Source organism: Durio zibethinus, chromosome 2, assembly GCF_047325235.1.
Source record: "Durio zibethinus cultivar Kanyao isolate XHJ-2024 chromosome 2, ASM4732523v1, whole genome shotgun sequence".
NCBI classification, from domain to species: domain Eukaryota; kingdom Viridiplantae; phylum Streptophyta; class Magnoliopsida; order Malvales; family Malvaceae; genus Durio; species Durio zibethinus.
The window spans coordinates 38752499-38812686 of NC_143163.1; the positions used below are offsets into that span (position 1 = coordinate 38752499).

At 33.2% G+C, this 60188-nt stretch overlaps 8 protein-coding genes, 1 long non-coding RNA gene and 2 pseudogenes across 27 annotated transcripts; 5 read left to right on the forward strand and 6 right to left on the reverse strand.

Moving 5' to 3' along the window:
- Positions 1-1638: 1638 nt before the first annotated feature.
- Positions 1639-7121, forward strand: LOC149520210 (uncharacterized). Of its 6 annotated transcripts, none has more exons than XR_016334673.1 (4): positions 1700-2471; positions 2860-2961; positions 5985-6210; positions 6537-7121. It is a non-coding gene; the product is annotated as an uncharacterized LOC149520210 (long non-coding RNA). The 6 variants fall into 6 exon arrangements; XR_016334674.1 differs by having other exon boundaries at positions 1704-2471; positions 6692-7121; XR_016334675.1 differs by having other exon boundaries at positions 1639-2471; positions 5912-7121.
- Positions 7122-8969: 1848 nt separating this feature from the next.
- Positions 8970-10906, forward strand: LOC111318335 (myb family transcription factor PHL8-like). The gene is made up of 6 exons (XM_022921114.2): positions 8970-9246; positions 9360-9436; positions 9531-9588; positions 9692-9767; positions 9867-9936; positions 10064-10906. The coding sequence occupies exons 1-6, from the start codon at positions 9114-9116 to the stop codon at positions 10685-10687; spliced, it is 1038 nt and encodes a 345-aa protein (XP_022776849.2). The 5' UTR covers positions 8970-9113; the 3' UTR covers positions 10688-10906.
- A 437-nt stretch (positions 10907-11343) lies between these two features.
- On the forward strand, positions 11344-13498 carry LOC111318337 (protein HOTHEAD-like). Its single transcript, XM_022921116.2, has 3 exons — positions 11344-11455; positions 11557-12198; positions 12334-13498. Exons 1-3 carry the CDS (start codon positions 11344-11346, stop codon positions 13209-13211), a joined length of 1632 nt encoding a protein of 543 aa, XP_022776851.2. The 3' UTR covers positions 13212-13498.
- On the reverse strand, positions 13380-14230 carry LOC111318336 (E3 ubiquitin-protein ligase MPSR1 pseudogene; annotated as a pseudogene). Its single transcript, XR_016334671.1, has one exon. The product of XR_016334671.1 is annotated as an E3 ubiquitin-protein ligase MPSR1 pseudogene (transcript).
- Positions 14231-17629: 3399 nt separating this feature from the next.
- LOC111317608 (dolichyl-diphosphooligosaccharide--protein glycosyltransferase 48 kDa subunit pseudogene) lies at positions 17630-18346 on the reverse strand (annotated as a pseudogene).
- Positions 18347-23571: 5225 nt separating this feature from the next.
- On the forward strand, positions 23572-25433 carry LOC111318338 (Ribosomal L18p/L5e family protein). 5 transcript variants are annotated; one of them, XM_022921121.2, is made up of 5 exons: positions 23572-23590; positions 24118-24299; positions 24472-24560; positions 24705-24857; positions 25001-25433. In XM_022921121.2, exons 2-5 carry the CDS (start codon positions 24203-24205, stop codon positions 25154-25156), a joined length of 495 nt encoding a protein of 164 aa, XP_022776856.2. In that variant the 5' UTR covers positions 23572-23590; positions 24118-24202; the 3' UTR covers positions 25157-25433. The 5 variants fall into 5 exon arrangements, with proteins under 5 accessions (XP_022776856.2, XP_022776859.2, XP_022776854.2 ...); XM_022921124.2 differs by lacking the exon at positions 23572-23590 and adding an exon at positions 23663-23817 and having other exon boundaries at positions 24184-24299; XM_022921119.2 differs by lacking the exon at positions 23572-23590 and adding an exon at positions 23664-23817.
- A 117-nt stretch (positions 25434-25550) lies between these two features.
- Positions 25551-31883, reverse strand: LOC111318340 (beta-1,3-galactosyltransferase GALT1-like). 5 transcript variants are annotated; one of them, XM_089756412.1, is made up of 10 exons: positions 31728-31802; positions 30471-30520; positions 30110-30315; positions 29129-29892; positions 28366-28595; positions 27990-28271; positions 27294-27422; positions 27043-27222; positions 26451-26558; positions 25551-26289 (listed from the first exon to the last, which is right to left on the reverse strand). In XM_089756412.1, the coding sequence occupies exons 3-10, from the start codon at positions 30136-30138 to the stop codon at positions 26077-26079; spliced, it is 1935 nt and encodes a 644-aa protein (XP_089612538.1). In that variant the 5' UTR covers positions 30139-30315; positions 30471-30520; positions 31728-31802; the 3' UTR covers positions 25551-26076. The 5 variants fall into 5 exon arrangements, 4 of the variants coding, with proteins under 4 accessions (XP_089612538.1, XP_089612544.1, XP_089612541.1 ...); XR_016334686.1 differs by lacking the exon at positions 30471-30520 and having other exon boundaries at positions 26451-26673; positions 30111-30315; positions 31728-31883; XM_089756418.1 differs by lacking the exons at positions 27990-28271; positions 30471-30520 and having other exon boundaries at positions 30059-30315; positions 31728-31873.
- Positions 31884-32670: 787 nt separating this feature from the next.
- Positions 32671-35075, reverse strand: LOC111318341 (pentatricopeptide repeat-containing protein At2g02980, chloroplastic-like). Of its 2 annotated transcripts, XM_089756432.1 has the most exons (2): positions 34498-35074; positions 32671-34209 (listed from the first exon to the last, which is right to left on the reverse strand). In XM_089756432.1, exons 1-2 carry the CDS (start codon positions 34952-34954, stop codon positions 33128-33130), a joined length of 1539 nt encoding a protein of 512 aa, XP_089612558.1. In that variant the 5' UTR covers positions 34955-35074; the 3' UTR covers positions 32671-33127. The 2 variants fall into 2 exon arrangements, with proteins under 2 accessions (XP_089612558.1, XP_022776871.2); XM_022921136.2 differs by having other exon boundaries at positions 32671-35075.
- Positions 35076-35398: 323 nt separating this feature from the next.
- On the forward strand, positions 35399-37325 carry LOC111317609 (uncharacterized). 4 transcript variants are annotated; one of them, XM_089743230.1, is made up of 3 exons: positions 35399-35521; positions 35872-36433; positions 36546-37324. In XM_089743230.1, exons 2-3 carry the CDS (start codon positions 35935-35937, stop codon positions 36983-36985), a joined length of 939 nt encoding a protein of 312 aa, XP_089599356.1. In that variant the 5' UTR covers positions 35399-35521; positions 35872-35934; the 3' UTR covers positions 36986-37324. The 4 variants fall into 4 exon arrangements, with proteins under 4 accessions (XP_089599356.1, XP_022775782.2, XP_089599369.1 ...); XM_022920047.2 differs by having other exon boundaries at positions 35872-36319; positions 36546-37320; XM_089743243.1 differs by having other exon boundaries at positions 35416-35511; positions 36546-37325.
- Positions 37326-37487: 162 nt separating this feature from the next.
- LOC111317756 (amino acid transporter AVT1I-like) lies at positions 37488-39932 on the reverse strand. Its single transcript, XM_022920162.2, has 3 exons — positions 39731-39932; positions 38514-39118; positions 37488-38269 (listed from the first exon to the last, which is right to left on the reverse strand). Exons 1-3 carry the CDS (start codon positions 39846-39848, stop codon positions 37757-37759), a joined length of 1236 nt encoding a protein of 411 aa, XP_022775897.2. The 5' UTR covers positions 39849-39932; the 3' UTR covers positions 37488-37756.
- A 15410-nt stretch (positions 39933-55342) lies between these two features.
- LOC111317757 (amino acid transporter AVT1I-like) lies at positions 55343-57630 on the reverse strand. Its single transcript, XM_022920163.2, has 3 exons — positions 57446-57630; positions 56228-56835; positions 55343-55985 (listed from the first exon to the last, which is right to left on the reverse strand). Exons 1-3 carry the CDS (start codon positions 57561-57563, stop codon positions 55473-55475), a joined length of 1239 nt encoding a protein of 412 aa, XP_022775898.2. The 5' UTR covers positions 57564-57630; the 3' UTR covers positions 55343-55472.
- Positions 57631-60188: the final 2558 nt, after the last annotated feature.

The window sequence follows — 60188 nt, forward strand, 5'->3', positions numbered from 1 at the left end:
AAGTCTTGCAAATGGAGGGCAATAAATTTATACAAGAAGCACTAAGCATTAAGCAATGAAAAAAACTTCCTTACAAGAAAAACAAAACCAAATTCAACAATGCTCTTAGATTACATTGTGACTTCTTTGTGTATATATGATATAGGAAAATTCAACATTGCAATATGATTCTCTAAGAATAAAGTTTTGGCAGTGTGAGAAGTTTAAAAGAAAAAAAATTATTGAAAGCTTAAGACATGCATGAATTTTAGATTCGTCTGATGACATTTAAAGTTTATTTAATAATGATATTATTGATATTTGCATGTCTAAATCAGTTTTATTGAGTTATTTTACAATTTAATCCAAAAATTAAAGGTTTATTTATTTAATTTTTACGAGTAATGTATTGAAATAAATGAAAAAGAAAGGTAAATGAAAGCTTAAATAAAAATGTTAGGTTAACAATTTGGACTCTTATGTCAAAATCATAGACAAAGACACCACTAGTGGAATGGAGAAAGTGGGGGGCGGGGGGAGGGGGGGGGGGTGAGGTGTTGGTCACTTTGCAATAACTTTTCTTCCTATACCACCATCTTTCCTTCTCTTTTCTTTTTCTTATTGGCATCTTGGCCTATTTGCCCGACATGAAACTTATCTCCAAAATTTATTTACTTGCATTAAGTAAGTTTTGGTGGAGAAAGGTGCATTAAGAAAAGCACATATTGCAAAGAAAAAGAAATTGACATGAAATTGATGTCAAAGCAAAACAAACATTGATATATTTATTTGCTCATTCCATTTATTGGGAGATGCTTTAGAAGTTTCTTATCCTTCATGATAACATTGTCTTCTCACTTAGTAAAAAGGCAAAAGCTAGGGAACTTTTTTTTATATGAGTGGCCCAATTTGCTTATAACAGTGAATTAAGGAATCCTAACATATAATATGTAGTATATAACCAATTTTTTTTTTTTTTTGTAGTGTATATATATATATATAATATTACAATTAAGGTTAATATTTTTTTCTATTTTTCTAATAAGTTTTCATGCATAAAATATGATAAATAGGGGGTAGGGGAATTCAAAAATGATTTTTACATGAAGGACATATGCACCTTATTGTTGAATCAAATATTTATACATAATCATATTAGTAATTAGCTATGTAAGTAGAGGCGAAGGCAAAAAATTAATGAAAAAGAGGTCAAATAATAATTTTAAAATAAAAGAGGAGATTAAAGTAATAATTAATGAAATTGATGATTATATAATACGTGAGATAAAAAATTTTGGGGGACCATAACCGTTGCCTCCCCTTATAGATCTACCCTTATTTGGCGGATATCATTAAATATTGCACAGCCATAATATAGACGAGAATGAAAAAAAAAAGTGAATTAAAAAAAGAAAAAAATACATGTATTTTAAAAAATTATATGTTGTTATTAGATAAATTTTTAAGTAAAAGATATAATTTTTTTATTTATATTTTGTTATTATAACTTTAATTTGACTTTATAGTAAATTTATCATTTAAGGTGCTATTTAATTAATAGGTGACATCGACTTAATCAAAACTTTTAATATTATTATAAATGATATTAATTATGATAAATTGTGAATACAATGAAAATAAATGGAAAGGAAAAATTATATCCAAATAAAGCTTGGTATACCCACCTTATTATAAAAAAATAACAAAAAAAAAGAGCTGGGTACATAAATTACAAAATTACAATTCTGACCAAAAAAATTTGTTTTTGTAGTATCGAGCATAAAGAGGAAACGGCGGGAGAGATATGCGTTTTCGGAAAGGCGGAAGAGCAGACTGGGAAACATATAAAACGCTGCCGTATTGTTCGGTATTAACCGACACTGCTCTCTTTGGTTGCAGCCATGGATTCAGGAGACTACTGCTTTTATCAAAACAAAATTTCATTTATTAAAATTGTATTTGTTCCAACTTGAAAAGCATTGCAATGTCTCGTCAACAATTATTCATTTCATTAATTGGTAAACCTCGAAATAGCTGGACTTTTCTTTCACTGGTTTCAGTGTACTCAATGCTCTGTTCCATTTTTTTGTTTGTCTGAGCTTCGTTGTTTAAATTATTGGTTACCAACCAAAAAACCCCAATTTTATTCTCTGGGTATCTTTCCAACCAAATGCTCGGCCTTCTCTTTGCCATTTACTTTCTGGGGCTGAAGCTCAGTAGATCAAAGCTTGTTTTTTTTGGTTTGTTTTGTGGGGTGGTGGGGTGGGGGTTGTTTCTCTTTTACTCAGTCCTGCTTTATGATTTACATTGTAATGGATGGTGGGATTGTCTCCTTTTGGTTTCCCTGGCTTTATAATCTATGATCGTAAGGAATCATAGGAAACCAAGTATAGCAATGCTTTGTCTCCTATTGTTGTTTGTTAAAATGATCTTGTTTTTGAGAAAGCATTGGTGGATTATAAAGTTTTGGGAGCTTGGTGGATTTCAGCAAGGTAATTGTCTTAACCTTTAAGCGTTGACGCCCAACTAATCTACAATTTGTATCTTGTTTATTTATTGATCCCTGGAACATGCATACACTTCATTGCCTGGTCCAACTTCGAAATATAGAAATATAGAACACTTAAAGAATGCAACTTGAAAATAATCAGAATTGGAAAGAAGAACATGATATAAAACATGCGAAGTTTGAATTCAGAAATAATTTCTGTCTCGTTTTAGCTGCTTTTCATATTCTGTTTGTAAAAATTCTATTTTAGTTCAATTTTTACTCATGGTACTGAGTGCTGGTTGTTTACCACAGTACCCTACTTCCTTCCATGATTTGCAGAATGAAAGCTGAGAAAATTCATGTTCATTGTTTTTATGTCACTATTGTAGAATATGAACTCACAAGAATTTGCTTCAAACATGGATTAGCTGATCATAAATGGTGAAGGTATTGAAGCTGTCTCTCTGAGAAGCTGATCATAAAAGGTGAAGGTATTGAAGCTGCCTCTCTGAGAATAATCTCTTAAAGCTTTTTAAAATATAAAAATATTCTCTACTCCTTGTCCATGAAGCATTAAACACTTGCAGATTAATTGCCCTCATAAAAGCACATATATGCTCTGTTAAATTATTAGACTTAATTGGTACAATAACTAGTCAGCAATAAGATTCCTTCCTGACCCTCTGCAACAGCAGCCCTCACTCTATATTGTTAAACTACTCTTGGACAATGCACTCTAAGATCTAAAGACAGCTCTTCTCTGAGTGGTTATCTTGGTCTCAGTTAGACTGTTCCTTCTTATTGGCAGGCTATGCCCTACTTCTGTATTATTACTAAAATATGTATTGCTTATGAATTGCTAGCTGAATCAAACTAGAATTGCCAAAAGAAATCCATTGTAAGTACCTTTGCGTGTGTAAGTCATTAGATGCTCATCAAACAAATTTAGAAGTTTTTCTTCTCTTATTTTGGATAATGAAATTCAGATGTTTTTCCTTTCAGAAGAATATATATTAGAACTTTGATTTAAGTTCGAACTGGAAAAGGTTAGAGGTTTTCTCCTGTAGAGCCTAGTCCCATATTAGGGTTGAGCATGATGATATGTAAACGGCAAATCTTAACTTGAAATCCTGGTTTTGACTTGCCACTGATCCTGATTAACCTGATTCAACATAGTATTTTATTTATGAATATGACCAAGTATCATAAGATTTTAAATTAGCTGAGAACGAGAGCCGCTTAGATTACTGCATCCAACTAAATGATAAAAACTTTCTTTGCTTTACTACAAACTGAGTTATCCCATGTCTAAGTGTTAAAAGATAAGGCCTTGTAAGCAGGGCAATACCTAACAAAAAACTTCTGTAGCAACTAATTCCTTTTCTATATTTACTTGCTCTCTCCATTCTCTTGCTTTTTCACCCTTTGCAGCAAGAAATCGACACATGCATGCATATAGACTAACCCTTGCATCCTTCAAGGTTAAATTTGACAAACGAGGATTAAGATTGTATTCATTAAAAAAAAAAAAATCCCTTCTGTTCTCTAGAACAGCTTGGGCTTTTTTGTGACGAACCTTCTGGAGTAGTTTCCTAGCTTGTCTTGCCATGGGAGTCCAAGAATCTCATAGGCATACATTGCTATGGGAAACCCAAGAGCCAAATTATTACCTTCATAATGTGGGCTTGTGTATGTAAAACTAAACCTAGAACTTAAAACTTGGTTTAGAAAATCCAATTGAGGACACTATTGTTATTCTATTAGTTCTACAATTAAGTTTTTGCTTATGTTACTTCCAGCTGCAAAGAAAATGAAGGAAAGAAAAACAAATTTAAATGACGACTATTCCAAACCCCATTAATTGCAAGGTTTTAAGTTTTAGGTACTCTTTCCCCACATTCATCTTGGCACTTTCCGTGATAAATGACTTTTTTTCACACAAGTCATAGAGCTATGGTGTCAATAGGAAAATACGAGATACCAATAATCTGTTTTTACTGCTAGTTTGAATTGATGAGTCTCTTTATAGGCACTAACCTTATCCTCTTGAGTTACCTTGTTCACCTTAGGAAATATGCTCCCTCTTTCTCCATGGATCAGTAAAGAACCATTATCCCACTAATTTTACTTAAGTAGCTAGTAATAACATTCTCGGAAGGATGATTCTCAGAAAGGAGGGGCAGTCTCTTAATAGGAAACAACAGTGGATGAAATCTCACCTATCAAAGGGAATTAAATTGCACTTTGGATCTGTTTGTGCACTGACTGTTACTTAAGTCAATCAAGCAAGTTTTCTCTTTGGAATTACTGCTTTTGTTTATGGGCTGCTATCATTCCTAGAAATGCAACATCTTTGTAACTCGAGTCTAGTATAAAATAAAACTAAGTGTCCCAAAATTAACTTACCATGACACTGCTCTTTCTCACTAGTCTAGTTTTATGAAGCACTTCTCTCTCCAATTTTCTGTGGTTTCCCCTTTCCATATTGCTTAGCAAGCTATGTGTTGGGTTAAGTCATGTCAACTAAGTGGACACTTGATGTTGGATAATACCATTTTGTCAGAAATGACTTGCTTGTATTATTTGAAGGAATATTTCTGCATGATTTTACTTTGTCTCTATCAATCATGTTGTGGGGTCTTGGACAAAGATGTTGTGCCTTGCATAGATCTACAAATAGGGCTTCATTTAGTGAGGCAGTTTCGACATTTACTGGCTTGGTGAAGAAAGCAATCATCTCTACCACTTATAAGCCAGATAGGTGGAGAACTTTGTATATGCTTAGCTGCTCGATGAACCTATAATTTGCTTTATTTATTACTCATGTATTTATCTACACATGACGAAATTTGTCATTTCCTTTTCTCGTTCTAGAGAAGAAAATTATAAATGCAACAAAGTTTGTAGTTCTACTGTTGATTTATTCAGCGCTTTAACCATTAAGACATATTACTTCCTCAACCTTCATAACTGTTGTAGCTCTTGATTGACAGTGTGGTAGGGTATTGATTAATACAGACAATTTAATTTTTTGTTACTCTTACTGTTAGAAATGAATAAATTTGAAAAATCAGTCTGATTTATTGTTGGTGATAACTGTTTTAGCAAGGTTATGATGGTGTCATATGCTACATTTGGAAGATATTCCAGTGAGCGTTTCTTTAAATCTCTATCCATAAAATTAAGAAAGGCATGTTATTTGGTATAGTATAATTATCTGAATGGCACCACTTGGGCTTAACTAGCTCCAGCGATAAGCGCTGGGATGTGTTTGAGTAGAAATCTTTTATTCGAGACGTAATGTTCTCTCACTCACCAAGAAAAAAAATGTGAACGGCTATCCCTTTCTTTATCAGATTCTAAAATTGTTTATAAGGCTGTATAAGGCAGAGTTTTTACTTTTCATTTTCCAATAAATGAAAACTTTTTCCGGTTTTGCAGGTGTATTGCTGCTTTTGCTTTCTTCTTTTTTAATTTTTTATTCTTTATTTGTGACTTTATATACATTTCCTAGTGAAACAAGGACATGGAGTTAAACCTCTAAAACACTGAATTATACACCACCATTCCTTCAAGTGGAAGAAGAGAAGAGAAAAACCGTTATAAAACAAATGAAGACCGTATTTAAGCACCAAGAGGGCTTGAATAGTCTTGGAGATGAGACAGCTACATGAACTACCTCTAAACTCAATCAAAACGAGAAATCAAGCTCGAAGGGTACAACAGTCTTTTAGTGGCAGGTCATTATCAATAAATATTTATAACTGTGGGTACTTGTGTTTGTAGCTTTTTTTAACTCTGTACTTTAGTGATGGTATTTACTGATTGATATGTTGGAGAAACATTCAACTGTCATTTGAACATGTGATGTTTCATGCTTGTTATTTTCTTATCACAAAAGACTACAGTCAATCACCTAAGATGATTGGAGAAATAAATTTGATTTGTGACATATTGCTAACGTCATTTTTAGTTGAGTGACTATGCTTGACATAATATTTCAGCTGAAATTTCCATTGATGCTTTAGTTGGATTGCGACTAGTTCCTTTTGTTTCTCTTTTCTAGATTCCGGAGGCCATATTCTTCTCATCTTATTCCATGCTTCCGGATTTATGAGATCTCTTCTAATGGGTCCCTTAAAGAATAATAATTGATGAGGCACCTTTTTTTGTATGACTTTCGATTCACTGGACCTTCTGCTACTGACCTAAATATACCAGGGGCCGGTTGGCATCATCCCAGAATCTCCTTTATCTGTTGTGGAATATATTAAAGCAAGAAAGGAGGTTCAAGTACAGCAGCTGGTTAAAGAGAAAGGTACTTCAATAACTCTTCTTTTCTTGTTTTTCAAACATTCGGGCCACATATCATAAAAACTTGTCAATAATTTTTATTCCTTTCTTTGAATATGAACTCTGAGCTTGCCAATGAAGAATTATAGTTCAAGGAAAGAAGAAGCTGATTCTTACTCAGGAAGAACCCCTCTTGGTGTGAAGATGGACCCACCACTTGTTCGCCGGCCATGTTTATCTCATTGTAAAATTTTTTGTTGAACAGAATGATGATAGTAACAATCTCATCAGTGGACTTTCCACTCTAAGTTCGCTGAATTGTATCCAACTAACTGTTTATAAAATTGTAGTTAGTCAACTGCTTGGGATCTTTCATTAATAAAGGCATGTATTCAAGCAATCCTAGAGAAAACCTTGGACATAACTTCTACTTCTTTAATTAATTAAAGCAGGCTATTGCTTTTCTGGTTGCCTGAATAAAATAAATCTTTGCATCTAATCTTCCTTACCTTTGAATCCTGGAAAATGGCTTATTGATTTAGGAGACCAACTGAATGTATGGCACTAAGATGGCAATACTTTGGAGTTCAATCATTGGATTTTGATTCCAGTAATTTAACTCTTGACCGCAGCCCAAGAAATCTGAAGATTAATCTGATTCAATTGACTTTTATGATTGTTGTTCGCCACTGTGGTTTCCCTTTATCTTTCCTTCTTTTCTTTATTTCCTTCCTTTTTTTGTTGTATGAAACTTCCTTTCCTTCGGGTCTGCTTGTATATGGGTTACAGATTTAAAGCTAGCACTCTCTTTGGAATATGTTTCTTTATGGACTTTTAGCAGAATGAGTCTTGTTGATTGCTTTCATACTGGGAGAAAGAGTGCATCTAAAGACTATGTGGAGCTTTTTGTCATTTCATTGTGTTTACATCTTCCAGACAAAGAAAAAAAAAGGGGGGGGGGGGTGCTCCGATTCAAGTTAGCATTGTGTAATAATTATCGAATCCCTGTCTAAATAACTTCAAGCCTGTTGAAGTTGCATCTGGTGCAGTCGCCTGGATTATAAGCCTTTTCCCACTTTTTGTTTGAGCCTGATCATCAGGTTAAAAAGGAAGCAAAACCTGATGCTAAAAATTATTGACAGGTTTCAAAAGATTGGGGATTAAACCAATCAACATGCAGTACATAGAAAACTACTCTGTCCCAAAGGATTTTGTCAAGAAGTTATTATGTCGTGCGTGGCCTACACCTGATCTCAGATGATATATTGAAATTTACTTCAGATGCCACTTGGATGGTATTGGTAGATGTTCGAAAAGTTAAAACTCAAGTTGCAAATGGAGTCGAATGTCAAGCTGTCGGTCCTAATGACAGTCTGTATAAAAAACCAAGCACCTGAGAGATTCTCCCGTAATGGGATAATCTTACAAAATTGTGTCTCCTTCTGGTTCAATTTCCAGGGAAGAATTTATAGTATGGGGTTATTTTCACACCTCAGTTGTGTGTCTGTTATCTATAAGATGGCCTGATTTGATTCACTTTTTCTAGACTACTTTCTTTATAAGAAAAATGGGGTCAGCTGGGTCCAAAAATCTAATATTAGATTCTTTGATTCCTTCATCCATACAAAGAACAAAACGAATCTGCCAGTCACACCACACCCTCCTCAAAAAAGGAAAATATAAAAACAAAGGAGAAAAGAGACATTGGCCAATTGGTTTTCACTTTCAGTCATTAAAAGGAAATAAGTATCCATTATAGCCTTCCTGTCAATTTAATTTTCTCACTCTTTATTTTTCCTTGAAAGTTTCTCATTGTGTTTGGAAAGTTGCATCCATTATTCATCATGGTGGGGCTACTTAACTCAGCAAGGGAATCAAGCAGAGAAAGAGAAGAAAATGTGAAGACGGGAGGGGGAGAGAGGATTGGGAAAACAGTAAGATAAAAACAAACCATGCACTTTTCCTCTTCTCTCCTTTTGAGACTCAAATTGAACTGTTTTGCTTTTCTGTTTTTTGCTGCATCAGAGATTCTCTCTATCCACCCCCCCCCCCCCCCCCCCTTTCAAGTCAAAGAAGAAAGAAGAAAAATTAAATTAAAAAAAAGGTTATCAGAGATGAGAAAAAGGAGGAGCCACAGCTCATGGCATATATTCCCTCCCCAACACAACCCCACCTATGTTTCCTGATATGGAGTGAGATCATAGGACAGCCCAACAACTCCAAAATTTATAAAGAGAACTACAGCTGCTGCATATTGAAAGCATAGCCAACTAAAAAGGGATCAAAACCCACATATGAGTTTCAGTTTTCTACCTCCCTCTGCCTATCTCTCTTACACAACACAAAAAACATGGGTCTGCTAAATATGCAAACCCAAAACATGAATTTGGTTCTGTCAGCTGATGCAAAGCCTAGGCTAAAGTGGACACCTGAACTTCATCAAAGATTTGTTGAAGCGATCAATCAACTTGGAGGGGCAGACAGTTAAGTATAACACTTTAAGATAACCTTAATAATCATCATCAGCTTGTCTAATCATATTGTTATTTGTATGTATAAAATTTATTCATGTTTCTTTGTGTTTATTTATGGACAGAAGCAACACCAAAGAGTCTGATGAGAGTCATGGGAATTTCTGGACTCACTTTGTATCATCTTAAAAGCCATTTACAGGCATTTACTCTTCATTATATGGTCATGCTATCAATTACTTTACCCCAACCAAATAAGAAAGAAAACAAGCTTTAGCTATATTTCCTTCTTGCAGAAATACAGGCTAGGGAAAAGCCAACAGGCAGAAAACTGCCTTAGCAATAAACAAGATGGTGAGATTAAGAATTCATTGCTTGTTGCGTTTAAATTCATATGTTTGAGTTTTACAACAATATATTCATTTTTTTTCTTTTCTTTTTCATTCTTGTTATACAGATTACAGAGAGATCCAGAGCAGCAATGGGAATTTCAGTAGTGACATGAGTGATGGAACTCAAAACCAGACGAATGAGTAATAGTTATACATGGATCCTATACCTTTTGACAAATTTTTGGATAGAAATGATAATGAAACAGATTGTATTGACAGTCTAATTATTGTGTTCATCAGAAGCTTGCAGATTGCTCAGGCTCTCCAAATGCAGATGGAAGTGCAGATGAAGCTTCATGAACAGATTGAGGTATGAAGTATGAACTATTAAAACAATCCCAATTTATGGCCAGAAAGAAAAAACAATCACAATTTAAATAGCTGATTTTCTCTTGACATATCAATGCATATCAGTCAGGTTATTTTTCCATTTTCAGGTCCAGAGACATTTACAGCTAAGAATTGAAGCTCAAGGAAAATACTTGCAAACTGTATTAAAGAAAGCCCAAGAAACACTGACTGGGTATACCTCCTCGTCTGTTGGTGTAGAACTTGCTAAAGCTGAACTCTCTCAACTAGTCTCAATGGTTAACACTGGCTGCACAAGTTCGTCACATTCAGAATTGACAGAAGTAGGAGGTTCAAGCTTAAAAGAAATAGAAAGAAAGCCAATGAGAGGTACCATATGTTCCATGGATAGCTCATTGACATCTTCTGAAAGCTCGGGGCATAAGGATGAGGATCCACCAAAAAATGAGAATATTTGTACCCGGATTTCTAATTCTTTAGTTGAACTTTCCTTTATGGACATTCACCCAGAAAAGAAGCCTTTGATTAGTGGTTCAAGCAATCGAGCTAATGGAAAGAAAAGAAGTAGGAGTAACATTTCTGATGGTATATGTGTTGAGCAACCACTAGCTAAAAGGTTAGAGCTTCTTGAGGAGGAAACTGGTAGTCGATTGAGAGAGTCTGGATTGTTGGGGTCATTTGATCTCAACAGCCAATGCCACAATGACATTGAATCAGGTTCAAAAGCAATAGACTTGAACTGCTGGGAATAGATCAGCTCAATGGGCATGGTTTGGAACTTTTCTGCTGTATGGTTGTTAGTAATATAGTGCAAGCAGTGAACTTGATTATTTAGAACCAATCTTTTGTTCATAAACTATGTAAATGATTTATATGTATTAACTCAATGAACTTTTGAAAGAATATTGGTATCCAAAGAAGGTATAATGTATATTTTGCAGAGACAACTTTCATTTATTCTCTTTCTCTAACTTGGAAATCTGACTGATGCCAATACCAATATTACCTATAATGCTTCGTTGAAGTGGGTTTGAAAACTCAAATCTCTGGTGATCAAGTCAATCACCGAGGTCTTCCAGAACATGGTTATATTTTACTCTTCATCTAAATGCTTGTTGAGTTTTTCTAATTTCAGGGGTATGATTATGCCTTTTCCTTTTTCTTCTATATTGGAAGGGAAAAAGCAAATGGCTAAATAAAACTTGAAGGAGCAGAAACCATCATCGCCGCAAAATTATTTTGTAAGTTTCCACCAAAACAAGAGCAAATGATTAGCTAAACCATGCTTATTGTGCTGACCAACTTCAATCTATTTATGCCGTTAGGCCTGAGAGGATCACATAATTATGGAGCCCACACAGATTTAACATAAATTGTCCACCAATCCTCCTTAAGCCAGAACCAAGAAATGGAAGCATCAAACATTAAGTTCCAAAAAACTATCCGCCGTGACAGGCTTCTCAAAGCATTTAGCATCTTGCTTATTGACTTGTCTTTGTGTTCTCTCTCACAGCCTCAAGGTATGCCACCGCCCAAAGGGGTGTTTCTTTTGTGAGTAGAATTTCCATTTGGAAGCCTTAACCATTGATTATACTAATATTATTAACCTTCTGCATTGTAGGAGAGCTTCCTTACATGACCTCAGATGTGAAAGAAGTTGCAGGTAAATCCTTTGATTACATTGTTGTAGGCGGAGGCACTGCTGGCTGCCCCCTGGCAGCAACCTTGTCCGAGAAATTCTCAGTGCTATTGGTGGAACGAGGTGGATCACCTTATGGTAATCCCTTCGTGTTGGATAAAACCTTTTATGGTTTCTCATTGATTCAGAATGATGAATTTTCATCAGTAGCACAAGACTTCATATCCACAGATGGTGTTAGGAACTGCAGAGGAAGGGTACTTGGTGGATCTTCAGCTATAAATGGGGGGTTTTACAGTCGAGCTAGTGAGGATTTTGTCAACAAGGCTGGCTGGGAGGAGGAGTTGGTTAAGGATGCTTATACATGGGTGGAATCTAAAATAGTCTCCACACCTGAATTGACACCATGGCAGACTGTTGTTGAATTTGGTCTTCTTGAAGCTGGAATTCTACCTTATAATGGCTTTAGTTTAGAACACATAGAGGGCACAAAGATTGGTGGAAGTATATTTGATATATGGGGCATAAGGCACACCTCAGCTGATCTTCTCAGGGCAGCAAATCCCAAAAATTTAGTAGTTCTTTTGAATGCAACAGTAAAAAACATCATCTTCCATAGGAATGGTAAGGAGAAGTTAGATGACAGTACTTCAACATAGACATAGGGCTATCACTACCTTTAACTATTGCTTGTTCAGAAATGTTCCAACTGAGAAATGAAATTATTGAAGCCTATCTGACTGTTTTATATGCATGCAGGCAACATAACTGAGACAACAGTCCATGGCATAAGGTTCATAAAGAGTGATGGCTGCACAGATCAAACATACGAAGCCTATCTCAATCAACCCAAGAATTCTACTTCATGTGGCGAAGTGATTTTGTCAGCCGGAGCATTAGGTAGCCCCCAAATCCTATTATTAAGTGGCATTGGACCTCCTAAAGACCTCAAGAACTTCAACATTCCACATGTGCTAAACTTGGAAGGAGTTGGAAAAAGGATGAAAGATAATCCTTGCATTGCTGTTTTGGTAGACAAAGATCCACAAAATCAGACACCAGAGCCCCCTCAAGTTTCAGGGATTGCAAAAGACTTCAAATTCATAATTGAAGGAGGAATTATACCTATTAGTTTCAATGCAACAAGAATGCCAATAGCAGCCAAGATTGCTTTTCCAGTATCAGAAGGTAACCTTGAATTAAACAGTACTGACCCTAGGCAAAACCCTTCAGTGAAATTCAACTATCTAGCAGAAGAAAGGGACTTGGAGGACTGTGCAAATATGGTACATTTGCTTGAACGAGTAGCAAAGTCTCAATCAGTTGCCTTCTACCTTGGTGTCAAACATCAAAATAACTTGATGACTAGCACCGATGAGCACAGACAATTCTGCAAAGAGAATGTGAGGACCTACTACCACTACCATGGAGGTTGCACAGTTGGATCAGTTGTGGACAATGATTACAAGGTTTATGGAGTGAAGGGATTGAGAGTTGTTGATGGCTCAACTTTCCTGGAATCACCAGGTACAAATCCAATGGCGACCCTTCTAATGCTAGGAAGATATCAGGGGATCAAAATCCTGAGAGAAAGGGATGGCATTTATTCTTCATTCAGTACCCAACAAAACCCTTGACAACTCTACATTTGTATGCTGAACAAATTTACAGACAACTAAATAAAATTAATTAACATGCTATTTAAGGTGCTTTTTTTTCTTCTTCTATATATTCTTTCCTTGAATATTCTTACATGCAAGAAAGAAACTTAAGTATTATTTACGTGAGAAATAATTTCCAAGAGATAGCACTAACAAAAGTATAGATTTATTTATACTCATCAACAGATCTTAGGAAAAAACAAGTGTTTCTATGTACATGATCTTCCCACAAAGATGAAAAAAAAAAAAAAAGAAAAAGAAAATTGAAATGAAGGCAACAATAAAGAAAAAAAAAATCCTACACAATTCTTCTAACCCTCCATTTCATGATCATCAGGCCTAGGACTTAAAGTGGAGACATTATTAGAATCGGTTGAAGGAACTTGATTGGAATCCTCACTACTCCTACCATTATTAAAAGAAAAACTAACCCAAATATCCCTCTCAAATCTTCTCCTGTCTTCATCTCTCTTCTTGCCCATCTCTTCTTCATCAACAGGCATCTTATACCTGCAAACAGGGCATGACCCATGAATTCCAAGCCACTTCTCTATACACTCATCATGAAACATGTGCTTGCAAGGCATCTCCTTTGCCACCTCACGAGGCTTCCAGTCGTCCAAGCAAACCACACACTCTCCATCTTCACTTTCACCAATTTCCACACTCGGCATGGCTTCAATGGATGCCTTTGAGGCAGGTGGCTGGCCATCTTTGTTAGCCCAGCCACGTAGCAAAGCTTCTAAATTTGAAGCTCCTTCAATCACCACCATGCCTTGAGTAAATGGGTTGACAAGGATTATTCTTTCACGTTGCGAAGTTGTTTCCTGCGATGCTTCTTGATCTGGGTCTTGTGCGTTTTCTCTTGAATTATTGTTATTACTGTTGTTGTCGGAGAATCCCAATATAAAAGGTAGAAACAAATAGAGGTCTCTGTGCCTCAACAACATTTCGAACAAAGAAGAAATTTCAGGTGCTTCAGTTTCAGAAGCCATGGAAACTTAGAGTTTCACAACAAAAAGCAGAGAAAACAGAGACTTTGGAAGGAAAAAAAAAAAAAGTCCTAGAATGAATCAATGAATGAACAGAGTGATGTGCTTAGGAGATATAATGAGTAGCCCACAGAATTGAGATAGGTGAAGGTTGTGGAAGGATCTGGAATGTTGATTGTATAATCAAATACGTCTCTTGTCAGTCATGTTGATTGAAGTGAGCAGTTGATACTTTGAATTTGATGCTGTAAATTGGTATTTTTAATGATATTTATCCCTTCACACCAAAAAAAGGGCGGTCATTTTCAGGTAAGAGAAGATATTTTCAAGGAGGGCGTGGATTTCAGTGCAGGTGATGCCACTTGTCTTGTTGTCCACCTTGTCTTTGAAAATTTCCTTTGACAAAAAGGAAAATTTTTGTGTTTCAGAACAATTTTTTGATGAAATTGCATTGCGGTCATATCGACACGATGAAGCCAGGTTCACATGGGAGTTGAGGGGCTTAGAAAGGTTGAGGTAGATAAAAGAGTTAAGTTGGCTAAAAACGCTAAAATAAAGGAAGAAGTTGATTATGGAAAGGTGATGGAATATTTAGGTTATCGCATAATAAAGAGTAACAAAAATGAGTATATTAAAAATAGTTATCAAAGCTGATAGAATATAAATAATTAGTTAGTTTTTGAATTGTTTTTATTATGTGTTTAATTTGCATTAGACATATTTTAGAATTATGATATTAGCACATGTATTGAATATAATTATTTTGTATATGTGATTGAAGAGTATAAATAAAAATTTATAATTTTTTTCTATTTTCTCAAATTTTCTCTTTTTTTTTTTAATTCTGGTTTGGTATTTCATTTATCTAATTCTCTTTCTTTTAATCGACTTAGTACATAACATATTGGTATTAGAGTTTCCTAGATCCAATTTAGGTAAGCAAAACAAATTCAAATTTATGACAGAAGGCATAAGGCTTACCAAGTTACAGGAACAAGTCTAGGCTCTTGAAGAAAAAATAGAAGTAGAACCAAAATGGTGGGAGGCCCAGCGGAGTAACATTGAAGCTAAGCTAGTCGAAAATAAAAGGAGTATTCATTTGATGTTCGAACATATGAGTATTCTTGAATCTTAGCTAGCTGAAAATCAGAGGTACATTACCTAAGTCCTTGAGTTATTATCACCACATGGAGTAAAAACTGGTCAGTCTGAGTCAAGAGGTGCTGAAAGTTCTACCAGCAATCAACCTACTCTATTGTCTTAGTTTAGAAAAGAAGGTAAGGCCCTTGTTCAGATTACTATGATAGATGATCAAGGTAAATATACTTACAAAAGTGATGAACTTGAAATTTTAGCTAAAAATCAGCTTGAAAACAAGAGCTATTTCTTTCAAAATAGTGCTGGACAATATAAAAGGGGTGATTTCGATGTTGGGAATAACTCTAATACTATAGGAAATGTATATGCCTTAAGACCCAAAATAGAACTTCCTGTATTTGCTGGTAGCAACCTAAAAGAGTGGCTTAAAAAATGTCAAAAATATTTTGCTATATTCTCCATTAGTGACCGTCAGAAGCTTGAAATTGTTGCTATGTATTTGACTGGGAAAGCTGAAGTGTGGTTTGATGATTATGTTATGCAATAGAACATGGTGACTTGGAAACAATTTACTAGTGATCTGTGTCTAAGGTTCTGTGATAGAACTTGTTTTAATTGTCATAACATCTCCATCGCTAGACATTGACTCGAAGGAGTCCTCATCAATCTTTTTTATCTAGGTGCGATTGACTATCTAAAGAATCTATCTTTTTAAGGAACACCTAAGCTTAAGGGTCCTTAAAAGAATAAGTTCAGGTTTACTAACCAGAACAAGGTTCGAGAGTACGTTTACGTGTGAGGAAGGTTATAGCATCCTCACAACGCCCATCGAAAGATGGTACCAGCTTAATTTTGTGTTATTCAATAAGCCTTAAAAATTTATCAAGTAATTAATTATTGAAAATTATTCTCAATTGACTTTAATACTTTTAGCAGAAAATTGAAAAAATTTTCTTACCTCAAGAATATGCAAGGAAACTACTGTTTCACTTACAGAGGCTCTATCATCAGATTATTTATCATTCAAGAAAATTCAAGAAACAAAAAGGAAAAGAAATAAAACAAAAAAAAAGAAAAAAATGATTCAGCTTTAGGTATCAATCTTTTTCTCTTCAAAAAACTCATTGCTTTCATACAAGAAAAATTAATACTTTCAACTTTTTCCCAAAATATTTTTTTGAAACTTTAATTTTGAAAAAAATTGATACTTTAAACTTTTGCTCAAAAACCTTTTTTAGAAAATTATTTTCAAAGAAAATTAATACTTTCAACTTTTTTTTGAAAATATTTTTTTGAAGACTTATTTTTGAGAAAAATTGATACTTTCAACTTTTCCTCAAAAATATTTTTTAGAAAACTTACTTTCAAGAAAAATTGATGCTTTCAAATATTTTTTAGAAAATTTATTTTCAAAGAAAATTGATACTTTCAATTTTTTCTCAAAAATAATTTTTAGAAAACTTACTTTCAAGGAAAATTGATGCTTTCAAATATTTTTTTAAAAATTTATTTTTAAGAAAAATTAATACTTTCAACTTTTCCTCAAAAATATTATTCTTGAAATTTTTATTTTATATTTTTTTATTCTTTTTTTTATTCATGCAAAAAATATTCCAAAAAAATAAACAAACACATAGATAAAAAAAATAAAAAACTACAAAAAAATAAAGAAAATAAACAAAAATTAAAAAATAAAAAAATACCAAAAAAAAATTGAAACGGTTTGGTTTGGAGGGTTAACGTGGCCTCCAAACACATAAATCGACTAAAAAGAACGGCTTAAAGGATGCGGCTCAACTCGGCTCAACAGCAGGTTTTGGATTATAACATATGTGAATAGGCAATCTTTCATTAAGGTCATCCTCAAAAAAAGGATGCTGCTTCTACAACTCCTTTTACAGTCTGACAAAGCATCATGGTAGAATTCTTGAACGCGACCTCACTAGCCCACACATAAATACCCACTACTTTGATTCCACCCACCATCATTCTTGACATTCAACGAGCATGTTCAATGACCCAATCCTTGTCAATGACTAAAGAGGAAGAATCGAATATCTGAAATTTAGGTTTCGAACCATTTTTCTTCTTGTCTTTAGCTGGCTTCAAAATCGAACAAGCTAGTTGTCCAGCATCGTTTTGAGAAGTGGGTATTGAATCGAACACGAAGCCTCGATCGAGAGTGGAGCTGAGTTTCTCTATCACCAAACCAATTTGGGTAGGAATTGAAGATTGGGCGAAACGATCCTCAGCTAGCTGGAGTTGTGTTTCTTCTCCAACCACAGTTTTCAACATGATTTCAAGTAAACAACAGATCGAACTACTTCGGATTCAAGTGCCCCCTTTCATGAAAGACCCATTTGCTAATTTCTATCACAAACTGCTCATTACCTGATTTTTCAAATTTAAACAGGCTCCCAGCTTTGTGCATAGCAGTTTTAAACAGCTGGTTACTGAACAAATTTAGGGAGCCAGTGATCATGATCCGAGCATTATTTCTAGCTTGCACAACTGAGGCCAATGAAATGGTAGATCTAGTAAGCAATGGAGGCCTCAACAATTTGGATTTTGGGTTAGTAGAATAAACTGAAGAAGATGCAAAAAACACCTTTAAAATTAGGCCATTAGCCATATTTATTGAATGTGCAATCCCTTTAAAAAGTATTGGCGCCTCGATTTTGGTTTTTCCAAAAACAACATAAGATTGGATAAAATCATCACTAGCAATCAACGTATGGTCATCTTTAGTTCCAAAAGTTACATAGCTTTTGTGATCAATAACCATTGTCGATGAATCCTTATCGAAATCAACTCCACATTCAGTAGTAACGTTCTTAATCAAATCAGATGCAAACACATCAGCTGCTACTATCAAGTTGTGACTTGAGTCAACGAAGTCATTCACCGTTGCCAAATCCAAAGGTCCACCAAACTTTTCGAAGAAAGAAAAGAAGAGAAAGAGACGGATCGTGGGCGAGTTTGAATTCGAGGTTAAACCCATGAGATTTTAAGGAGCTGAAAAAAATGAAGTGAGATGATTTGAGCGAGAAATCATTGAGTAAGACTAGAACTCGACGATCCAATAGAGATTCGGGATTGAAAAAGAAGCAAATAGAGGAATAAGATAGACTCTAAAGATGAAGAAGAAACAAAGGTTTTTTATTTTCACTCTTTTCTGCAGCAGCGACAATTTTTTTTGGCTTCTCTTAGGTGTCCCTTCAGTTTTTTGTAGCTTTTCCTTTTGTTTTCTGTGTTTTTTCGATTATTCCCTGTTCTGTTCTCGTTTACGTCTGGCCATTTTCCCGTAAACGAGATCTTTCATAAACTTAGAGTAATTGGACGGTGAAATTTATTCGAGTTTGTAAGAAACAAAGCTCGTGTCTGCTCAACATACTTGATGATTCCCCTGTATTTCTGTAATCTCTCTTTTCTTGTTGCTATCCTTCTTGCTGTAAATTGCAATCATTTATAAAACTATGTGATTGAGTTTTAGTGCAATTCTGATTATCACCCAAAGCTAAAAATTAGTACCAATCCTAATCTTATTCTTTCAACTTTTTTTTTAAAATTAATCAGATAATGGAAAAAGAAAAAAAAATTAAATAATAGATAGACCATAAAAAAATAAAAATGATAAATAAAAAAATAAAAAAATATAAAATAAATATGAATAAAAATCTCTACAATCGAGCTTAGATTAGTCTCGATTAACAAAGAACCTCAAACAAAATAGGGTGTCTACATTAATGTTGTAGAGGAATTTAATAAGTTGAACAAAAAAGGGTCAGTGGATGGGTATCAGGAGAAATTTGAGGAATTAAAACCTTATATGTTACAGTTTAATCCCCATTTAACAGAAAAATATTTTGTTTCCAACTTTATCAATTGGCTTAAAAAAGATTTAAAGCTTCGAGTTAAAGCAAATGAGCCTGGTAACCTTACTGTTGTATACAGACACAGGCCAAGCTACATGAATTGTCTCTTAAATTTGAAAACAAAAGGTTTAGACAATTTCTCAAAACCACCATACTTTCAATATTGGACCTTACCTGAAACCAATACATTTAATTACCAACCAAACACTAAAAACCACTCAAAATGCCTCACCTATAACCAATAAACAACAACTGATAGAGCAAATGAGAGCACAAAACTTATGTTTTAAATGTGGTGAATGATTTTCTCTTAGACATATATGTAAGTTCAAACAACTTAATGCTATTGAAGCTGATGAGATGACTAAAGATGAAGACTGTGGTAATCTTGAAGAGGATATGAAACCAAAAATGATAAAAGAGCTAGATATTGTTAAAAAACTACAGATATCCATAAATGCTATAACAAGAAGTATGGGGTATAGTACCATCAGAATTACAAAAACTATAAGAGGGAAATCATTTACCATCCTTATAGACAGTGGCAGTATTCACAGCTTTGTTACTCCAAAATGGGCTAAGGATGGCATTGGAATTGAACAAACTAAACCACTAACCATTACAGTAGTTAATGGTGAAAGCCTTTACAGTAATGCCAAGTGCAAAGAGTTAGCATGTGTGATACAGGGTCACATGTTTACACATGATTTAAGAGTTTTGCCAATGAGGGGTAATGATATAGTTCTTGGTGTTAACTGGATAAAAAAGTACAAACCTATGGTATTTGATTTTAATAACTTGTTAATAGCATTTCAAAAGGAAGGGCAACAAGTGGTATCGATAAGAAGTCATAAACAACTAGAATTCAAACTTATTTTTGGTCAAAAGTTACAGAAACAGGTAAACAAGGAACATGAACTAATGAGAGAATTTTATATGATCAGTATGAAAAGTAAAGAAGATGAAGAAGTTCCACCAGAATTATAAAAACTGTTACTTACATATTCAAACATTTTTACAGAATCAACTAAGCTTTCACCTAAGAGGTTTTATGATCACAATATACTTTTTACGGAAAGAGCTTAGCCTGTAAACCTCAGACCTTACAGGTTTTCTTATTACCAAAAAATTGAAATTGAAAAATATATTTTTGAAATGCTCTCCTCATCGATTATCCAAACTAGTAAGAGTCCATTTGCCTCACCTTGCTTATTAGTTAAAAAAAAAAAGATGGTTCATGAAGGCTTTGTGTTGATTGTAGGTAACTCAATGCAGTGATAGTCAAGGATAAATTTCCCATTCCAGTAGTAGAAGATTTGCTAGACGAACTTAGAGGAGCTAATTTTTTTTTCAAAATTGATCTACGATCAGGTTATTGGCATATTAGAGTTTGAGATGAAGATATTCCAAAAAAAACTTTCAGGATACACTATGGGCATTATGAGTTTAAGGTAATGCCATTTGGGCTTACTAATGCTCCAGCTACTTTTTAATCCCCGATGAATGTTGTTTTTTCTCCTTATTTAAGGAAATTTATGCTAGTTTTCTTTGATAATATACTTGTTTATAGTACCACTTTACAAGAACATGTGTTACACTTACAACTTATTTTTAAAATGTTAAGGTGTAATTAGCTATTTGTAAAAAGAAACAAGTGCTTTTTTAACCAAAAATAGGTTGAATATCTTGGTCACATTATCTTTGTGGATGAAGTGGCAACAGATCCTTTTAAGGTGAAATCTATGAAAAATTAGCCATTACCTAGCAATTTGAAGTCTTGAAGAGGGTTTTTGGGGCTGACTGGTTACTAAAAGAAATTCATCAAAGGATATGAAGTTATTAGTAAGCCTTTAACAGACATGTTGAAGAAAAATGGGTTTAATTGGATGTCTCAAGCAGTGACATCTTTTCAACAACTTAAAGAAACCATGAGTACAGCCTTAGTACTAGCCTTACCAGATTTTTTAAAACCATTTTGCTTAGAGCTGATGCTTGCTTGACTGGTGTAAAAATAGTTTTATCCCAAGAAGAAAGGCCTGCTACTTACTTAAGTAAGGCTTGAAGACCAAGACATATTGATTTATCCATATATGAGAATGAGTATTTGGCCATTTTAATGGTTGTTACTAAATGGAGGCACTATCTGAAAGAAAAGTCATTCATCATCAAAATAGATCATGAGTCCTTAAAATATCTGTTAGAGCAAAAATTATCCATAACCATATAAAAAAAGGATTAACTAAGCTATTAGGCTTGAATTATACCATTCAGTATAGGAAAGGTAAGATGAATGTGGTGGTAGATGCCTTCTCAAGGCAACATGAAGAAAGAGGAAGCTTGCAAGCTCTACATTTTACAACCATTATTCCAAAATGGGTTACTGAAGTGGAGTAGAGTTATGAAAATGATGCATCGGCTCAAGAAAAAATTACTTTTCTTACACTTAAACCTGGTGATGATCCTTAATACTCATTCACTAATGGAGTGTTCAAGTTTAAGGGTAAGGTGTATCTAAAAAGCCAAGGACCACTAAGTGATCAGGTACTATAGCTATTGCATGATTCTCCTTAAGGTGAACATTTTGGAGTGCAAACAACTTACTACAGACTGAGGCTTTATTTCTACTGGTCAAGAATGATGAAGAAAGTACAAGAATATGTTCAACAATGTGAAGTTTGTCAGAGGAACAAAGATGAACATATTACTTATCCAGGTTTGCTACAACCTATACCTATTCCTAATCAAGTTTGGGAAGTGATTACTATGGATTTTATAAAAAGTTTACCCCAGTCACAAATATTCAATTGCATCATGGTTGTTATTGATAAACTCACTGAGTATGCATATTTCTTGCCTTTAGCTCATCCCTATACTGCTATAGATGTGGCCAAACTATATCTTAACCAAATTCATAACTTCACGAGACACCAAAATCAGTGATATCTGATAAGGACAAAGTTTTTGTTGGTTCAGTTTGGTAGAAACTAATGAAGATGTTAGAAACTTTTGTACATCTGAGCACAACATATCATCTTAAGTTTGATGGATAATCTGAAAGGTTAAACCAATTTTTAGAACAATATTTACGTTATATGTGTTTCCTTAGACCAAAAACATGGGCTTAGTGGTTATCTTTAGCAAAGTGGTGGTATAATTCGAGCTACCATTTTGCTTTGAAAATGATACCCTTTTAGGCTCTCTATGGTTATCCTCCTTCAGGGTTTGCTTGGGATGTTAGCAGTAAAGCTAGGGTGTCTACAGTTAAGAAGTTATTAAAGGAAAAAGAGAAGTTGAGTAAGCTACTGGTAGATCAATTAAAAAAGGCACAACATAGAATAAAGTTTTATGCTGACAGAAATAGAACTAAAAGAGCATTTGAGGTTGGGGATGAGGTGTATTTGAAGCTTCAGCCATATAGGCAGACTTCTCTGGCACTTAGAAAAAACTTAAAGCTTTCAGCAAGATACTATGATCCATATCCTGTAGTTGCCAAAATTGGTAAAATAGCTTATAAACTCTAACTTCCTGAAACTTCAAAAATACATCCAGTGTTTCACGTGAGCCTTTTGAAGAAAAAAATTGAAAGTAAGGTTATGCCTAGGATAGCTCCTCCTGAAGTGGATGAAGATGGGCAACCATTAGTTTATCCTGCTAGGGTTCTTAACAAAATGGTGGTTAAAAGAAACAACAAGGCAATCACTCAACTATTGGTAGAATGGTGCAATCTTAGACTAGAAAATGCTACTTGGGAAGATTATTCAATTTTTAAGTCCCAGTTTCTCTTATTTGATTCTTTGGGACAAGGATTAATTAGAGAAGAAGGTCATGTGATGAAATTGCATGGTGATCATATTGACATGGTAAAGTCAGGGTCATAAGGTAGAGCTGAGGTGGCTAAAAAGGCTGAGGTAGACAAAAGAGTTGAGCTGGCTAAAAACGTTGAAATGAAGGAAGAAGTTCATTATGGAAGGGTGATGGAATATTTAGGTTAGTCGCACAACAAAGAGCAACAAAAATGAGTATGCTGAAAATGGTTATGGGAGCTGACAGAATATAAATAATTAGTTGATTTTTGAATTATTTTTACTATGTGTTTAATTTGCGTTAGACAGATTTTAAAATTATGATGTCAGCACATGTATTAAATATAATCACTTTGTACATGCGATTGAGTAGTATGAATAAAAATTTATAATTTCTTTTTATTTTCTTAAATTCTCTCTTCTTTCTATTCTGGTATGATCTTTCATTTCTCTAATTCTCTTTCTTTCAACCGACTTATTACATAACAAATTTTTAAAATTTAACCCAATATAACGCCTGCAAAAAGGTTTGTTCTTTGTTGTGGTTGTAAAGATTCTTATGGCATGATCCAAAATTTAAGTTATTGGTATGGTAAAATGATTGTAGTGCTCCTTGAAACTTTTCTTGATTTGTTTTAGTTTGACCCTTACGGTAGTTTAGCCCGAAATTTATTAGACTTGCATGAAAATCATACACTCTTAGCAATTCTATGAGGATTATTATGCCACCACGTGAGTTGAGTTGGCCAAAAACATAGGTGCCCATAATACTAATACATCTTTGGGTTAATAAAAAAAACATCTCGGGGGTAAGGTAAGAAAAGAGGGGTCATTTTCAGCCAAAAAGTAAAAGTTGCTTTTAAAAAAGTTATTTTTTAAGCCATAATTGGATAAAGTTTTTGATTGCATGTCTTATCGTGGGTTTTATCTTGAAGCGATATAAGTGAGAAGGGATCCGGGAGTGGTAAAATACTCTCATGAACTCTAAGTGTTTGTCGAAATGTCTAGCTGAAGTTAATATTGTGATATAGCCTGGAATAACGTGTTTGCTAAAAATTCGTCAATGGGATTTTTTGGGGCCTTTTGTATATAACATGTTTAGTTTTATTTGTAGGTGAGCTGGGTAATGTAAGTCTATCAGGTTTCAATCAGGTTCTTATTTGCTCCTGGGAACTGACAGGTTTCAATAACTATAAGGAATGGCTGTGGCAAATTTCCCTGCACTACAGTTCAAGACTTGTGATGTTTTTGGTTCCAATTCAAAATGTTTCAACTTCCTTCCTTTACAAAACAGAAGTAAGCTAAATAAATTCCACTTATTAACTATTAATACTTGTTCTTCATCTGGTTCTAATGACTCGGTACATGTTTTAGACTCAAATGTCCTGCAAGCGTGAATTATCATTTCTAAATTTTGCATACATTTTTGAGTTCTGGGTAGAATGTAAAATCAAGTGATTTTCCATAGATCTTTTTGTGAAGACATTAGTCATTGAAGCAAAGGCAAATACTAGAACAGATAGCGCAAAAGTTAGAAACAGAAGAATGCGAGAGAAGGTATGCTTTCTTTTCCTATTGAGAAAATGTGCAATACAATGGCTAGGACCACCAAGGTTGTTGAATCATTTTCTACATTGCTTGAAATAAATTTCATGGGTTTTTGCATGCTTATCAGTCATATCTTTTCAATGTTATTGCCAGTTTAATGGCACATCTAGAAGACCAAGACTGTCAGTGTTCTGTTCAGACAAGCAGTTATATGCTATGCTGGTGGATGACAAAAACAAGAAGTGTTTATTTTACGGAAGCACTTTGCAGAAATCTATTCGTGATGATCCCACTTGCACCACCAGTGTAAGTACTCCATATCATACCTATGGAGAGAAATTTTGGCTTTAGATCACTGTCTAAGGCATACGAGAAGAGTGATAAGAGTGATCCGTATAGTCTCTGTTCTTTCTTCATTTGTATGATCCAACTGGTGTTTGTATTTTCAGGAAGCAGCTAAACGTGTTGGTGAAGAGCTTGTCAAGGCTTGTGTTGATCTTAACATAAACGAAATATCATATTATGATCGCAATGGATTTGCACGCGGGGAAAGAATGCAAGCCTTTGATATTGCCATAGCTCATCATGGGTTCTTGCCACGATAGAAATGAATCCAATGTTCTGTCAACCCTTGTTTCAATATTAGTAATCAAGCAATGTTTCTCCAATGTAGGAACTGGGAACTCAGCTTATCTTTTTCAAGATTTGTCAACTGTTAGCTTGCCCATGATCAGTTAGATGGATGCTTCACCTGTCTAGCCGATATAAATGCCTAGAGAAGGTTGGTAGGACTGCTAAACTATATTAATGAAGCAAACCATCTTTTATGTATTGGTTTTTGGCATAGAATACTATGATTTCAACGTAGGATCTTTATCCGAACTCCATATCCTTATCATCTGAGTTGAGTTTAAACTGATTTTTACTAATTACAATTGGATTCGATGAAAAAAGTGTGAAAGGGACATGAAATAGTCGAAAGAGCGTTGCTACATGTAATGAATGTCAACAAATTGTGGCAAAGCTAATTATAATCGGCTGCCCAACAAAGTACACTGCGGCTATAAGCACCATGAAACAAATACAATAACAATACATAGAACGGTGCGCATCAGATCGGACTAGGGTAAAACCTGTAATTTCCTACAGCTATGGCTTCTCTATACAAGGCATCATCAATCTACCATTTCTGCTAAGAATTTCATTTTACCCAAGTAAAATGCTGATTACATGTATGCTCTACAAAAATAATGCTAATTGTACAACAATAATCACTAACCCCATCCACCTATGGTAAAAAAAGTTCAAAAAAATGAAAGGAAAAGAGGTAGACCAAAATATACTCCCTCGGTATGAATTTTCTTAATCCATATCAATAATATCAGCATGGACCCATTTTTTCCCGCGTCGATTCCTTGTCAAGTTAAAGTTAGCGCTGGAAAAGTGCTGGTGATGAAACGCAACTGTGGATATTGATTGTTAAAGCACCTAAAAACCATTGTATTCCTCAAGTGTCAGCCTATGCTTATGGATCACCACAGCATCTAGCTCTTTTTGTCTCCTGGAGCTTCTGCCACAAACACATCATCTCTCTTGGACCTTGATAGTGGGCAATAACATATCCATCCTTGCAACCCTCATTAAAGATCCTCTCTTCCTTCTCATACCGGACTTCTAAACCTTCTTTCTTCATATCTACAATCCAAATACCCATTGCCACATCTTCTAGCTTAAACATCTGTTATTCAAGACGTGCTTGACATTGAGAATTATCCACACAAGGGAAGGAAATCCTAATCCAATAACTTCCCATGCTTGCATAGATTTAAGAGCGAATACCTATTACATTCCAAAAACAACAAAACTAGGAAAAAGGACGAGGTAAAACTTTCAATGTACCTTTAAGCGCCCCTCATTGAACCTCTTGTAAACAGCGGTAGCTATGTCGTGGGACACCACATAACCAGGACCATGGGCCCAAGGCGGGTACTTCTCTTCAGACCATTCCTTCATCGAGCACAACATTCAGAGAAGATATTAATAAGCAGAAGATGAATTTTATCCCATTACGGTTAAACAATGGTGAGTTGTCAGTAACTATGAACGGATATGCCTGTGCAGCCTACAGTAACATTATGAACAAACTAAAGCTTTGAGTTGCTTTAACTTGAGTTAGAGGGATCCATCTAATGACCTTGCGGTAAAGGTGAGCTATGTATGGAATATTGTGAAAAAAAGCAGCACTTGTTTTCTCTTTCTTTTCTGTGATCATAATGAATGTTGCTTTTATGAAAATGATTGCAAGACACAAAATGATTTTGACTGAACAAACCTAACATGAAGCTAATCCAAATTAAGAAAGGCTAACACATTCTGTTTTCCAATCATTGCTCATAACAAGCAAAAATTTAGAGCTTATGATTCGCTATCCACTGACATTGTGCCAAGTCAGTATAGTTGAAACCATTTGAGGAAATTGAGTGAAGAATACCTCAAGGCTGATAAACCACTTGCTGTCTGTGTTGCGATGAGGTTGGGAATCTGAGTTAATGAGTCCATAAAGCAATCCATGGGTCACATTTATCCTGATTAATGAAGCCATTACTTCATCAATGCAGACAAATGCATCATCATCTGTCTTCATGACAAACTTTGCAGAAACAACTTCTGTCTGTTGAAGAGATGAGTTCTATAAGAAAATGAAAAATCTTCCTTATCTGAAGAAAGGGATAAAGACTTTACCCCAAAGGTGCAAATAGCTAAAGTTTTCCAGGTGATCAGGCTGTAGTAATCAACAAAAGGCATCAGCTGTATGTCTCCGTATGTCACTGCCTCATTCCAGAGTTCCTGATTCACTATTTGGTTTTTATGCTGCAGAACATCTCAAACTTGGTAAGTTATTATGTATGACTATAGAACTTAAAACCACAAACTTGACAGTTTCAAGAAAGATACAACTTACACCGAAACTTTCAGCTGTCTAACTATTTATATTTAAAAAGATAAGATCGGTGCCATTGCAGCTGAACAATGAGTGCATTACAGTGCTTAGGTGTCTGATATGACTACAAAAAAATGATGAACTAGTGCTGAAGCAACTTACTACATTAAAGCAATGTAAACTACCTATTGGTACAACAATGGTCTAAAAACAGAGAAACATAATGAATATTGCACCCATTATCGAGATTCGAGACCTCTAACAACATATAATGCTGCTAGCACAAAATCCTAAGCAGGTTAGTGGTGCAACAATGGCTTGAAAACATGAATCAAGATTCAAGAACCATATTTATGAATCATAGCATTTGTGGCTAGAACATCTCGACCATGTATTACTTTAAGAGAATGGTTTTTCCTTTTCTACTGTAGAACTAGAACTACAAACCATAAACAAATAGTAATTTTGCGCAAGAAAAATTCACATGGAAATTGTACCAAACCAACAAAAAAGTGCACTGCAATTGTCCCAGACCGAACTTCAGGATACTGCATCCATGTTTTTCTCACAGCCATTCTCCGTTTAAAATTATTGGCTGTAGAGAAAACACCAATAAAGAGATCCACTGGTCTTTGTCTAGAGAGAGGAACTGATTTAAAGGATTCTAAATCAATTGTATGGTCTGAATCCTCTGAAGTTGGTAAACCACTAGCCAGGATAGAAATTAATTCCACATCTCCAGAAATCCTAACCTCACTAACAAGCCATGGCTCCAATGTCTAAACATAAAAGCAGCCAATAAGCCAGTAAGTTCTATGAAACTATTAATTATTTAACAAATTCTACAGAGGAAAGGAGGATGACAGAAATTACTTCTCGGTAAGCAAAGGATGTTATGTGCTTTCCATCAACTGTCATCTGTATTCCCTCTGATCCTACACTAAGAGTTGCAACGAAAAGAGAACCTTGCTTAAAAGGAAAATATCTTTTGGATTTAACTCCTTGTAGCCCCATTGAAGACCTCCTTGAACCATGGGAATACATCCTAACCGTCTGGTTATTATCTCTACCAACCAATTTATTACACTGGTCCAACTCATCCACTGGAAAAAGAAACTAAGTAGAGTTACCTCACAAAAAAAAAAAAAAAAACAAAATAAATGTAGATGCAGTTACATGCCTCATGGATGCAAACAATTTTTAAAAAATGAAAAAGGAGAGGTAGAGGAAGCAGTTAGAAGTTTACATGAAGTTGAAATATCCTATTCCACTGCACATAATGAAGGTAAAGCATTTTTGTAGCTGAAGCTAAGGCAGCTAGTTGTTAGTTAACTTCATTAAGCAATAAAGTTTCTTGGCAAGACAAAGCCTAATGTCACCAATAGGTTGAAGAAGCTTCTAAGTTGATGGAATTTCCAGTCTCCATTAATGTGTTATCCGAAAGATATGACAAATTGCATGTTTGGTATTGAATATGGTAAAAAGAGCACTTCAAGATGAAGAGGATGTGCATCTCAACCTCAGGAGCATAAAATATACATGTGGTATATGGACCTTAATTTAACATAAAACAAGAAGAAAGATTCTAATTCTTTTTGTAATCAATGTATCAAAAAGATGTGACAGGTCTTTCTACCTTTTACATTCTTGTCAGTTGTTGGGGGCGGACAACGCTCTTCTTCACCCCAATCATGTGCTATAGTCCAGGTGTTTTGGACAATTACAGGATCCTCAGTTATCTTATCCCCATGGAGCCTAACATTGTAATGCAAAACTATTGGTGGATCAGGCTCCCCTGGTAGTGCTTCCCCTGTTAAGTCAATGCGAAAATTACCAAGAAGACCATTTGGAATGCCAATGATTGTAATCGAAGAGCCTTGAGTGAGGCCACAAGGAAATTGCAGATTATAATGACTCTTGTCAGGTTCTGTAGCATTCATTTTATTAAGAAAATGGGGACACTGCTTCTCTTTTGCTTTCCTAGATGAATTACCATTGGCATAAACAAGTTTTTCCTTTTCAATTGAAGCCATCAGGCTACTCCATGCCCTTCCAGCTTCCTTGATAGCATCTACTCCATTTGGTAAAGCTTGAGAATGGTTAATTAAGTACTTCAACAAATTCCAGGTCAGCAAAGATTGTTGCTCTCCCTTGGAGAGGTTCCTTTGAGCAAAGAGACTGAAGGTTATGGTATCAATGGAGATTACTTGAGAAGCATTTTCAGGATTTTGGACTGCAGGTGGACCTGTAAAATGCACCCAATCAAGTGGATTGGTTCCATTGAAGGAGAAGGGATTTGTCAAGTAGCTTTCTTCAACAGCAGTTTTCATGATACCGTATCTCAGGACCAGCAACATAAACAAGGATGCAACAAGAGCACCACCATACCATCTCTTCATTCTGCTGATTACACAGTTGCATTAAAAAGTTCAGAAACTTATTCTCATAATGATCAAATTTAAAGAACCCATATGCCAGCAACTGGTAATCATTATTTAAATTGAGCATGAAATTTTAATCTGCAGGCAATAGGTCAAGTTAATTAATAGTTAAAATAAGGGTGCACTTTGTACAGACAGTCAACGGCCTAAGATTAAATGTTGAAGGATCATTTCAACTCTTCAGATGGAGTGTTTCAGCTTTCATTCTCAACCAGCTGTCCAGCTGAGCCAACTACCAAAATTTGCAAGCACGCCCTTCTGGCTTGTTGTACAAAAACTCAAGTGTTCTGTAACCATTTAGCAATTTCCTGAAATATTTCTGTAACCATGTAGCAATTTCCTGAAATATTCTTTGTCATGAATCTGGCATAAGACTGTCACGCTGTGACAGAATTTGAAACCAATTAGTCCATTATAAAAGTTATCAAAATTTGCCACAAGGTATAAGTAATGTGTCCATAATACAAACAAACATAGAAACAGTGCTACAAAACAAGTACACCAATACAAGAAAATAAAACAAATGAAACCGCAAACCTGGACATCCACTTTTGCTGTTTGCCACTACCCTATTCAACATTGATACGCTATACCAAGTTCATCCAAAGACAAGTGTCATACATCTCATCAGTATCATCATTAAGATTTACAAAACACTAAAAGAACATCTCTGAAGCACACAATAATCAATTCGCAACAGTTGCCACAGATGACAAAAATGTATAAGTCAAATGCATCAAGCTGTGCCAACCCAATTGCTCAATTTGGAGGGAGTAGTTAAAATTACTCTTTCAATGGTCATATTATATTTTTGTTGACTGAAACAAACAAGAAACTTAGCCATATAAAATTCCGTAATATGACTAAATGAAACCAGAAGACACCTGTAGCAAACAGGAAGAACTTAAAGCTTAAGAGAAAACAATTTGGATGGCCAATGCTATGGTGGGTGGGGACCACAACATTAAAACAAACAGCTGATCCTTCTTAGATTAAGCAAGCCATTAATAAAAAAATCTAGTTCAAAGAACAAATTTTTTTTTTGGTTGCAATATTGAAACAAGATTCAAAATTTTGATGTCTGCCCCAGAATATCAGTAAATTATCTTTTTTTAATTGAAATTATAAACTTGATTTTGTTCTCATTTTGCACTAAAGCCATAATAAAATTTACCTATTCAATAAAAAAAGTTCTTTATATTACAGGAAATGTCATTGCCATATCTGACTAAAGAATTCGCTTTGGCAGGCAAAATAAATAAATAAATAAATAAAAAGAGAACAGTTGAAATTAACAGTCATTACAGCTATGATTGGTTGGCGAGAAATCGAAGGAAAAGAAATAAAAAATTAAATAGAAATAAAATCCGGATTTATTGTCAATTAAACTCGGATTCAACGGCATGATCTTTTCCCTACTGGAACTAGCTTGATTACCACCTTCCCTTAATTCACATAAGCTTCAAACTCCAAAATTTCCAAAAAAAAAAAAGAAAGAAAACAAGATTTAAATCTTCCATCAGCTTCTAATTACCTCAGATTTTCCCGGAAACGAAACTAAAACAAAAATTACACCAAACAAAAAACCCAAAAAAAAAAATCGATACAGATCCAAACGCATTGCACTAACACTCAAAAGACGAAAAGAAAAAGCGAAAATTGAGAAAAAGAAAAAAGCATTTTCTAACTTCAAAATTTTCAAAAAAAAAAAGAAGAAACTTAACCATAAAGAATGTTATAAGCAAAAATTAAGAAGAAAAACTGGTTCAGGTAAAGTCGGAGACTGAAACTTACTGGCGCATAGACGAGTCGTATAGAGAATTTGAAGATAACGTTTTTGGAGAGAGAACGTTGGGTCTCTGCCGTTTTGGACTTTCTTCTTTGAACTTTCAAGTCGTTTGGGCTCAACGGTGGGAAATAAAACCGTTTTCCGGTCCGCCAAGTAAAATAAACAAAGACACAACAGAGATTTTGACTAGAGTCCGCCGCTTCGACTTTGACTAGAAAGCCTAATGAATGAGATCCACGTGGCAACTTGTTGGCTGATCTGTGACATGGCCAGCCGTCCTTGGACGGGCGTTTTTCTTTCTTCTCTTTTTTCAAAATATGACTAAGCTGTCATATGATTTTGTTAAAAACAGCTTACATTTGGCTTAAATTTTAAAAAATTTATGAATTATTTTATTTTTTTAATTAAGTTTTTATATTTTTATTATATTTAAATAAAATTTTATTTTTGAATTCATATCCAAATAAATTTTTATTTCAAATAAAAAACTTAATTTATATTAAAAGCTAATTGAGGTTCAACTCAAAAATTAAAAATTTATTTAGATACAAATTAAAATTTAAAAATTTGTTTGATGTAATAAAAGTATAGATATTTATCTAAATAAAGTAATAAAGTCTACGAATTTTTTTTTGTTGTTTTAACTTTTTTGATTTTTTTGTTAGATAAGATTAAACTTATCGATTTTTTTAATTTATTTTTTAATTCTTATAATTTTTAATATATTTTAATTTGATTAAAAAATATTAATGATTATTATATTCATTGGCAATAGAAATTTTAAATTTCACCATCAAAATTAACAGATAGCACATACCTTTAACAAATGCAAACTTTTGATTATGTTTGTGAAGATAAAAAATATCACTATTGATATATAAAAAGAAACTCAACTTAATTTATCATTCTAACTAAAAAAGAAAATTTTGGCCAAAAAAGATATTAAAATGAAGAATAAAATGTTCTTATTCTAACTGTTTAGTAAGTACTTTTTTGTTTTGAACATGTAGCTCAACACGATGAGACTTTGAATCCATTTTGATTGGTTCACAAAGTCCTTAGGATATTATTCACGGTATCAAAGGAATTACAATGAATGAAACATTAGCCTTTACATAAGCAGCTATATTAAGGAGTGCATACAAAGGGAACTTCGAGTTTTCGAGTCTTGGAACTCCAAATGTCCAAGATCACTACGCCCAACTTCTGAAATGAAACGTCATTGGCTTATGGAACACAAATAACTGGAATCAACCAAGGCAGCTCTTTTCTTGCATAGCACAAATCATGACCAATGAATTTTCGGTTAAAACACTGCAGTTGTTGGTAGTAATTCTCTCACAGGGCAACACCAGGGAGTCTCCTTCACCAGTGATTATTTACACATTGAGTTCAAGAAACTCTGTTACCAGAAATCCCCACAAGAGCACTTTCCATCTTTGAAGTGATGGAATCGTTGGACATCTCTGAGAATTATCTGCCTACCAAAGATATGTGATATAAGTTTAGCTGCAGCATGGCAATCCCCACAGATGCGTAGGTTCTTTACCACACGAATTGTTGATCCAGGGGGAGTGTTTAGGAGTCCATATGTAATGGCCAATTTCTCACTATGATATCTAAGTGAAATTTCTTTCTCTTCTTCACCAATTTCTGCATGAAAAACTAGAGAAGTATCAGGTACATAGCCAACCATCTTCAATTCCTTCATTAACGCATCGAGTGCTTTATGCACAGATGTTGACTCAGTATTCACCCCATCCCCAGAGAAGAATTCATGCACTATATTGTCCACCTCTATGGAGCTACAACCAGGAATCTTTACCACCCCTCTATCTTTCATCAATTTCCTTAGGACATCAACATCTTCCCATCTCCCAGCTCTTGCACATAAGTTGGATAAGATTACATAATCTCCACCATGAGAGTCATCTAGTTCAAAAATTCGTTCAGTCACCCTCTTTCCTAATTCCACATCACCATGACTACTGCAAGCAGCTAACAATGTTCGCCATAATATTGGTGTAGGCTTGATTGGCAATTCATCAATGAACTTATAAGCTTCATCTAAGTGTCCTGTTCGACCAAGTAAATCAACCATGCATCCATAATGCTTAATCCCAGGAAAAATGCCGTACTTATCACTCATCCTAGAAAAATACCTCCAACCTTCTTCCACGAGTCCATTATGACTACAAGCATATAAGAGACCTAAAAACGTGATCTCATCGGGTTGCACCCCTGCCTTTCTCATCTCTTCAAATGTTTCGATGGCTTTATAACCCTTCCCATGGGTTGCATATGCCACAATCATTGCTGACCAAGCCGGTGTATCTCTTACACTCATGCTCTCAAAAACACAAATTGCGTCCTCCAAGCTCCCACACTTGGAATACATATCAATAACCGCGGTGCTCACTTTAATAAAATTATCAAACCCATGTTTCTTAACATATTCATGTATCCACTTCCCCAAATCCAACGCTCCTAACAAAGCACAACAAGACAGAACACTCAACATAGTAACATCAGTAGGCTTCAAACTTTTAACTTGCAATTCACGAAACAACGGCAAAGCCTCATTTGGTCTGCTACATTTACCATAACCAGTAATAATAGCATTATACGAAATAACACAAGGATCCAACACCTTATCAAAGACTCTGCGAGCCGAATCCACATCATTACACTCAGTATACATACTAATAAGGCTGGCACATACGTAAACGTTATGATTAAGCCCAAGTTTGGTAACAAGGCAATGAATTTGTTTACCTTCTTCCAAGGCTTTAGCACTTGAACAAGCTTTAAGAACAGATGGGAAAGTGTAGTCATCAGGCAGGAAACCAAAGGAAAGAAGCTGACAAAAGAGGGGAATGGCTTGGATTGGGGTTTTGGAGCGGGAATAGCCACGAGCCATGGTGTTGAAAAGGACAATATCAGGTTGGGAAATTTTGTCAAATAGTTTGTGGGCGTATTCCATGGAGGTGAAAGTTGGGTTCTTGGTACAGAAATTGATGAGCTTGGTGAGGACAGTGAGGTCATTTTGGAGATGGGTTTTGATTGCAAGGCCTTGGAATTGCTTTAGTTCTTTCAAAGAGGCGCACTTGGGTAGAAGTGAAAGGGGGTTTTGTGGTGGGTTTATGGGCTCCAACTCAATTCTTGAGATTTTTCCATTGGGTTTTGATTTTGGAGGAGAAATTGAAGTCATTGCGGATAGCGCTGCCGCCATAGCAACAAATAAAACCCTGAAAGTGGAAATATTTTTTTTCAAAGGTTTGTGGAGGGAAGCTACACCATGTAAAGATAAGAGCTTCACCTTGTTTCTTTGTAAGAGTTTACATGTGATATATTTTCAGTACGTAGAATGTTAATAAATTAAATAATATTATTTTATTAATAAATATATAAAAATTAATATTTATTAAAAAACTATTTATTAATGATATATATCATTTAATTTATTTTAAATAATTTTATTTTATTTATTAATAGTATATAAAATTTAACATTAAATATAAATCTTTTATTTAATGAAATAACAATCGGATGCATTCATGAATATAATTTAAAAAGTAACTAATATTAATATGATGCCACGTAACTAAATTGTACATTCTTTTGGTACAAGTAAACACACTGTAAAATATGCAAGGAAGCCGAACCGAAAAGAGCAAGCAAACATTGGATTCCCCGGAGACTCCGTTTTTAGGGTTTCCTTATACATAATTTTTTTTCTCAGATATTTTGGTTTTTCGTCGTCACATTGTCTCTTCATTGTTTAAAAATGTACTTTCTGGTAATGCCCAGGAATCTTGTTTTTATTGTCTTCTTTGTTCTTACCCATTATTTATATATGCACTTACTTTTTAACTCATGTATCAGTTAAATTTTTTCGAGACAAAACTTACTATATGTTCCACATTATCTTTTCTGGGTATCCTTTGATTTTAATGTTAAACTTGACAATGGTTTTTAAATGCTTTCTTGTTTTGAATGGTTGCAAATGCTAGTGGATTGTGTTTTATTGCATCTTCAGATTCATGTTTTTGTTTCAAGTTCTTGATTGTTACTAGGAACTAAGAATGGGTTATGCTATTATGCTTTTGTTGTTGTTTTTAACGATGGTTAACATTCCTGGGAAAACAGATGATGATAGATTGTTGCTAGCTGGACTCTTTTCCCGTTGGTCTTTGTTGTAAACAACTCGAAATGACCATCAAACAGAGTGCACAACAAAAGAAGATTGTGCTGTTCGAATGTCAGAAAGAAGGGTTAAGTGAGGCTGTCCCGGAGGAGCTGCTTGAACAGGGAGGTTGGGGGAAGAAACAATGGAATGCAACTGCACAGCAATTTGATGCTACAATTTGTGCAAATGGTAGCCAAAATGCTCGAGGTTATGAAGTATGGAAACAAATTGAAGATGAAAGAGTTTGTCCTACTGAAAAAAGACTATTGTTTGAAGGGAAATTAACTAAGGAAAACAATTCTGAGGGAGGCAATAACCGTCTGTTGATCCTTGCAAACTCTGCTGAGTTAATGTCAGAATCTGAGGATAACATACGTACAGTACTTCTAAATACTCAAGATCACGAAGGTTATGACTCATGTTATGTCACTAATTATCCATTATCAATGTTAGATTCTACCATGGAGGTTGAACATTTGCAAGAAAATGTTAATGATTTTATGGCTACAGATACTGTTACAGGTCTCAGCCAGTTCTAACAATTCATGGCTTTTGTAACATTCTTATCTAGCAATACATTGTCACAACTTTTTCTGAAACTCTCTGATTGCTTTTTGTTTTTTTTTTTTTTCAGATAATAATTGGGATAAAGCTGATGAAATGCCCCTATTTGCTCATGAGAGAAATGAAGGCGATGGATCTCATGGTGAAGGAACAGTGACCCGGTTAAGTCAAATCCGACGCCAAGCTCGCCATAAAAGCCAATCATTCATGCAACAGAGTATCCAAAAGGGCACTTATAGGCGCTTGCAAGGAAGTAAAACCCGCCTGACTGAAATTCGCCGTCAAGCTCGTTCTGGAAATCATGTATCAATGCAAGACGATATTACCGGATGTTCACATGGCAAGTTTCTTGGAGGGATAACACGATTGACTCAAATTCGGCGTCAAGCTCGGTGTAAGAACAATTGCTCACTGCAAGAAGGAACTGGAAAGCATATGCACAGGCAATTAGATTGCCAATTTCAGGAGGATAATATGTTAGATATGACATGGAAGGTTTGCATGAAATAAGTGTGCCTTTAATTTCTGGGATGCCAATTAGTGAAGATTATATAGAGGGTCACTCTAAAAGTGGAACTCTAATATTTTGATTTTTATTACTTTTCAGTGTGAGATATTCTGAAATCATCTTACACTTTAAATTCCCTGCGAGGAGCATCTATCTTGATCCAAGCTATCCATGAAATACTCCATGTATAATATCTGCTTTGATTTTCATGACAATATTATTTAGCTGCTTAAAAGTAATTTTCTATTACATTACAATTAAGCAACTTTATATTCAGTTTCATTTAGGCATAATGACTTTTCCTCATGATCTCTTTTAGATGAACTAGATTGTTACTTTCTATGCCTCATTGCTTTTAGTTATCTTCTGGCTTTGTCACGTTGTGGTTTGTTTAGTAACTTTCCATTCGAACTGAGATGACAGAACTGGATGGAACAGAATTCAGTTACAATTGTTTACTGTCTTCTGTCAGTTTTCTATCTTTTTGTATACATTTGGACAAGCATGGGGGAAGTGGAAATTGAAACCTGGACCTCAACAATCTTTCTTTGAAAGGATAAACATATAAATCATTAGGCCACACCATTGCTTCTTAAGCCTTTCATATTTTTCTATTGGTTCTACAATATAAGTAGCTTTGATAGAAGACACAAGCTGAACTAAAACTAGTCAGACATTACCGTGAAATTGTTGTCTGTAGTTTGTATTGTTCTCTTATTAGAGACATGAGTTTTGCTTGTCTCATTGCCTCTATATATGTCCATTTCAATAATTCATAGATGGTTTACAATTTGTTTTATGGAGATGAAGGTTCCTACTACACCTATAAATGACCCAGCAACCAAAATAGCAACAATTATTACCAACTCTAACCCAAATTTTTGAGCATCTTTGTTAATCTTTAGGTAGCACAGGCATGGCAGCAACATAGACGCGGTGACACTCAAAAATGATCCTATAAATGTCATCACGTAGCCAAAAAATGGGATGGTTAAGGCAACAATTACTGTGCTGATCACAATTGCTGTTCTAATGAGGATGCTTAGAGACCTGCTGCTGCGGAAGAGTGAATTTTCTTCAATGGCAGTAGCAATTGGAGCAATTTCAATAGCATATTTTATGAGGGGATTGATTAGACTAGCATAAATTGCTATTTTTGTGCTAATCTTATTTATAGGAAGATTTAATGTCACTTGAGACTTCAGATGTTCTCCATACATCAGATAGCCCAGAACAGCCATTGATCCATAGTTGATGGTGCTTATGATGAAACAAACAAGTAAAACCTGCAATAAGATAAACCGCAATGGGAATGGTGAGATGAGTTATAGAGAAAAATAATTTTTGGTTAATACTGAAAACATGAAGTGATCAGTTGATAGAATCGTGACATGAAATGGTCTATTTCCCCCAAAAGCTTGATCCAATCTATCAGTTTTTGGACTAAAAGATCATTAACATACACTGGTTATCACTTATGATGGAAGATTTTCATCTCTATGTAGCAATTCTAGAGTATCACTCTCTTACCTTGGAGAACTGGCTTCTATCTTTCATTGAGCTGCATAATGTGGGGAAAATTGAATGCCCACAATAACAAAAGGCAAACACGCTTGTAGCAGTAGGCATTCCTCTCCAATTTAAAAGCACATCACTTTCATGGAACTCCACTCTATCTACTCCAACCCAAAAAATGCAAACAATAAGAATAAAAGAAGCCAAAACCCCACCAACAGAAACATAGGCAAGCATGCCCAAACTCTTCAGCCATGTAGTTGGCAAAACTATAAGAGAAGTCAGTAGAACAAAGGCTTGCCTTCCTCCAATTTTCAACCCAGCAACTCTGAACCCCATGTTTGGAAACAGCTTGTCCAGATTGTCACCTTCTAATATCAGAAACTCAACTGCAAGCAGATACAGCTCAACATACATGAACACAGATACAATAGCTCTCCCCTTATATCCAAAAGCATGTTCACCTATGTCAGGATAGGTTTTGATGAGCGGATTCATATCCATACAGCGTCGTAGAAGTAGTCCTGTGTACCAACAAAGCACAGCTACCAGGAAAAGAAGCAATAAGCTTAACCATCCTCCTTGAGCAAGTGCATACGGAATTGATAGTATCCCGACTCCTGAGGGACAGAGTAATTAGCTTGATCTTAACCATGGAAAACATGGTGCCCTGATAAATTTTAAAATAACTAAGATTTTAAACACTTTGCTCAACTTTGTTTTAACGTATTCGAGTTACAGTGCAAGGAGTGTTTGAAGAGAATTACTAGCATAGTTGGCTAGCATAGTGATGACTTAATGCATCTGGATATAGATCAATTGTATCAGCTGTTAATTCATAATGATCAAATGTAGATATTGATTCTTTAAATGTTATTGACCAATGAAAGTGGAAGTAAAGGATTCATGTAGCTGACAATGTTGGAACTATGTCTTTATTTGATTTTTTATTGCATTACTAGATTCCTATTCTAAAGATGGTAATTAAAACTTTTTTGGTTTCTTAATATACTTTAAAGAAGCAAAAACCTTGTTTAATCAAGACCATGTGTAAATTTTCTTTTGACACGAGGAAGAGAATATCAGCATAAAGACATGAACATGACGATTGCATCAAAACCTGGAAAGGATGTGACAAATGGCTCCGGTCACTGGGAGCTAATTTATGATTAAGGAACCTGATATATGGACCTAGTCATCCTGCACATCTAAAGACAGAGGAAGAGAGGAACCTGATAAGGCATTGAGTCCATTGAGACAAGTTCTAAGGAAGCTGGTGCCGCTGCTTGGTTGCTGTGGCTGTGGAAGCTCATTTTGGCTCTCTAATTTATCTGCTTTCGAGAAATCCATCTTGTGCCACTCAGGAACCTACAGGGTTGTATTTATACATAAAAGGCACATGTAGAGTGTATGCAAAGAGATATATCAATCAATCAAACAATATAAAAGAAAGACAAATGACAAAATCACAATAAGATACTAGCATGAAATGTTTTTTGAAAGAATTAAATAAAGGGAATCACAATTAAATATCAACTAAAATCGTAGAATCTAGCAATTCAAATAACGTATGATTAATTTTTTACTTAATTCTAAAAAACGTCTCTAATGGAGTCATCAAATTGTCATAATAATTTTGAAATCACTTAACAAAAAATATTTTTAAAAAGTTGAGAAAAATAAAAAGAGTCGTCATTAATTTATTTTAGAGTATAATTAACTATTCAAAATTTATCTTTTTAATAAAATAATAAAACAGGTTTAAAGTTTATTAAAAAGACAGTTTTGATATATGCAAATAAGATTAGATCTAAAAATTGATTACGAATGAGGAAGGATTAACACCTTCATAGTGTCCACAAAATTAATCATGGGGTATCTATAATTTTTGATAAAAATGATTTTTTTATGAAATTTAATTGTAATTCTTTTCATTTTTTTGCCAAAGAAAATTAATTAAACAAAATCTTTATTTAAAAATATTATGAAAATTTTATATTAAAGAAATACCTTCTAATTTTTCAATAGAAAGGCAAAATTCAAAAATAATCTTTTCATCTAAGATTTATCGTAATATTCATTCAAAAATAATAAAATAATATTTTTATAAATGATAATTATTAATCTAAGTAGTGTACCAATAATTACATTCTTCAGAATACTATTTTAATTTTATTTATATAAAATTATTTTTTTAAGAATTTTTTTAGCAATAAAAAAATATAATTAATTTTGAACATCAATAATTAAAACAAATATATATGCATTACAAATGAACACATTAATCTAAAAAATGATACATAAGCAAATAATGATAACAAGTGAATTTTTAATCAGATTTTCAAATATAAAGAGGTTACCTGAACTCTACATAAATTTTGGATGTAATTATTTATATTTAAAATCTCATTTTATAATTTTTTACTACTTTATATTTTTATATTTGTTATTTTAACAAAATAAATTTATTTTGAACTACGAAAATGTATAAAAATTTTTAATAAAATAAATTTTTTAAATATTTTAACATCTAAGCAATATTCGAAAATATATTACTTTATAAAAGAGTTTTATATAAATCTTTAGAAATTTAAAACGAGTTTAGGGTTTGGATATGTTTGGGTTTAAATTTTAAAAATTTACGAATTTTTTTAAAAAATTTTAACATCTAAACGAATTTTTGAAGCAAGTTTGTTTTTATAATTCTTCTAAAAAATGAGTTTTTATATTGTTACATATTTTGTATTCATTTCTTCTTTCTTTAAAATAATAATAATTATTATTATAGCTATTATTATTATTATGCATAAATTTAAAGTGTATAAAAATAAAATATATCAAATATAGATTAAAATATGAAAGATTAAATTAAAATGAACACAAAAATCCAAATAATAAAAAAACTAATAATGCATAAAATTAAACTTGTAATTAATTTTAAATAATATAAAATTTGTATAGGTATAGTTCAAATTAAATATACATGAAAATAAATTTTATTGAGAACAAACTTTAAGTTTTATATTTTAAGATTTTTAATTATTATAAAAATTTAACTAGAATGAATTTTTTGGACTTATTCGTTTTTTTGACTAAACAAAAATATGACAAGGGAAATATATTCAATGCACATCCTTTCAATACAGGCCCCCCCGCCCCCAACACCATGGCTTTGGACACTTGCACGATGTCATGCAACATCCTTGTAATAATGGCCCCACACTATTACTTTTGTTACTTACATAAAAGGCAATAAGGAAAGTCTAAATACATGACCAAATAGGAAATAAAGTCAATGTTTAGGCATGCCCATGGCCTACTTTCATTTTTTTTTTTATTTTTTAATTTTTACATGAAACAAATATTTTTAAAACTTAAAATTTTAATTTTTTTAAAGGAGTGATAATGATTTTGGGATGGTTAAATAAAAATATTTTTAAAAAATAAAAAAAATAAAAGAGTTATCATCAATTTTTTTTAAAATATGATTAATCATCTAAAAATTTATCTTTTTAATAAAATAATAAAACAAATTTAAAGTTTATTAAAAAATAGTTTTAATTTATGAAAATAAGATCAAGTTCGAAGTTAATTACGTATGAAGAAAGATTAACACCCTCATAACCTCACAAAATTAACCACGTGCTATTTATAATTTTTGATAAAAACTATTTTTGTATGAAATTTAATTGTAATTCCTTTAATTTTTTGGTAAAAAAAATTAATTAAACAAAATCTTTATTTAAGAAATTATGAAAATTTTAGATTAAAAAAATACCTTCAAATTTTTTGACAGAAAGGCATAATTCAAAAATAATATGTCCATATAAGATTTATCGTAATATTCCTTCAAAAATAATAAAATAACATTATTTGTAAATGATAATCATTGATGATTTTCTAATATTTAGGTAGAGTACCAATAATTATATGCTATATAATGTTATTCTAATTTTATTTACTTAAAATTAATTTTTTAAAAACTTTTTAAGTAGTAAAAAAGAAAAAAATATAATTAATATTGAACATAAATAATTAAAACAAATATATATATATATATATGCATTACAAATGAACACATTAATCTAAAAAATGAGACATATGCAAATGATGATAAAAAGTGAATTTTTGAATTGGGTTTTCAAATATAAATATAATATAATTAATATTGAACATAAATAATTAAAACAAATATATATATATATATATGCATTACAAATGAACACATTAATCTAAAAAATGAGACATATGCAAATGATGATAAAAAGTGAATTTTTAAATTGGGTTTTCAAATATAAAAAGATCACTTGAACTCTTTAACTTCTAAATATAGTTTGGGTGTGATTATTTAGTTTTAAAACCTCGTTCTATAATTTTTTATTACTTTATATTTTTATATTGTTATTTTAATAAAATGAATTTATTTTAAGTTACAAAAATGTATGAAAATTTTTAATGAAATAAAATTTCTTAAATACCCAAACATCTAAACAACATTCGAGAATATATTATTTCATAAAAGGGTTTCATGCAAATCCTTAAAAATTTAAAATGAGTTTGGGATTTTGGGTATGTTTGGGTTTAAATTTTAAGAATTGACGAATCACTTTAAAAATTTACAATATTTAGACAAATTTTTGGAGTAAATTTGTTTTTATAATTCTTCTAAAAAATGAATTTTTATATTCTTACATATTTCGTATACATTTTTTCTTTTTTTAAAATCATCATCATCATCATCATCATTATTATTATTATTATGCACAAATTTAAAATGCATAAAAAATAAAATATACTGAAATAGATTAAAGTATGAAATACTAAATTAAACGAGCACAGGAATCCAAACAATAAGGAAACTAACAATGTATAAAATTAAACTTACAATTAAATTTAAATAATATAAAAATTGCATAGGTATAGCTAAAATTTAACACACATGAAAATAAACTTTATTGAGATAAACTTTAAATCTTATATTTTAAAATTTTTACTTATTATAAAATTCTAACTAGAATGAACTTTTGTTTTTTTTACTAAACAAAAAAATGGCAAGGTAAAATATTTAGTGCACATCCTTTCAATATGCCCCCCCCACGCCTTGGCGTTGGACACTTGCATGATGTTATGCAATATCCTTACAATAATGGCTTTACACTATGACTTTTGATACTTACATGAAAAGCAATAAGGAAAGTCTAAATTCATAGCCCAATAGGGAACAAAACCAACGTTTAGGCATGTCCAAGTGTCACGGTTCAAGATATAAGCTTCGATTCACGCGACTCCAGGATCCGAGCATCTACTCATCCGACGTTTCAGATCAGCCTAACTATTATGGTTCACATTCTTGTGAAGCATTATCCGCTCTGGCCCTCCTGGTCTCACGATTTTATCTTACAAAAGATGCTTCATAAAACAGAGGTGGTGTGAACCTTTATATATCCCAATGACCTTCTTTTTATGTTCGATGTGGGATTCAGAACTCCTTCTTAGGTTCGTGACATATCCCCTCACCCAACCTCATGCCTCCTCGTTATGAAGGCTAGTCACCCTGCCTACCTCCCTCGAGACGTTTGACGTGGATCGAACAGTTTAGGGCTGACTCTGATACCACTTGTCACGGATCGAGACTTAAGCTTCGACCCGTAAGGCTCCAGAACCTAGACATCTACTTATTCGACATCCCGGATTAGCCTAACTGTTACGGTTCATATCCTTATGAGGTATTATCCACTCTGGTCCCTCTGGCTTTACGATTTTGTCCTACAAAAAGTACCTCACAAGATAGAGATAGTGTGAACCCTTATATACCTCAGTGACTTTCCTTTTATGTTCGATGTGGGATTCAGGACTCCTTCTTAGGTCCATGACATAAGAACTACCTTCATTTTTTTTTTCAATTTTTTAAAATTTTTAAAATTTTTAAAATTTTTTTAAAATTTTTAATTTTTACATGAAACAAAAATGTAAATAAAATAAATTACATCATCATCATCATCAACAACAACAACAACAATAATAATAATAATAATTTATGACATAAAAGATTAAATTGTATAAAATTAATTTAAGCACAAAAATTTAAACATTAAAAAGATTATAATGCATGATATTTAAACCTTTATCAAACTTAAGTAACATGGAACAAATATGCATGGAACAAAAGATTGGTATAATATCTATATCAAGCCTATAACCTTTATCACACTTAAAGTAAAAAATTAATATATGATAGAGCCTTAGGATAAAGGCTTAGCCTTTAGGCTTTCTTTTCCATAAATTATCACTTAGAAAGTTGTAATAAGAATAGACATGAAGTGGGTATAAATGAGGTAGGACAAGAGAAAGCTATGGAAGCTTTAAAACTCTCTAGGAGATTCACGTTGGAAGCTTCACAATAATAGTAACCTAGCTTGATATTTGGTTAATAACCACTATACAAAAAAGAAGAGCATGAAAAGTCTCAACTTTGTTCCCTAAACAAGCAATTAGATTACTATTAAACCTAATTCATGCTAAAACAAATAAGTGGTTGGCACAAAAATGAAAGAGTTTCTTCCTCCTGTATATATATATATATATACACACACACTAAATGCAAATAATGAAAGAAGCATATTTTGTATCTTTGGCAGCTTAAAAAAAAGAAAAAAAAACTTTAATACCAGCAACATGGTTCAAATAGAGCATTTCAGCATAGTCCCTTGTATAAGAGGCAAAGAAATGAAACAATAAGAAGAAAAAAAATTTTGGAAACTCCAAGCTTATCCTAACCAATCTGTACAACTTGTAGAAACACATGAAGACCTCAAATATGCCTATAAAATTCAACTACCTATAACAAAACTAAGTAAAAAATGTATAGGCTACATACATTGATCTCCTATTTCCACTTTTTTCTCTACTTTGGAAACCATTTTTATATTTCAAAGGATGCTTCTTTTAACATTCAAAATAAAAAAATATCAAGCCAACAAGGATGGAGTTTTAAAGCATGGACATCCAAAAGAAAATGATACAAAACCGAATATAATGGCATGAGTAATAGAAGATGTATGACCTAAGCTTTCCACATGCTACCAACATGTAAAGAAAACAAACAAAAATAATAACAACAGACTATGCACAGAGGGAAATGATGAAATGAAAAGAAAAGCAAAAAATAAAATAAAATAGCAAAAGAACGGCCATAAAATTTTTTTCATTTTTCATGTTATTTCTTTTTTTTTTTATTTTGGAAGCCATTAATCAACTTAGCTTTAAAAAAAAAAAAAACTTTAAGCATGAAGGCTATCCAATACAAATGATATGATCGAGGAATAAGAAGAAGAAATATACTTCTTTTCAAGACTTGGTTTTTTCCTTTTCTAATCAAGCTTTCTCTTTTTTCGACTAACACAATCTTTTTTTTTAATTTTTTTTACTTGCTTTCTCCAAACCAACTAGCTCATTTGTTAAAGAAAATTTTCAGCTTGTTTTTTTATTTTCTTTTCGCTCTCTCTTATTTTTAGAAAACTTTTTTCCTTTTTTTTTCTTTAACCACCTTAAAAAAAAATCCAAAAACATCATTTCTCTTTTATAGTCAATAGGAGCCTTGTTCACCAAGTCTTGTCATTTGTCATCTTCTTTTCCTTTCCACTTTCTTGCAATTGCCTTGGCTAGCCATTACTCTTTCAAACTTTGTTTGCTATAAATGCCACCAGCCCTTGTCCCACTTGGTTGTCCCTCCGTACACAAATCACTTACAAATGATGAGGTTAAGTCGAGCCTCCATTTTTTTTTCTTTTTTCTTTCATTTGGTTTCTAAATTTTCTTTCTCGTACAACCCAAACTTGTGCCAAGGCTTTTATGGCATTTGTCTTTTGTATTTTTTTTCTTGTTTAGGCCATCTCTAATGGACAATTTGGGATTAAATTTTTTTAGGTTATTTTAGGACTTATTTTAATTGGGTTTGAAAATGGGTCATTTTGTGGGTCACTATCGGGCTTCTTAAAATATACTACATAATGGGCTTTTAAAATGAACCGTTAATGGGCCTAAATTAATACTTTCAACACATGTTCAAAAATGGGTTTTGGTTAACTGTGTTAAAGTGTTTTGGATAAAATTCGATATCTACAACTTTCATTTTTTGTATATTGCTGAGAATTAGAAATAATGCAAAGATATAGATAACAACTTTGTTTGAATGATGCTTCTAAGAAAGAGCAAAAGCCCTCTATTTTGTTGTTGTTTTTTTTTTCTTTTTAAAAAAAATGTGACATTAAAGATGATATGAATTGACATGGGTTGAAAAGTATAATGATTGGAATTGAATCATGAGTCTAAAAATAAAGATGACCGTGATTGAATAGCAAACCAAAAAATAAAAATGACTGGGGTTGAATCGCAAGTCAAAAAATAAAGATGACTAGACTGAGTCGTAAGTCAAAAAATAAAAATGACAGAGATTAAACCGTGAGTCAAATTCCCAATTGGGTGTTCATTGTTTTTTACTGTCATGTTGAATCGATAAAATCTTTTTTAAGATCAATTCACCTTCGTGAAAACATCAGGGTTGTATCTTTTTGCATGTGTTTGCATTATTCTTCTTTGGTACATTTGCCCATGATTGAGTGCTAAAAGCTTTTTTTTTCTTCAATAAGATTTAGCTATTCAAAACAATCTCTAATTCAGTCTGCTTCATTTAATTTTATCTCTGTCAAAACCTTCAAGAAAAGAATTTTCACTTCGATTGGTAAAACAGCTTCTATCCTGTACACTAGTGAAAATAGAGTATCTTTTATAGAGGTTCTAATTGATGTTCTATAGGCAAATAGGGCAACGAGTAACTTTTTATGTCAGTCTCTATATGTATCAATCATTTTTCTCAATATTTTTTTGATGTTTTTATTTATAGTCTCTATCGTACCATTCATTTTCGAGTGATATGGTGCTAAATAATAATGCTTTATCTTGAACTGCACACATAAGTTTTTCATCATTTTACTATTTAAGTTACTAATATTTTCAAAGATGATCCTTTTGGGAACCCATATCGACATATCATTTCTCTATTTATGAATCTGCATGCCACTAATTGTATAATACCAGCATACAAAGCTACTTCTATCCATTTGGTGAAGTAATTAATTATTACAAAGATAAAATAATACCTTTTTAAGGCTTTTAGGGTTATAGGTCCGATCACATCCATTTTTCATATAGAGAAAAGCCATAGTGGTGTTAAGACATGTAGTGAGACTATAAGGGAATAAAATTTATCCACATAAATTTGGCATTTAGGGCACTTTTGGGAGTAACTGATATAATCATTTTTCAATGTAAACCAGTAGTAATCTGTTTTCATAATTTATATGACCATCATATGCCCATTGACTTGTATTTTATGAATTTTTTATGTATTTTTTTAAGTATTTTTTTTGCTTTAATAACGTCTACGCATCTTAAAAATATCTGGTCTCGACTCTTTTTATATAGAATTTCTCCATCAAGCACAAATCTTGCTGTTAATCTTCAAATAATCCTCTTGTCATTCTCTGATATTTACTCGAGATAATTTTGGCATTTGATATACTACGTAATTTCATAATACCATGGTCATAGATCCATCTCTTCATTCATATTTGAACGGTGGGTTAATGCATCTTTTATTGTATTCTGATGGGCTGGATTCTCATATTGTCGTTTAACTTGAACATTGCTACCAAAATAGCTAAGGCATCAATGATATGACTTTTCTTTCAAGAAACATGTTGAAATTGGATTTCTTTAAACTATTTTGTCAAGTTTGTTATGTGCCTTTAGTATAACACCAATTTTGGATTCTTAGTCTCTCATTCATCTTTTAGTTGATAAATTACTATGGCTGAATTCTCATATACTTCTAGCACTTCAATCTTTTTTCGATAGCCATTTATAGACCTATGGCACATGCTTTATACTCAGCACTATTATTTGTGTAATTAAAATTTATCCTTACAGTTCAAGGGTAGTAATTTCCTTTTGAAGATATTAGCGCTGCCCTAACGTCCCATTATATTCGATACCCTATCAAAAAAACATCTTTCGTAATTTTCGTATAGGCTTTTCATCTTCATCTTGCAAGATCGTCATTAAATCTTCATCTAAAAATTTAAACTTCACAGGTTCATGATCTTTTATATTTTGATCAACAAAAAAATTAGCTATCGCACTCTTTTTTATGATTTTTTATGCCATATACACAATATCATATTTCGAAAGCATGACTTACCATCTCATCATCTTGTTAGATAGAGATAGTTTCTCAAAAATGTACTTAAAGAGATCCAACTTTGATATCAGTTAAGTCGTATGATAGAGTATATATTGTCTTAGTCTACATGTAGTCCAAGCCAAGACATAGCATATTTTTTTTCTATTTGGGAGTATTTAGTCTCATACTCTGTAAACTTTTCACTTAAATCCTATATAGCATGCTTTTTTTTACCAGTTTTATCACTTTATCTCAGTACGCATCCCATCAATTTTTTTTTGCACTATTAGATATAAGATCAATGGCCTTTCTACAACTAGTGGTACCAATATCGGTAAGCATGTCAAATACCCCTTAATCTTTTCAAAGGCATTTTGTCATTCTTCGTCTCATTTACTGAAATTATTTTTAAAAAAAGTCTTAAAAATCTAGTCGTATTTCAAGGTAAGTTAAGATATGAAGATAGAAATGTAATTCAATCACCCTAAAAAGCCTTTCTTTTCTTTTTGAATACACGGTACTAATAACTCTTGAATAGTTTGAATCTTATCAAGGTCTATTTTTATACCTCTTTCACTAACTATAAAACTTAGCAATCTTAAGATTTAACACCGAATGTGTATTTGATAGGATTTAGCTTAAACTGGTATCTCTGTAACCTTTAAAATAGTTTTTTATGATTAGCTATATAATTTTCCTCTTTTTGAGACTTAGCTATCATATCATCAAAATATACCTCTATTTTTTTGTGCATTATATCATGAAAAAGGGTTATCATCACTCTTTGATAAAGCATAACTTTATAGCAAAATGTAACCCACATTGTCACAAACATGATTTTTTTTTATATCTTCTCGAGCTATTTCGATTTGGTTATAGCCAAAAAACCCATCCATGAATGAAAAAGTCAAGTGCCTAGTAGTGTTATCCACAAAGGTATCAATATGAGACAATAAAAAATTATCCTTTGAGCTAGTCTTATTCAAATCCTAATGGTCTACACACATCTTAACTTTTTTATTTTTTTTAAAAATTGAGACTATATTGACTACTTATTCAAGGTACTTGGCTACTTCTAAAAAATTTACATCAAACTACTTTTTCAGTTTTTCCTTTATTTTTAGCAATATTTTTTGCTTTATATGTCTTAATTTTTGCTATATTGGATGGCACTCTAGTTTTAAAGTTTATCTATGCTTAATAACATTTGTGCTAAGTCCAAGCATATTATGATAGGACTATGCAAATACATCCATATACTTTTGTAACAAATCCATCCGTTTTTGCTTCTCAATCAGTGATAGTGAAGTATTGATCCTAACTTCTTTTTTGTTTTCACCAGTCTCTAAATTTAATAAGTCAATAGATTCCTGATGGGGTTTTATAATTTTTTTCTTGCTTTATCCATTTTAACAAATCATGAGGTAAATCATAGTCTTCTGAATCAACATCATTATCAAGCTCACTAATGTGAATCAAACTTTCAAAATCAAATTTGGCATTATTGTCTTTATTATCCATAATGTTTATTATTTAATGACTTAAAAATTGGTACAATCTCAAATAAATATAAATTGATTTTGGCAAAGGCAAGAAAAATATGAGTAACAACAAAAAAAAATGAAAAAAATGGTATATGTGAAATGTATCACATTCATCATTTTATTAGGATAATGAAAGTAAGTTATACATTTGACCTCTATATGCTCTTAGGTAGAAGCAATTGAAATTTTTAAGTTTAAATGGTTCAAAGATAATGAAAACAGTACATCATTCTTGGATCTGCTAACCTAAAAAAGAAAAAAGAACATTTCTTTATCTTGCACAACTTTCTCATTTACATCAATCTGAACTTGAGAGAAGGTTTCCTTCAATCCTATCATTGGTTCATCCTTTTCAACCTCTGATGATCTCGAATAGACATATCCCCCGAAATGAAATGTCTCAAATAAATAGGGAAACACCATTCTTTTATCAACTAACTTATGCCCTTCGAGGTGTGCCATTCTCTTTTTTTTTTTTAGCATCATGTTCTTTTTATCAGTGGTAGTAGGTTTATAACCTAAACCTTATCTCTCTTCATTTTCAGTCATGCTTAGTGCCTTCTTGATCCCTTGTAAAACCCTTTCTAAATCTTGTTTTGCTTGCCAATCTTTGCTTATAGTCTGTTTGATCACTATATCTGTAATCTTCGATAATCAAAAGACTAGTATCTTTGACCTTTCTCTGACATAGGTAGCATTTGCTGCTTCAGAAACTTTAAATGAACATTCAGTTACCTTTTCTGTAGCCTTGACATAAGGAGTGGTCAAGGTTTTCGTCACTAATAAATATTCCTTAACATCTAGACAAACTTGTTTCCTTTCAATAATAAACTTTACCTTTTGGTGTAAAAATAAAGATATAGCTCCAGTCGTGTGAATCTAAGATCTTTTAAGTAAATAACTATTTGTAGGTATTATATCCATTACCTGAAATGAAACATTGAAAATACACGAACCAATCTATAATAGAATCTTTATAGCATTGATCACATATTTTTATGCTCTGTCAAAGCCTTTACTATCATACGATTGTTTCTTATATAAGAAGGGCCTACTAGAAGCTTTGGTAATATAGTCATAGGCATGATGTTAATAGATAACCTATTATCAATCAATACTTTGGTCATGGTATGAATTTTGTACTTAACAGTGATGTGCAGGACCTTCACACTACTTCATCCTTTTAAAGAGATTTCCTCACATTGAAAGTAATAAAGTTTAGAGCTATAATATTTCCAACCATGTGATCTATTTTCTCAACAGAAATATTATGTCTCACATAATCCTAGTTAAGTACTTTTAGCAAAGCATTCCTATGTGGCTCTGAACTTAACAGTAATGACAATAAAGAAATGCAAACTAAAAATTTATTTAGTTGGTCAATCACACTGTACTCATTATGCTTAGTAATCTTTAGAAACTTACAGGCTTTTTTTTTTATATCAACTCTTTAATTGGGCTTACCATCGATTAAGTACCTTAACTTTCCCTTATATTTTTTTTTCTCACCTTATCTATCTTTTTTTGGCCCTTTTCGATATTCTAAGAATGTAATATCGGCCATTTGAAGTTATTTTTCCTATGCCTATTATGTTTGCAGTATTTTCTATTCCTAGATCGTTTAAGGTTATATCAGGTCCTCACATCACAACATCATAGTCGTACTTCCACGAGACTACTTTATCAGTTTGATAAGAGAATAAACTAGGGACATAAATAATCATTGGTATCATAGAAAAAGAGATAGTTTTCTTAATTTCAAGTTTCAGTTTCTCATCATAGAATACCATTAAGGGTTTGGGGATAAAAGACTTACCGGAGGGCTCATCACTCATCATATTCACACCATTTTCATCATGTTCATCATAAAATTCATTATAGCGTGTCTATCAAACCTTGCAATATTCGTTAAAAGACTTCACATCTTTGAATCGAATGCCTAATCATTCCTTAATGGTACTTACAAACCCGATTATGGTCTTTATGGCCTCTATTGTTATCCAAAGATATCAGTTGAATCATACTTGTCTTAATCAAATAGTCATACACCTATTCAAAAATGGTATTTACTTCATCTATGCATCTTTTGATCCTTACATCTTTTTCACTACCCACAACATTAATCTTCCTTTTGGTGTGGTTTGGCAAATGATTTTCACTAACATTTGGCTTGAATTTAGTATCAAAAGTTAAAAAGCCCTTTTATTTATTAGACCTTATATCTTATGTTTAAGTGCTGTGCAGTTTTCAATAGAGTGTTCTGTCATGCCATAATGGTAATCACACTTGGCGTTGAAGTCATACCAATTTAGGTAGGGTGGTTTTAATGGTACCACACAAGCAGGGGCAATAAAGTGGCCTCTCAACATCTGGGGGTACAAATTGGTCAGTTTCTTTGGTTATTGGTTTGATGGGTTGGTTGGGCAAACGGTTGAGTTAAAGGTACGATGGTGTAAATGGGTGGTTGAGGACTAAAGCTCGGCTTGTGTGGTGGCTATTGGGGTACTTGGTAATAATAAGAGTGCTGAGAGATTTAGTTAGTAATAGGGTAATAAGAATAGTATGGTGGGTTTGGGTTGTATGGAAAAAAGAAATGATGTGAGAAATTTTCGTAAGTGGATATATGTGTGTCTCATACTATTTCTTTTTTTGATTTGTTATCTTCTTTTCGAGCCTTTCAATTTTATCACACTTGATGGCGTTTTCTATCATTTCTCTCGAAATCACCATATTAGAGAAATTCTTTGTTGCATTTCTAACCAACTTGTCATAGTGTGGTGTTTTTAATGTGTTAATGAAAAGCATAGTCATCTCCTTTTCAGCTAATGGTGGTGGGACTTGGGCCGCCACATCTTTCCATTGATGTGCGTATTCTTTAAAGGTTTTGTTGAACTTTTCTCTATATTTTGTAACAACAACCTGTCAAGGGCTAGATCAAGAAAATATTTATACTAGGCGATGGAGGTTTTGGCCAAATCCTTCCACGAATGGATTTGGCTTCAATCTAATTGTATGTACAATCTTACTGTCGATCTGTTAAACTATCTTGGAAACTGTATGTCAAGAGCTTGGTTTTTATTGTTATTATTATTATTATTATTGCCTGATTTTATATTTATTGCGTGATATGATATTATATGATATTGCATGATTAATATTATATTTGAATGATATCTAATTACATGTTTTTATATTTATTGTATACATAATTGCATGATTATATTTAATTACATAATTATTAATATATTTGCATGATATTATTATTATTATTATTATTATTATTGCGTGATAATTAATATATTTGTATGATATTCTTGCATGAATATTTTAGCATGATCTAGGCATTATATTATTATATGATATTTGGTATGATTTATAATATATTTGCATGATAATTTTTGCATAGTATAATTTAATATTTATTGCATTATTGCTTGATATTTTGATAGAAGTTATGTACCACCATGTTTTGTAAATAAATAAATGGATTGAAATTGATTTATTTGTATAATAAAACTATCTTGGATAAGGTTTAAGTAAGATAACACTAAGTAACTTTGTATTAAGTTTGGGCATAAATTGGTGCTAATATTTTTTTTACATGTCACTGACTTAACCTTAGTTTTGATTATGTAAATCAGAATCTATTTCTTTTAAGGATCCTTAGTTTACGTTTTAGATAACCTTAAAAATGATAAATTTGCATAGATGATTAATCACATCTAAATAAAAAAGATTAATGATAACCCTATAATTTTTGTGTCTAATGAGTAGGTGTGGATTGAATCATATATGCATTGTCAACTTTGCACGATTGAGCACAAAAAAAATTATTAATCAGTTAATAGGAAGCATAGTTGTCAACTTGTTTTTTCTTCAAATATGTTGTTTTTATTCTCCTCTGTTCTTACCCAATATTTATATGCATTTACTTTTCTTTAAACTCATGTATCAGTTGATTTTTTTTTTTTTTTTTGAGACAAAACTTACCATGAGTATATGTTCCTAATTGCTCATGAGAGAAATGAAAGCGATGGATCTCATGGTGAAGGAACAGTGACCCGGTTAAGTCAAATCCGACGCCAAGCTCGCCATAAAAGCCAATCATTCATGCAACAAAGATTCCAAGAGGACACTTAAGGTGCTTGCAAGGAACTAAAACCCGCCTGACTGAAATTCACCGTCAAGCTCGGTCTGGAAATCATGTACCAATGCAAGACGATACTGCAGGATGTTCACATAGCAAGTTGCTTGGAGGGATAACACGCTTGACTCAGACTCGGCGTCAAGCTCGGTCTAAGAACAATTGCTCACTGCAAGAAGGAACTGGAAAGCATATGCACAGGCAATTGGATTGCCAATTTGATGAGGATAATATGTTAGGAGATATAGATATGACATGGAAGATTTGCATGAAATAAGTGTGCCTTTAATTTCTGGGATACCAGTTAGTGAAGATTATATAGTGGGTCACTTAAAAGTGGAACTCTAATATTTTGATTTTTATTACTTTTCAGTGTGAGATATTCTGAAAGCATCTTACACTTTTTAAATCCCCTGCCAGGAGCATTTATCTTGATCCAAGCTCTCCACGAAATACTCCATGAATAATATCTCCTTTGATTTTCATGACAATATTATTTAGCTGCTTAAAAGTACTTTTGTATTACATTACAGTTAAGTACCTTTATATTCAGTTTCATTTAGGCATAATGACTTTTCCTTGTGATCTCTTTTAGATGAACTAGATTTTTACTTTCTATTCCTCATTGCTTTTAGTTAGCTTCTGGCTTTGTCACGTTGTGATTTGTTTAGTAACTTTCCATTCGAACTCGGATGACAGAACTGGATGGAACAGAATTCAGTTACAATTGTTTACCGTCTTTTATCAGTTTTCTATCTTTTTGTATACATTTGGACAAGTACGGGGAAGTGGAAATTGAAGCCTGGACCTCAACAATCTTTCTTTAAAGGATAAACATATAAATCACTAGGCTACACCATTGTTTCTAAAGCCTTTCATATTTTTCTATTGATTTCTTCAATATAAGTAGCTTCCATAGAAGACACAAGCCGAAGTAAAACTAATCAGATATTACCATGAAATTGTTCTGTAGTTTGTACTGTTCTCTTATTAGAGACATGAATTTTGCTTGTCTCATTGCCTCTATACACATCCATTTCAATAATTCATAGATGGTTTACAATTTGTTTTATGGAGGTGAAGGTTCCTACTACACCTATAAATGACCCAGCAACCAAAATAGCTACAATTATTACCAACTCTAACCCAAATTTTTGAACATCTTTGTTAATCTTTAGGTAGCACAGGCATGGCAGCAACATAGATGCGGTGACACTCAAAAATGATCCTATAAATGCCATCACGTAGCCAAAAAAAGGGATGGTTAAGGCAACAATTAACGTGCTGATCACAATTGCTGTTCTAATGAGGATGCTTAGGGACCTGCTGTTGCAGAAGAGTGAATATTCTTCAATGGCAGTAGCAATTGGAGCAGTTACAATAGCATATTTTGTGAGGGGATTGATTAAAGTAGCATAAATTGCTATTTTTGTGCTAATCTTATTTATAGGAAGATTTAATGTCACTTGAGACTTCAGATGTTCTCCATATATCAGATAGCCCAGAACAGCCATTGATCCATAGTTGATGGTGCTTGTGATGAAGCAAACAAGTAAAACCTGCAATGAGATAAACCACAATAAGAATGGCAGAGATGAGTTATACAGAAAAAGATAATTTTTGGTTAATACTGAAAACATGAAATGATCAGTTGATAGAATCGTGATTAATTTCCTACTGAAAACTCTATCCAACCCTTTACTGTCTATCAGTTTTTGGACTAAAAGATCGTTAACATACACTGGTTATCACTTATGATGGAAGATTTTTCATCTCATATGCTAGAATATCACTTTCTTACCTTGGAAAACTGGCTTCTATCTTTCATTGAACTGCATAATGTGGGGAAAACTGAATGTCCACAATAACAAAAGGCAAACATGCTTATAGCAGTAGGCATTCCTCTCCAATTTAAAAGCACATCACTCTCATGGAACCCCACTCTATCTACTGCTCCAACCCAAAAAATGCAAATAACAAGAATAAAAGAAGCCAAAACCCCGCCAGCAGAAACATAGGCAAGCATGCCCAAACTCTTCAACCATGTAGTTGGCAAAACTATAAGAGAAGTCAGTAGAACAAAGGCTTGCCTTCCACCAATTTTCAACCCAGCAACTTTGAACCCCATGTTTGGAAACAGTTTGTCCAGATTGTCACCTTCTAATATCAGAAACTCAACTGCAACCAGAAACAGCTCAACATACATGAACACAGATACAATAGCTCTCCCCTTATATCCAAAAGCATGTTCACCTATGTCAGGATAGGTTTTGATGAGCGGATTCATATCCATACAGCGTCGTAGAAGTAGTCCTGTGTACCAACAAAGAACAGCTACCAGGAAAAGAAGCAATAAGCTTAACCATCCTCCTTGAGCAAGTGCATAAGGAATTGACAGTATCCCGACTCCTGAGAGACAGAGTAATTAGCTCTTAACCATGGGAAACAAGGACCACTGATCAATTTTAAAATAACTAAGATTTTAAACACTTTGCTCAACTTTGTTTTAACGTATACGAGTTACAGTGCAAGGAGTGTTTGAAGAGAATTACTAGCATAGTTGGCCAGCTTAGTGATGACTTAATGCATCTAGATATAGATCAATTGTATCAGCTGTTAATTCATAATGATCAAATGTGACATCGGTTCTTTAAATGTTATGGACCAATGAAAATGGAAGTAAAGGATTCATGTAGCTGACACTGTTGGAACTATATGTCTTTATTTGATTTTTTTTTTACATTAATAGATTCCTATTCTAAAGATGGTAATTAAAACTCTTTTGGTTTCTTAATATACGTTAAAAAAGCAAAAACCTTGTTTAATCAAGACCATGTGTAAATTTTCTTTTGACCTGAGGAAGAGAATATCAGCATAAAGACATGAACATGACAATTGCATCAAAACCTGGAAAGGATGTGACAAATGGCTCCGGCCCCTGGGAGCTAATTTATGATTAAGGAACCTGATATATGGACCTAGTCATCCTGCACATCTAAAGTCAGAGGAAGAGAGGAACCTGATAAGGCATTGAGTCCATTGAAACAAGTTCTAAGGAAGCTGGTGCCTCTGCTTGGTTGCTGTGACTGTGGAAGCTCATTTTGGCTCTCTAATTTATCTGCTTTCGAGAAGTCCATCTTGTGCCATTCATGAACGTACAGGGTTGTATTTATACATAAGAGGAATGGGCCTATGTTTCTTGTGTATGGTGACAAGACAATTGTACACCCGCATTATTGTCTTCTATTAAAATAATGCTTGGTTTGTGAGAGGAGTTAGTGAAGATGAGTAGATGCTCATCCAACTTTAGCAGGAAAAGCAGCAGATCATTGTGATAAATACTATTCAGCTTTTAAAAGGAAATCCACTTAAACGCCACAACTAATGTATGATAAATTAGTTCCTTCTCTTTCAGGGTGGTTGTTGTTAGATGAGATAAGGCCCTTTCTTTTTTGACCCATGCAACTTTCATGAACACCCACCTATATGTAAAAAGATTTGACCTTAATGGTAGCCATTAACTGTTGTTCCATTTAATGAAACAGTTGTTTATAGAACTAACATTTCTCGTAATTTTTGATAAAACAAGAAAAAAAGAATTGAATGACAGTTAAATTTTAACATTTCTCCATCAGCAAATTTTAGTTAAAATTGGATGCTTAACAGGAAGTTAAAATGGAGAAGGGATATCCATTTTTGTTCCGGTCTTTCCTGACTATGTGCTAGAATCTGAATCTATCAGGGCTTTAAGTTGAAAGTCACTGCAGGAAGAGTCCTCATCAAAATCTAAGACCTAACAGAATAAAGTTTCTCTGGTTGTAAACAATTATTTAACTGTCATACAATTCATTGACTACTTTGCTACATAAAAGGATGATTCCAAAGTAAAAGAAATGACTTAACAGGAAAAGCAAGCATACATCAAGGGATGGAATATATCAGAAAAAATTGGATTTAATTCAAAGTATTTTATTGATTCAAATTACAATTTGATGACAAAAAACAAAGACAACAACAAGTCTAGCTTTGTGGATTGAATCAGATATGCATTGGCAACTTTGCACAATTGAGTACAAAAAAAAATTATTAATCAGTTAATAGAAAGCATAGTTGTCAACTTGTTTTTTCTTCTAATTTGTGTAGTGATGCAGGTTGAATTAACACTTTGCAAATATGGCAGCTCCAAATGTATCTTCAGAAATACATATAGTCTAACTTCATTGAGATGGTTCATTGACAAGCAGAACCAAATCTTTCCAAGTCCGTTATCCTCTGATATTTTCCATAGGGGAAAGAAAGAGATCAGATAAAAAAAAAAAAGTTCAGGTTCTTTTGCTGTGAAAATCCACTCTATCATTCAAATACAACGAACACCGTAACTTGTACACCTGTGAGACAGAAAAATTCTTATGTTTTGTGGTGACTTTCTCTGAAAAAAAAAAATCATATATCAGTCTTTTGTGATGTGAAAGTCGTCAAACTACCCTTCCCTTTCCATTACTGATAAGATAATTACTTGCCAGCCTTTAGAAAAGGGCAAATAAAATGGAAAAAGTGTATTTTCCTTGTGGATCATGTTCTTTATCTGATTGGTGATTTTTAAAACTTTAAGGAATTCCAGTATCTCAAGCAATCATAAAAGGAAAAATAATAAAAAGAAGAAGAGAAAGCAAATTTTGGTATTCTAACATGAGGGAAGGGTTTGTTTTTTGGTCAAGTGTTTTTAAGTTCATTTACCAATAATGAGGCTTGTTCATGCTTGTCTCCTAACCTTTTGATATTCTAACCAATGTAGGTAAGGAAGATCCATTAACAAATTTAATGCACAAATATAAAGTGTAGTATATAGGAAAGCAAGAATCAGATATGATCTATTATTTTATTTTTGTTTCCCTTTCGAAGATGCCGGTTGTGCCAATCAATGTCTACTAACTCAAATTAAGTTACTATGCATCATTTTAGTAATGACCCTGTGCAAATGAATCTATCACAACCGACCTGCCTATAGTAAAAATCACTTTGGTTCAGGAAAGCGAAGAAGATAAACATAATAGTGCATGTTTTTCACCTTGCTGTCTACTAGATAAGTGGAAATGTCAACCTTGTCCTCTCATGAATTTCAATCCATGGTTTTCACATACTGAGGCAAAGTCATTCCTAGAATAGTGAACTGCACGGTGCTAAGTCATCACCCACATGCCCTAGCGTTTGAGCAACTCCAAGTCTCTAACCCCAGCATAAACATGGATTAAGGAAAAGAGAGTACTAGCTATGGTGACATGATTTAAAGTGTTGATGGGGTGTTCAAATCAAACAAAATGAAATCATGTTAGAACCTTTTAAACATGATTTGCTTGGATATTAAATATGAGATGGATCCAACATGTTACAAAAACTATAATTTTAAAACAAAGATGTTGCTTCACTGAAGGAATATGAAAGCCAATGGTGAAGCAAGGAAATGATACCACAAAGTATGGTCTAAAGCAGAACCTTAGGCACTGATCATAAATTGAGCCACAAAGTATGGTCTAGAGCAGAACCTTAGGCACTGATCATAAAGTGAAGCAATCATAACGTGAGCAACAACTGTAGAGCATTAAACAAAACATAGAGAAAATGATAGAAGTACTTGGAATTTGAAAAAAAGATAAACTCAGAACATCAACATTAGCATTATGATAATCCTCAAGCACATCAACCTAGGCTGTGTTCAGAAACCAGAATGTGAGAAGAGCATTTGCACTTTCAGGAACACTTCT

Bases quoted from the DNA above. Each gene is read 5' to 3' on its own strand.
- LOC111318337 (XM_022921116.2), top strand. From the start codon at position 11,344: ATGGAAGCATCAAACATTAAGTTCCAAAAAACTATCCGCCGTGACAGG. The intron at 11,456-11,556 runs GTATGCCACCGC...TCTGCATTGTAG, and splicing joins TTCTCTCTCACAGCCTCAAG to GAGAGCTTCCTTACATGACC. The intron at 12,199-12,333 runs GTAAGGAGAAGT...ATATGCATGCAG, and splicing joins CATCATCTTCCATAGGAATG to GCAACATAACTGAGACAACA.
- LOC111317757 (XM_022920163.2), bottom strand. From the start codon at position 57,563: ATGGACTTCTCGAAAGCAGATAAATTAGAGAGCCAAAATGAGCTTCCA. The intron at 56,836-57,445 runs GTTCCTCTCTTC...TCTGTCTCTCAG, and splicing joins TGGACTCAATGCCTTATCAG to GAGTCGGGATACTGTCAATT. The intron at 55,986-56,227 runs GTAAGAAAGTGA...ATCTCATTGCAG, and splicing joins ATAGAAGCCAGTTTTCCAAG to GTTTTACTTGTTTGCTTCAT.
- LOC111318338 (XM_022921121.2), top strand. From the start codon at position 24,203: ATGGCTGTGGCAAATTTCCCTGCACTACAGTTCAAGACTTGTGATGTT. The intron at 24,300-24,471 runs GTAAGCTAAATA...GATTTTCCATAG, and splicing joins CCTTCCTTTACAAAACAGAA to ATCTTTTTGTGAAGACATTA. The intron at 24,858-25,000 runs GTAAGTACTCCA...TTGTATTTTCAG, and splicing joins ATCCCACTTGCACCACCAGT to GAAGCAGCTAAACGTGTTGG.
- LOC111317609 (XM_089743230.1), top strand. From the start codon at position 35,935: ATGACCATCAAACAGAGTGCACAACAAAAGAAGATTGTGCTGTTCGAA. The intron at 36,434-36,545 runs GTCTCAGCCAGT...TTTTTTTTTCAG, and splicing joins GGCTACAGATACTGTTACAG to ATAATAATTGGGATAAAGCT.
- LOC111317756 (XM_022920162.2), bottom strand. From the start codon at position 39,848: ATGGATTTCTCGAAAGCAGATAAATTAGAGAGCCAAAATGAGCTTCCA. The intron at 39,119-39,730 runs GTTCCTCTCTTC...TCTGTCCCTCAG, and splicing joins TGGACTCAATGCCTTATCAG to GAGTCGGGATACTATCAATT. The intron at 38,270-38,513 runs GTAAGAGAGTGA...ATCTTATTGCAG, and splicing joins ATAGAAGCCAGTTCTCCAAG to GTTTTACTTGTTTGTTTCAT.
- LOC111318340 (XM_089756412.1), bottom strand. From the start codon at position 30,138: ATGAAAGCTGAAACACTCCATCTGAAGAG. The intron at 27,423-27,989 runs GTACAATTTCCA...GATGTTCTGCAG, and splicing joins TGCACTTTTTTGTTGGTTTG to CATAAAAACCAAATAGTGAA. The intron at 27,223-27,293 runs GTAAAGTCTTTA...TCTCTTCAACAG, and splicing joins TAGCTATTTGCACCTTTGGG to ACAGAAGTTGTTTCTGCAAA.
- LOC111318335 (XM_022921114.2), top strand. From the start codon at position 9,114: ATGGGTCTGCTAAATATGCAAACCCAAAACATGAATTTGGTTCTGTCA. The intron at 9,589-9,691 runs GTGAGATTAAGA...CTTGTTATACAG, and splicing joins CCTTAGCAATAAACAAGATG to ATTACAGAGAGATCCAGAGC. The intron at 9,937-10,063 runs GTATGAAGTATG...TTCCATTTTCAG, and splicing joins AGCTTCATGAACAGATTGAG to GTCCAGAGACATTTACAGCT.
- LOC111318341 (XM_022921136.2), bottom strand. From the start codon at position 34,954: ATGGCGGCAGCGCTATCCGCAATGACTTCAATTTCTCCTCCAAAATCA.